The sequence below is a fragment of the Platichthys flesus genome, chromosome 15, assembly GCF_949316205.1.
Source record: "Platichthys flesus chromosome 15, fPlaFle2.1, whole genome shotgun sequence".
Taxonomy (NCBI): domain Eukaryota; kingdom Metazoa; phylum Chordata; class Actinopteri; order Pleuronectiformes; family Pleuronectidae; genus Platichthys; species Platichthys flesus.
Window position 1 is genome coordinate 13,110,387 of NC_084959.1, and position 56,989 is coordinate 13,167,375.

The 56,989-nt window shown below is 41.3% G+C and overlaps 3 protein-coding genes across 5 annotated transcripts; 2 read left to right on the forward strand and 1 right to left on the reverse strand.

Moving 5' to 3' along the window:
* The first annotated feature begins 639 nt into the window (after positions 1-639).
* On the forward strand, positions 640-32,939 carry klhl13 (kelch-like family member 13). 3 transcript variants are annotated; one of them, XM_062406577.1, is made up of 8 exons: positions 640-720; positions 2,249-2,309; positions 18,136-18,277; positions 19,960-20,092; positions 21,064-21,260; positions 22,965-23,760; positions 26,658-26,771; positions 31,842-32,939. In XM_062406577.1, the coding sequence occupies exons 2-8, from the start codon at positions 2,257-2,259 to the stop codon at positions 32,327-32,329; spliced, it is 1,923 nt and encodes a 640-aa protein (XP_062262561.1). In that variant the 5' UTR covers positions 640-720; positions 2,249-2,256; the 3' UTR covers positions 32,330-32,939. The 3 variants fall into 3 exon arrangements, with proteins under 3 accessions (XP_062262561.1, XP_062262559.1, XP_062262560.1); XM_062406575.1 differs by lacking the exons at positions 640-720; positions 2,249-2,309 and adding exons at positions 5,286-5,591; positions 13,789-13,860; XM_062406576.1 differs by lacking the exons at positions 640-720; positions 2,249-2,309 and adding an exon at positions 5,287-5,591.
* Positions 32,940-42,437: 9,498 nt separating this feature from the next.
* LOC133969164 (leucine-rich repeat neuronal protein 4) lies at positions 42,438-45,546 on the reverse strand. The gene is made up of 2 exons (XM_062405452.1): positions 45,381-45,546; positions 42,438-44,590 (listed from the first exon to the last, which is right to left on the reverse strand). The coding sequence occupies exon 2, from the start codon at positions 44,583-44,585 to the stop codon at positions 43,848-43,850; it is 738 nt and encodes a 245-aa protein (XP_062261436.1). The 5' UTR covers positions 44,586-44,590; positions 45,381-45,546; the 3' UTR covers positions 42,438-43,847.
* Positions 45,547-49,701: 4,155 nt separating this feature from the next.
* si:ch1073-224n8.1 (zinc finger protein 70) lies at positions 49,702-53,722 on the forward strand. The gene is made up of 2 exons (XM_062406739.1): positions 49,702-50,815; positions 50,997-53,722. Exons 1-2 carry the CDS (start codon positions 50,110-50,112, stop codon positions 51,932-51,934), a joined length of 1,644 nt encoding a protein of 547 aa, XP_062262723.1. The 5' UTR covers positions 49,702-50,109; the 3' UTR covers positions 51,935-53,722.
* The last annotated feature ends 3,267 nt before the right edge of the window (positions 53,723-56,989 follow it).

The window sequence follows — 56,989 nt, forward strand, 5'->3', positions numbered from 1 at the left end:
AGAAGACAAATGAAAAAGGAGTTTATGTTTATTTCATTCCTAGGAGCTGAAGAAAGGATTCCTGAAAAGAAAGAAATTTTTATAGATGTATTAATTTTATTCATTACGTCCCTTGTTCGCTGATGACAACAACTAGAGTGGCATTCACACTTCATTAAAGGCAAACAGTCCCCTTAAATTCAATCAAGCTGCATGACGTTTCACACACTCAGAGATATGTTATCCTCAGATACCATCCATAATGCAATCGACTGTAAAAGGAATGAGTTCTCCCTGGGCCCAAACCCCAAACTTCCACCTGGTTTCAATACAATTGGTTAAGTATTGTTTGCTTTAATCCTCCATACAAACAGTAATGAAAACACAAGCTCCTAAGTAGAGTTCCATGAAATTTCCAACTTAGACTTGATATAAATAGTAAACTTCTATAAATCACAATGAGTTGGTGCCACAGCAGTGCAGATGATCGTTCCAGGCTACACGCGCTCCAAAGAAACAGGACTCTCCTTTAGAGCCTCTTTATTTAGTAACGGAAGTTTTGAGCCAATGGGAAAAGATTGCCATACTCTTCCACCAATGAGAAGTTCGGATGCTCCGGCTCCCCCAGTAAGCGACAACCGCATTGGACATCACCAGGAAGGAGGCTCCCGTCGTGTAAGTGGATTTTCAGGGATCGGAAAGAAAACAAGGACGCTGGTTAACGTTGTCTCGGTGTCGAAGGTATGGAATCTGCTTTTTAAAAGTTTACTGAGTGTATTTAAGATTAATACACTGGTTACAATACCGCACATAGCGTGTTAAGCTCACCAAACAGCAGGTTGACAGTTAGTCACTGTCATTTTCTGAGGGTGGCAAAGCGACCAACCAGACTAACTAATAACTAACCCAACTTACTCATGTTAAGACCCCGCTGGTTAACACTCTTGTTGGTTGATATATCACAGCTATACCACAGTGGTACAAACAACAACCAACTCGGTAAGCTTACAGTCGACTGTCCTGATCTAATGTTATATCCAGCTAGCTAATGCCAATGTTAAAAGGGTTAGCTTAGCTAGTTAGCATTAGCCTGTTCCCAGTGGAGATGTAAGGACAGTGTTGAGGCAACATGGCCAGAAAACAAGCGGTGCCCCCGGCTGACAGCGTTGCCTCTTGTGACAGTACATCTGTGTCGTCCCCCGGCTAACAAGCACTAGCATTACATGACGGTAGCCCAAAGGCTTTGCTAGCAAAGTCAGCTTCCTCGCTGAGGACTTAGTTTTCTCCCAACATGTCGCAGATAGCTCTTTAAATGACAAACCCTTGAGACTTATTGAGAATGCGTGGGAGCATGCAGCACTTAGCACATTGAAGCTGTGAGCTCCATCAGTTCTGTGTGACTTGTGTCATGTATCAAGAGTAGCTACAGCGAACCCAGCTGCGACCTCGAAGGAAAGTTTACCTGTTTTACCATTCTTTCAAATAAAACAACACTCGAGATCAATGTGAGCACCGGTTGTTTTGAACTTCTTTTAGCAGAATTACAGGAAGATTGTTCAGTTAGGTGACACACACTGAAGATATTTTTAGCTTCCATTAGCCCAGTTCTGTGTAAAGCAACAAGTTATAGAAATATGATGCAACTGTCATATCTCGGCAGGAGTTTAGGGGTCAAGAAGTACCCACCCACCTTTATCAATATACCAATATGCGTTCAAAATGAGCAAACGAATATCTTCGTATTATCCCACTGTCATTACTAACGTAGCTACATGCAACACATAACATTTAATACTAAAGTGTTAAAACTTAGTTTTTTCTTACATGACAGCTTGTGTTGCTGCTCATTGATACCTCCAGTTTTAGAAAATAGATGTAGATATCTTTGTAAAATGTTAAAACTTTGTGGAACTGGACTGTTACCTGTGATCTGAACTACAATAATGATTTTGTTGCACATGAACGCTGTGATTACATAGCATCATATTTACTAACTTTACTATCAGCATATTGACAATCGTTGGCAGTGAAATGTTTCTAATACAGTGTGGTGAACTTCAAACGAGCCAAAACAAATGGGTGAGGTCTGTTAAAAGTGCAGTTGTGAGTCTAACTTACAAATACTGAAAAATGACTTTACAACATCTAACAGCAATATTTTAGTTTTTCTTGGCTGAAGAAAACTGAATGTTTTTCCTTTGCTGAATGTTTATTTTATGGATGACAGACATGTCGCAATTGTTAAAAGTGCCATCTTTCTGTTTTTGAGGTGAGGGTATGGAGCACCCTTTACACAGAGGGGAGACGATGCCCATCGGACCGCACGAACGGTAAAGAGCAATATCTCATATTACATAATTTACTTAGCCCTTGTGAAAATTTTGATTGATTCACCTTAACTAAATATGTTTCAATTAATGGCTCACAAAGCTTTCCAAAAATGCACAAAAATGTAATTATGGGAGAATAATTTGTTTTCATTGCTGTCAACATCCTTAATGGCCACCAGGCAAAATTACTTATTTTTAAAATAAGTTCCTGGAACACAGGATTGTTGGTTTACCATTCTCAAACATTGTATATTGCAGCAGTTATCTGTCTTGGTATCAGTCTTGGCTAAACTATGTGTTCCACTTGGATTGTAAGGGTGTTAATCGGATAATCCTTAATTAGATTGTGAGAAAGATAAGCAGGACTGTGGCAATGAAAGAACAAGACTGAGAACCATTGCCAATCACTTGAAAGACACTGTAGTGCTTCTGCCACATGAATTTACCTGTGACAGTCTTCCACACCTGGATGGCCTGTTCAATATTTGCCAGTCCTTATTCTGTCACTCAGACAGGGATTGTTACACTGTATACAAAGGCTGAAATAGGGAGTTTATAATTAACTGGTCGCGGTGTGTGTTCGTGACTATATTTACCCAGTGTGCTGCTTATTATTTCCATTATGAAGGAAAACTATTATTGATGAGGCAACACCCTTTTCCTTTTTTCTTGACTTGGCTATGGAGTTATATTAGTATGACTGTGAACTGTTTGTTTGATTATACAATATAAAGTGTACTTAATGTTAAATGGCCTGACGGACAGGGATTGGAGGAGGAGAGACAAATAAAGTGGGTCTATTTGCGTTTGTATGCTAGATGTTACCAGGGTTTATGAATATTATATCACTATACTATCAGTTAATAGGGCGCAGAGTGGCTTATTGGTTTGGGACATCAGCTATTGCTGTAATATGGAATCCCTTTTTTTTTTTGTTGAGTGAAATCAAAGTGGGCATTAACAATCAGCCTTCAGTACATCAAATCTAATTCAAAATGAATGGCTTATCAAGAGATATCATGTACATTGTGTTTGAACTGAGATCTGTTTGCACAGCACATCTCTGTGAATAGAAGATGCCAGGAAGCTCATCATTGTCCGGCCCTAGTGGTTTACTGTACCTTCTCTCTGACAGCTTCTAAATCACTATACCTACCCCTGTCTTATCTTATTTACTGATAATTAGGCAAGATATGCAGGTTGACAAGTTATGTGGCCACCTAGTCTATAATGTTACATTCTTCTGTCAAAGTGTCTGATGAATTAATTTGATCAACCTTTATAAGGCTAATACAGCTTTCAGGATTAAGCTCTGACCTTGGATAAACCCTTGGTATCCACAAATATTTTCTGACCTAGTTCATGCGCTCAAGTTTCAGCGCCTTTTTGACGAGGCAGTCTGCAATGAATGAATGCATGCACATTGTTTTTTCATAATGACAACCATCTCAAACTCTTTTTTGAGGCAGATACTGATGTAAATATTTAGGAGGTTAAAAATCAGGTAACCTAAACAATTCATTTAGATGCATTTTTGTTCATCAGTTTCAGGCGTCAACAGTGCAGATTCTCAAAAAATCCCATAAAATGTCTTGATTAATCAGTCCCCCAGGTAAAAGACTACCATAATGGCTTCTTTTGACTATTCAAGAGTGGCCTACCACTAAGCGACTGGAAGGCATTAAGCAGCTGCGGGAAGTGTTAGACACAGAAGATGTGAGTAGTCTAATGCCATGCTCTAATATTTATCAAGCACCGGAAAGTTATGAAAGACTTGGCCTGAGCATGCTGCTGTTGTTGATAGCCCAAGTCAGCAGTCTTTGCTGTGTCAAGCTTTTACTCAGCAAATGATACTGAGGTGGGAAGACCACAATCCTACAAGAAAATACATATTCAAAAAATTGAATTAATAGCATCAGTGTGATCAGGCAGCTGTGACAGCAAAAGTGGATGTGGCATTTCGATTTCCAAGAAAAGAAGAAGGAGCCCTCTACCCTTCCGTTGCATTAGAATGTGTTGAGTTTTGAATTATTTGATTGGGGTTGCAGACAAGAGTTTGGTGCTGATATTAAGGAATGTTTATTGAAGCATATATATACATACATATATATAAACTGCTGGTGCACTAGCATGCAGTTGCAGTTTACAATCAGCTGAATACTCCTCATTTCATTCTCCCCCTCAATACGTGGAGGAGAACCTACTGTGGCCTACAGGTAACATAAAAATGCTAAATCGCTCTCTTGTGCCAGTGTTTGGTTTTGTTAATTTTAGGCTACTGCAGAAACATGGCACGGGACTATGGCGAAATTCATTGAGAGGGAACCTGCTTTTAATATAGATGTAAAGGGCTCAACTTTACAAACCTCACAAATATTTCTGGTTATAGTTTCAGTAATAAAGGCATATATTAAGGGAAGGAGTTTGAGAGCATTTATCCAGAATTTTACATTACAGTCAAACCTTGCAGTCTTAAAACTTAGTCTTCAATTATGACAAGACATATTGTTTTAAACATTTCCTTTCTACATCCACTAAAATGTCATTAGGACTATTTATATAATTGTTTATTTCTAACTTATTGTTTTAAGAAAAATTACTGAAAAACTTGATATAGAGATTAAACCTCTCAAATTTATCTGATAGAATTAATTTGAACATTGTTACTGATTCAATTAAAATGGACAAAACCATGTTGCGCAAATAAATGTTTTGAGTTGTATAAATTTCATAGGAGGTTTTGTATTATTTTTGCTACTACTTAATCAACCCCTTGACATAGTAATCCCAGAGCTGTAATCACAACTCTTTTAACAAGGTGGCACTGTTGCTTAGCTACTGCACTATTCACAAAAGCTGTAAGGGTGATGGGAAGGCAGGACTACCTCCCCCTCCTACCACAAGACAACTGTGTATGCAGCAGGGCAAGCAGACGCGGTGGATGCAATCTATTGGCTTCTCAACGCTGCCGCTAAAGTCACAACCCTGACTGTAACCCGCACTGCCTCTACCAGTTTATTTCTATAGCTGCCGCCACCGCTGCTGCCGCTGCTGCCGCTGCTGCTAATCTCCCCCCCCCTTAAATGGTGTGGGCAGAGTGGGATGGAAGACTGCATTGGAAACCTTTTCATGGAAATGGTCTTTGCTGTTGGTATTGCTTTAGCACCATTCTGGTGACAACAACATGCCGTTGAAATGGAAAAGCGGTTCTCCTGTCAGCTGGAAATTCCCAGTGCCAGTTCTTAAGACATCCAGGTCCTCACCCCTTTCACCTGCATACATGTGAGTACGGTCTAAATAGCATTTATATTAATTTCACCATTGTGGTAGTGTATTTGGAGATAGATTTGGTTGCTTTTCAGTTTTGGATATGTGCTTATTTTTGTAACATCATTTTTGATGCAGCCTAAATTAGGAAGAATGCATTTGAGCCATGTACTGTGTCAAGAGATTGTCTTGTCCAGCATGCATTTTACATTTTACTGGCTGAATGCTGTGCTCCTGGGCTGAAGGACTAATTTTGTCGCTAGTCTGGACACGGCAACCGCCACATCCCGACTCTTGCCCTCTCCCTATGGCTATGTTTATTTGGGAACAGGGACTCAGCAGCTTGGGAGGAGCCTGCCTTTGTCAGGATGTCTGGCGTGCCCTGGTTTAGAAGCTATTGTCATCTGCTACTGTTCAGGAGGGGGGGAGGGTAGAATACAAGTGCTTCACACAGCCTATCGCCATCCTCTCTCTTCACCCCTTCTCCTGTGCGCTGCTGAAAAGGACAAGTGCCTTGTTTGACTTTTGATCAGTAAAACGACTGTCGCCCAAAACAGTGAGACAAATAAAACTACAGTTTTCAAGACAAGCTAAGCTAGCTGATTACCTAAAGGTAGTTTCATAGGCAAGTGGGGCTCACCAGAATGAATGGATTTTTACAAAATTGGATTTATGCAGTCCAGTACATTTATCTTTCAGCTTAAGAGCTTAATATTGTTAGTTTTAACGAAATGTTTATTTTGAACATTACTGTACCACAGCAAGAGGAATGTGCTCTTACCTCTTTTTTTGCATGTTTATTTAAATGTCCTCAGTGAAACAAGTGATATCTGCTAGATGGCTGATTGTAAATGTGCAAATACAAATGTCTGTACATTTAAATAGGCTCACCTTCAACAATGAAACCCAACAGAAATCTTGACTTAGGGATATCACTTTATAGACTCTTTACGGAACGACACAATGCTTTATTATTGACAGTATTGACATGGTAATTATGAGCTTAATCTTTATTTAACCAGGGTAGTTTAACTGGAATACCTTGGCTCATACATGGTCAATGCTCAGTCCTCACACAATATTAGGTGTTGGTCACTGAGCAGCTCTGCTGGAGCAGCTGTGGGTTAAGGTGCTTGCTCAAGGGCACCTTTGTGGATTTTGCAATATAGGGGAACACACCCTTCCCCTGCTTTGCCTTTCATCTTTTTCCCCCCGTTTTTTCTTACATTCTGTATGTGTTTTTCTCACTTAGTGAAATATCATGTAGATTTCGATAGCATCACAGCAGTTGTTTTATGCTGCTCATTGAATTTTTATATAAAACCAGTCATGTGCTGTACATTTATGTTAAGCACATTATATTATATTAAATCACAGGTTATTTAATCTCCTTTTTCACTTGTATAATTTTGATATATATTGGCAGTTTATTTCAAACAGTATAGAATAAATCCTACATCCTGACTTAACTGCAGTACATTACAAGTGAGTGCTGGCGTCTCCTCCTCCTGATACAGCATTAACAAAGACCCTGACAAAGAGTCTGTATAAATTGTGCATGTACAGCATTAACTTAATTTTCAGCACTTGACATTGCACAAAAGCAAGAAGAGGGTTTTCACACCAGCACGTCTTCATGTCTTTTGACCATGGCGAATCCCTCCATGAAAGCGTAAGGATGAGAGTGCATCACGTGCATATGAGTGGCCGTGGGCGACACTTGCCTGTTTTCATAGCAGATAGGGCACACACACAAACTGTCAAGTCAAGCATATCCAAGCCACGAAGCTCCACCTTACTCTGCCCAGTGTTTCTCGGCCCCACCAGACCACCGTCTATTTTAAAACATGTATGTTGTAAGCTGTGTTTTTAGGCACGCTGATATTGGGCCCCCAATTATAGGTTACTCTGTGGTCAGGGAGAAGCCTCTCTTTATAGGCCCTTTGAGTGGTGCCTCTGTCGTTTTTTTTTTATATCTTACATACATCATGTATAAAGAATTAAGATCTGTTTGCACAATGTACTTTGCTGTTGTGAAACCACCCTGATCTATATATAGACTGGCCTGTGGTGCAGATTTCATGCTAGCGAGGATTGGTAAAGGTTCCCTCCCAGTATGGCCCCATGGAATAATCTTCAGCTCAGCAAGAAGTCATTGAGTTTATCTGTCATTTCACAAAAAGTCCTTGAAATAAATGTCATCCCTCATCTGACACTGCTTCAGTACCAAGCACTTAATATGTGCGACTGCTGTCTTTAGTAATCACCTCTTGAAGGCATCATGGTGAGCCAGCAGCCTTAACTGTTGCAATGCCTGTTTGATGCCAGTCTGGGACCTTTAGCACATGTCATACCTCTTTTCTCTCTCCCTTTGTGCCTTGCTGCTTTTCATCAACAATCTCAGTGAAGCAAAATGCTACAAAATCTGCCTTTCAAACACAATAACATCTTTTCACCTTAATATTTTCTTTAAAAACATTGACATGATTTATCTGCTCCTTTCTCTTGGTTATAATGATTTAGATTATTACATTCGGTTGACCATACTCAATTTCATACAGATTCCATACATAAGGTTTGAAAGTCTTTTGAACTGTCATTTTCCAAATGTGGAAGTCTCATGTGGCTGTTTAATCCTTCTGCTGCTGCTGAATCCTCAGTGCTACTGCTGTGAGACAGTTTTTACAATCTCTGAGCTAAATGGCCCATTAGTTTACATAGATTTCTTTAAAACCCACTTCATTAACATCCTAAAATAAATTGTTCGATCAATTAAACAATGCATCACTTCTCAAATAAGAACATAGTTGATTTTATAGCTGACAGAACACTGAATAAGAGCCAATCAGCTCCCACTGACAAAAATACATTTGAATGGTTAAAACTGAATTAAACTGTGGAATTACACCCAATGGCCTCACCAGATATGTTGTTGTGTTTTATGTGCTGATTGGATTATATGATAGCAGGCATGTTAAAACTACACTGATGGTCTTAGCCATCACACTGAATGATATCAATGGACGGCAAAAATGCTGGTGTGCTGATATCAGTTAAAAGATAGTTCAACTGAAACAGCCTGCTCTGAAATAAAGAAATTAAAAGAGGTAAATTATTTCATATGCCCTGTTAATGCCTGGCTAGACAGTCACCGATCACAGTGATGTGAAACAACATCATTGTCATAAACATTTTAGATGAGCTTGCTTAATTGTTTGCTTGAAAGCCAAAACAGAATATTGAATGCCCCCTTCCTGAGAGCATCATCTGCCACTGTTTTTAAATGAGGCCAGTATTGTGTCATGGATTGTTTTTTCATATTCATAGTGACCAGTGTTACACACAACCCACACATCAGTCTTGGGTAAACCTAAGACACATGCCCTGCTTCTGGGAAGTTTATCAGATTTAAAGCAATATGGTGGAGCTTTTAATTTACCTGCCCTTTTGAAATGGACATTAAGTTCTTGCTGACTTGGAGCCATTTTGCAGAAAGAGCAGTAGTCACCCAGGGATCATTTATTTTTACTGAAAGGCCGGAGGGGAGACACAGCCAGTCTGGCTGGCGGAGCATCAAGTGAGTTCAGTCAGGTGAAAAAGTCATGTCAGTGCTCATTATACACACACGCAGACACACCAGTTCATGGACACACATTTGCCTACTGAAAGCTGAGCTGTGATTGGTTGAGTTTCAGCGCCTACTTGATCAGTCAGTGGAGCACTTGTTATGTCTGATAAAAAAAATGAATCACAAAATACTAATGCATCCTCAAACTCCCTCAATAGATAGATCATACGATTCATTGAGTGCCTGTTGAGATTTAAACTGTAACTTGAAATGTAACTAAAAGTAAACTTCTTAATCCTGAACTTTCAGCAGCTCAGGCCTTAGCTACATTTCTCTTTATCAGGTCCATCTTTCACACTTGTTGCAATGGCTTTTCATTTGGATGCAAATTGTTTCTCCTCGTATTTCCACTGGATTGGATTTCTCAGCTGCTCACATAATTGAAGGTGCACCACACACAGTCAAAAATATTTCGAAATTTCAATATTTCTGACATTTTTTTATCTGTATAAAACTAAAGGACCATTTAGATCGTCTCACATTAGGCCTACATCCCCACTAATGCATTGCAGTTATAGAGCTTTTTACTTTAGCTACACTTACACCTGCCATTCACATTACTCTAGAGTGTGTGAGCACCTAAAGCAGAGTCATTTCAGCCTTGACTACCAGTGGTGAATGCAATATGGATAACAACAAACTGCCGTCAGTAACAGCGCCACCTCGTAGATGGTCAAAGATCTTACTTTGCCGATGCTGTTCCTCGTTCATAGTATTTTCTGCAACTAAATGCAGAGTGGATAATCTCCTTACTTTTTACGCTGACATACACGCTCCCAGTCTACATGAACGCTCATGTGATTTCTGATTTGGAGCTAAAACGCTTGTTCCACAACCGCATTGTGAACGTTTGCTAAACTCTCTTGAATACAAAGCTATGCCTCTCTCCTCATTTGAGTCCCAGCAGTAATATGATGACACTTCTCATCACCGCTTTACATATCTCTTGTGAATCTGGATACAGACCTTGGGTAATCTTACTTGGCTAGTCAAAATATGTGGACGGATTGTCCTCTCTGGTTGAAACTGTTGTTTTGAGACTTAATTGTAGGTGCTTATAAATTCCCCAGCCTTTTTTAATATAAAAGCTGTGACCTCAAAGTGCTCTCTGATTATAGAGTGTAATTACAGACTCATTATATCGTACAGACGGGTGAGATTATTAGCCATTAGTGGAACAATTATCTGGAGATCATGACCAGCTTGTCCTGGACAGAGTGACCTGCAAATACTCAACGTACCGGAAATATCAGGTGACTTACTGCTATATAGTGTCCTTGCCAGTTCTTATTTACTTCCGTCCACGCAGACACACAGAACATCATGTGAACCTTACACAGAGAGGCCCCTGCTGAAACGGGATTTGAGTCTGGAACCCCCTCGCTGCGAGGCACTCAAAAGTGTCAGGAGATACAACATAATCACATGATCATAAAAGCATCATGCAAGTCACACATCTGGCAGCATATACTTTGTTGACACCCCTCGGCGGTTGCAATAACATTTTGTGTACTTTATATCTCATATATATTCCCAATTTTAATCTTTCTAATTCTTCAATTATAGAACCTGCTCCTAGTAGCTGATTTTTCAGTTTACAGTTTCCACAGCATTCTTTCAAAACTCAGAAGTCTTTATGTGATCAAACTTTTGAAAGATTTACAATTGAGTTGCATCTACCTATTCAGTTGTGGTAGATAGCATTAATTAGGGAAGTGCTTCATTTTTGTAATATTCTGATGATCTGATCGCTTGCTTTTTCTACTGGAACTCTTATGAATGGAAGAAAAAGGAAAAGGATTATATTCTCCACTGAATACATGGCTTATTTTTTTATTTTCTGGCATCAAGAATGTCTATATTTATTCTGATCATGAACATATTCACTTATACATTTTGTAGTCTAGCTACCAGACGCATTGTCACATTATAGATGTGGCAAAGTTTGTTTGATGGAATGGAGCTGGTATGAGAGAAGAATTTTTAAGAGTGCATAACTACCTCCTTTTCTTTGTGCTGCATTGCCTCTTGCTAAGTGTGGATGGGAAACAGGGAAACAAGAGCTGCATCCAAGTATCTGAAATATTGAGGGAAACTTCTCATTTCCCTATCAGCTCTTGATTATTCAGTAGAGTTGATGCCCTGTTATGAACGTGTCATTGCTGCCAGCAAGGTGGAGAAGCCTGGAAAACTGAGCAGCAGCTGAATTGAGGCATTTTATAAGGATAAAATACTCATACAGCTAGTCAACAACTAAGAAGAATATCTTTTGAAATGACAAATACAGAAATTCAAGGATGTTCTCTATATTACTTTAGCTTCAGTTCACTAATGCTAGTGCTACAACAAAGTTGCTGCTGCATCATTGTTGCTTATGTCATTTTTTGATTCTGTGGTCTTCAGTCGTCTAGTATGAACTAATCTGAAATGTCTTTTTTTATTCATGGCATAAAATTGCGCTGTATTGCTAGAACATTGTGTTCCATTGCCGTACATTAGGGGTTTCTATTTTCTGCATCGTTCTTGAGCGTTATTGCATCATTAGATGTTGCTTTTCCCGAGAAGCAGAAGATATTCAACATTTAACATTATGCTTTATTACATTGCTCAGTGATTAAAGGCTGAATTGTATTCCCATGTCAACCGTTCGTTTATCTATTATTTGCAATATGTGAAAAAAAACACGAAATATTTTTCATCTTCTTAAACTCCTGTGTTTGAGGACTGATAATGCTCACAGGGGTTTTTAGCCAGTGGGCATCCAATAAAGATGCTTTCTCAAATTATCAATTCACGCATTATTTCCACTAGTGTTTTACGCGGCTGCCCTACTCATTGGTTTTATCTGCAGGTGTAGGTGGTGGTGTGAAGTCTTCAACAGCAAAGAGTGACATAGATTCTTGTTTTCTTACCAGAAATAGGTAAACGTGCAGAATCAGATTGAACTCTGACATCCATTCAGGTAGTCTTATAAGTTGATTCCTCATTGGAGGTGTTTGTCATTGTTCTGCTTGATAGAGAAAATAGGGATTTACTCTCTGACTTTGCTCACAGAGGTTTTCAGAGAGCTGCCCTTGTTTAGTTTCCGTGCACCTTATCACCTTTCTTTTTTTTTATATAAGTGGTTTGGATTCAGCCACTGAAATGTATGTCTAGAGAACACCAGCCAGAGTCTTATAATCCCCTATGGTTTTGTCCATGTGGCAGAGGTATCCTATCATCCTATCATTAAATAAATAAAATGTTGCTGCTGCTCTTTTCTTGCTGCTCCATCACATCCACTGCTTCCTCATTGTCTCTTTTATTTGCTCTCAGGCTCTTCCTTAGTTCCTGTTGAAACAGAATGTCACGTTAGGTCACTGTAACCATAAGCAACTTGAAAAATGGAGTGAAACTTTTTAATGGCTGTGTAATGCAGTCTATATACACATTGTGTTTGGGATGATAGCGCCTCCTTTCCCCCCATGAAGTGGGGATCTGGAAATGAATCCATAAAGAATTTGGCTGATATAGAACTTATCATTCAGTGCATCTTCAAGTCCAACACAGCTTTAAACTGACCCCATGCGAACACTAACCCGAGATAAACCACACCACACTGCTGCAAATTCATTCGTGGCAATACTTATCTTGTCAGAAAAGATGAGGCATGCGTTGTTTTGGTAGACCTGGAAAAAAGTGTCAACCTATCCTTTAACATGACTGTAAAAGTATTTTCCAGTAATTTCCACCACATAAGCTCTGAGTTATTTTGCTCCATAAAAAATTACGTTGCCCTTTCAGCTGTTCTGAACCTGAAATGGACGAAATTAAGGAAGTTTCAATCAGTGTATGGCTAAACATGACAAGACAGCAAAGCTATACTCATTAATCTTTTAGGACCCTTCCACTGTCATCCCTGGGAAAATGCCAAGTTGACTTTAGCTTGATGAACTGTCACTGGTGGAAGGACGTGTAAGACTTCTACTGACATAAAGCACTGGATGGATTGTTAATTTCATTACTTCCTTAGTTACTTTTCACTCCTTGTTTACTTTCAGTTCCTTATTTCCCCTCGCCTTTAGCTCTGTCTATGATTTATCACTTGTCATCAATGATGTGTATTGACAAAAACATTCTTTCAGTTTTTGTGATTTTAATCATTTTAATTTCCTCGTTTTTTAACATCCAGTTATCGGCTAGTGTATATTTTATAAAAAAATTGAATATAGTTTTATATTAGGTACAACACTTATTATGTTAGAGATTTGTGGACATCGTTCTGCAACAGACAGCTTTAATTACAATGGAAATTGTAAAAAAACGTTTTTTGGGAAGATAATATTTCTTATTTTTATTTATCTATTTTTTATTAAATCAAAAGGAATAAGCACCTACCTAGAGTTAACCCATAATGGGCATCAGTAGTAGGCATTTGACAGGCGAATAGTTTGTGAATTCTTCTGTGATGTCTTATTACTGCTATAAATCTTTATTTACAATTAACATCAAACAACAACAAACTTGTTGTCTCTGTTGTGTAATGACAACCAACTTTTATGTGGGATGTTGTAGCTGTTGTCTTCTTTGTTTTCGTTCCGGCAGCCACCAACACTCCTTTGTGGTTTGGACAACTCACTCTCTCCTTGCTGCCTGTCCGACTTACCACCTGACGGGGTAAATGTACCAGTACATTTCCTGTGCTGTGTGTCAGTGTGATTGTGACCACTGTTCCAAGCCCTGCCAGTTTCTCAGTGTTCAGTGGTGGTGATGTCCTCAAACTCCTTCTAGCTGTGGTCAATGATTGTCTCCTCGTAAAATGTACCGTGTTACTGATCCCATCCACTTGTCCTCATTTTGAAATTTGTACTGTATCGTCGTAATTACTCGTCAAGCATGTGTGGGATAGATCAGAGTTATACATTGTTTACCTTTCCTCCTGTGGTAGCAGAAATCTCACTGTTTTTGTCTTTGTTGATGTATCCTCATTGGTTGTCATACCTGTTCCTTAGTCCTTGCAAGGCATGTCAAAGGAATATCAATTAGTTTCAACCTGACCTTCTCTTAATGTTTATGCATCGTATGCCCCAAACGCCTTTGGTCTAATCTTCCTGCAAAAATGACTACAGTCGATTGCTCAGTCTGCTGAAGTCTTCTTTAAGTGTTATGGAGGGGGACCGGGAGCAAATTGCAGAACTTTTCCCAAGTTTCCTTTGTTCCGAGTTTAACTGTCCTCATAAAGCTAGCTAAAGTTTCCTTTAGCGTATCTCAAACTCAACTTTTGGGGATCATCTTTGCACATTTGGAAATTCTTCCAAATGCATATCTTTTATCTGCATCGCCCCTCTTCCCCTAATGTATATTGTGGTAAGCAAACAACTTTTTTGTGTATTGCCGCCTTTGAAATAAGCGTTGATCTGGTGTTTTCCAAAAATGCCCATATGCCCTTACTGGGGGGCTCTAGTGTGTCTCTGTCCTAGTGTCAGTACTGGTAACGTGACTGCACAGTTTGAAAAGTAAGTCTACTGCTAAGATTAAATGTCCTCATCTGAGAATAACTTGTCATAATTAATGTGATGCATGACAAATACAATAATAGACAAATATGTCATATACTAATTCGGTTGAAGCTTTGAAGAATTTGGCCTAGTATCCAGCATCATGTTCTATTTTTGTTTTTAATTTTTTCAGACTCCCAGCATCTCATCAGGTCGGCTCCTGTGTAAATGTTGCTTTAAACATTATCATTATGAGCATGAGAGTTTCATTATAATGTGCACATTGTCAACTATTCAATTTTTTCTTCATATACAAAGCAGAGTACAACAAAGGTTTCTGCTACTCTTTCATGTCAAGTTTTACTCTACGAGGTTATGGGGGTTGTATTTGACATGTGTTATAAAAGTCTCCAGATTATGTGTCCCTTTTTTAATGGTGGTTTTGTTCATCTGGCTAAATCATCATCATCAGAGTTGAGCCTTTTGGAACCAACAACATATAAATCCTTTGTACCTTTTAAGATGACCCAGATCATTGATTTAGTCACCAGTGTAACCTTATTCAGATTCTTTATGGCTGCATTTCTGCTTAGATGTGTCCCGATGTAATGGCTCCAAAGTAACATTAAACCTCCTTATCAGATGTGTCATGGTGTGCTACCTATAAAATAATAAAATGACTTAGGACAGGAGTTGTTATGTAACCGATCAGGTTTAGGGAAGCTCTGGACTCTGGGCCATGCTCATAAGGTATGCAAGGCTGAGACATCTGATCAAGCCCCTGACACAATTCATAAATACCAAAGAAAATTCTCATCAAAGCAATTACTTTCTCCTGTGATAACAGAAAAAAACAAACTGAAGTAGTCGACCAACATGTTCTTCAGGGTGGTGCCTTCTGGCTGGATGCCTGTCGGGTTGCATTCAGAGTGATTGAAACACAAACACAGTTACTGTGATCCTTGACAAGCCTCATGGTTACTGTCAATAAGCAATCAGAAGATGTGGACTGTCGGATAATCAGCAATTTTTTTTTGTTGCAGTAAAAAGGAAGCTAGTGTGTCTAGTTTGTGGGATGCGGTCGCAGGGATGAAAATTTACCGTGACTAGCGAGCTAATGGCTAATAGGCTGAAACCTCATTCAAAAGGAGAACTTACTAAAGAGCTGTGTTGCTGCTGCAGATCTGCTGGAACCAGACAAAGTAATACTGTTACTGAGTGCCAGATTGTCTCCAAGAGCAGTCACAGAGGAAGTTACTGATTCAGCACGAAATCTTTTGAAAAAAAAAAACACTGAAGGACACTACAAGACATTTTAGAGTTTCTCAGCTAGTTCCAGCCATCGTATTAAAGAGGGTGATACGTTCAATAATTTAGTACGGCTCACAAAGGATGTTTTAAAATTGAAATGACTCTTGACAGGAAAAAGGTTCCACATCCCTGGTTTAAATCATCGTACCCGATCCTGCTTATAATAGACCTGCACTGGAAGGTTAAATGGTTTGGAAAATGTTTTATTTCACAGATATTTTTATTCCTCACCAGTACTGAGGACATTTGAGGTTTTATTGGTGATATGTATGTCATTTTTATCCTGCCCCTAAAAATAATATATATTTTATATATTTGTTCTGTTTTTGTGTCACTGTCATCAGGAGAGTGAATTTATTTAATTTGAAATGAAATAAGTTTTGTGTTATAATGAACAAGTGCATTTGGTTTATTGAAAAATGTTGAATAATATCCCCTCAGAGTCTATATAAAAATATTAAAACCACAAAAATATAGTATATCCTAACAAGGACCTTAAATTGCTTCATTAATATATAAATATTCCACCTAAAAACTATAAGTCTTCTACATCTGAAGATGACTGCCTGGGCCGTTTGAAGACTGAGCGGTGCTGAGCCAGACAATTTTGTAAATATTTTTTTTATCAAAACCAGGCCAATCTTCATCAGAAAACAAACCTTTGCAATCCAACAGGCTACAGTCGTTGAATATTAGAGAAGAGATATATAGGGGAAATCAGTTGTACTATTTTCAGCACATATTTCAGTCAGAATATAATCCATATAAATCTTCATTGGTCGTTATGCATCCTTGGGCTTTGCAGCACTTCTGTCCATGAATCTTTACAAGTCTTGGCTTTTGGTGGAACACAACCTTCACCACTCTTAAGCTCTGCGTGTCTCACCTCCAAAACTCCAGCTTTCCTAGAGCTGCTCTAACAGCTGGGTTGTATTGAGATCTTTTATTTGATAAATTACTCTGTTATCACTAAGGCCAACTGTTTTTCTTTCTATCCAGGCAGCCGTCTCACTTTTGAAAACAAGTACACAGGGGCTTGAAATCAAAGTCATAGCAGCTCAGTCTAAGTTGGTTATTAAAGAGCCTTTGGAGATGGTTTTGCACTTTGGTAGCAGATAACAAATGCTTGGCCGGGTTTTTTGTTCTACAGACTGGTGATAGTTTTTGGTCCCCAAATGAGCCTCATACTCAAACTGTTGGCATTCTGGTCAGCACACCATGTACCCATATTCCTTTTTAGGTGCCAAGCCGCACTTCTTTCATCTTTCCACATCCATTCTCTGTGAGACAGATCACAAGTTAGAGTCCTAGTTATAGCAGTTTTTATTCTTATACACATTTCTATGTAGAAAATCATAAAATAAAAATGATATAATAAGAACTGGACTCTACAGATCGTGAGAATCACAGAAAGTTCCACAGATCAGATTGTTTACTTGTTATTAGGCTGGTAAAGCAGTGAGCCACTGAAAAAGTACTAGTTATCACTACTTAGTTGTAGGCTACAGGTATCTTAAGTTATATAATGGCCTATTGCTAAAGGTCAATGAAAGTGTTCCACAGATATTGAGCTGACATGTCCTTTTTTGTAATATGTCTGGTGTAATTGGTAATGTGAAGTGGGAAAAATTCCCCTAACATGGCATATATTTTTTAGACTATCCAAAGCAGTGAATTAGCTTGAATGTGTGATATGATTATTAATAATATTCTGGAAACCGCTTATAAGATTGATTGTGTTTCAGTGGTAAGGGCTGTAGATTGTATCAAAACACACACACACACATGCATTTGGCTAGGCCATTGGGAGCAATTTAAGGTTTACAGTAGCACACAAGATCAAATACGGAAGCAGCCAATCATATTTTAGGCCACTGACGAGTTGGGATATATTCTCAAAGGCACTTCCTTGTGCACATCCACAAAGCTATTTTCCCAATTGGCCCGGATTTGCAGACCTGCAACTTTCAAGTGACCATTTTTTTTTACAATTAGGCTACATATACCAAATATGTCCTTAAGTAGTGTCACTTTGGAAAACTTCTCTGTCCTACTTTCCCTAAGCCAAAATTAGATGGAAATGTTTGTTTTTTTTTAAAACCTTTTTTGAAATAAAACTCTGCTTTCCTGTTTTTCCTAATAGATCCCTCGTGGAGGACGACGACGCTCACATGAAAGTTGCTCTGGGCTATGGTGATATGGGCGTCCCTGCTCACCTTCAGGCATCAAAGACTGGAAACACGCGGTTCTTCACAAGTAACACACACAGCTCAGTTGTTCTTCAGGTGAGAATACAGACAGTCAGTGACAGTGACTTTTTAAGAAGTGAATGTAAGTTAAAGCAGTCATGCACTAATGATAATACAGGATAATGTTTCCATGTGCTTCTTTAGAGTTAAGATAAGTAAAGAAAGCTGCAAAAGTCTGTCAGACTTTGCTGATTGCAAAGCTGGCTAGACCTGGCTGATTTCTTTGCATCAATGTATGAAACAAATGTAAGCTGTATCCAAGTTAATCTAGTCCAACCATGAGATTTAACAACAGAAAAACTCTGAATTTTATTTATTTGCAATTCAAAACGTCACAACCTCTTCATAGCATGAATTACTGCGTACAATTTAAAAGCTCAGATAAAATTGAAGTAACCAAAACCAATTTGGTTTTTGTTTCTGTCTAATTTGAGTGAGGCCAAAATGAATATTTTGATGTACTGTTTATCCAAAAAAGAATAAAAGCTTTAATAAGCTGTAATAACTTTTTGAGGTTGCATGCTTTGTTGTATGTACTTTAAGAAGTCCCTTAACACTTGAAGATCATAGCACCATATTGACATAAGAACACTTAAACCACCCTCCTGCTATGGTTTAGTCACACTTTATATCTCAACTTGTAATAATAGCTGCGCTCTGAAAACAAGAACAAAATCAAGAAAATAGCTCCCATATAGCAGGGAACTGAATAATCTTATCAAAATGATACCACTATGGAGAAGCAGGCTGCTTCAGCATTTCACCTCTTTGCATATAGTTACGGCCACTCTGAAGTTATTGCGGGGTGCTTGCATTGCGCTGTTTGTTGCTGCGACAGCAGTGTTTGCCCTTCATCACCAGCTTTCATTAGAAATGATTGGCTGTTTGCTGCCTTTGCTGCTCGTTAATCTTTGGGTGATGGAGCACAGTAACGGAATAATAATGATTGTTTATAGTTTTTCATCCTATATTTTTTCTTCAGATGTGGTTGACGGAGAAAACAACATTGGGGGAAATTAAGTGCATGTGTGAGGAATGTGGTGCGAGGTTGACAATAAGTCTGTATGTGTATTATCCTCAAAGTGAGCCCAGTTGGGAACACAGCAGGAGAGTATTTAGAGGATTCACCACCAGTCGGTGTGTCGATGATGTTTTAAGTTCATGACCGATGCAAAGCTTCTGCCAAAAAATGTTTATCTCAGGATGAAAAAGAGTATTCGTACACATTGAAGAGACTGATGAAGATGTCAATTCGGAAAGACAACAAGATTCCATAGCTTTGAGTGATGAGGACAGATGCTAGTGTGTCAATGTACTGTAAACAAAAACGTGTCATCTCCATAGGGGAATTTAATCGTAACGTCCTGTCTCTTGTGTGCTTAACCACCCCCTCACCTGAATGCTCTGGAGATTATTCAGTTGCTGTGAATGCATTTGACCTGAGAATCTCCTGCTGCGTTATCTATGTGTGAGAGGAAAATTTGGGCCAAAGCCCGGACCCCATTGTCCGGACATTTTTGGGAGTTCTTGTCTAAAAATGGCTGTGGAAGCGTCACATGCTGGGATCTCAAATCTGACTCGCCGTGGAGAAACAACATTGTTGGAAATAACATTTTTGCACCAAATGTAGTGGTTAAAATGGACATGGCTTACTTCAGTGGAATAAAATCATTGCACATTTCAGTAATGCTCATCTCTCTTTTCTCCGCCTCTGTTAGGGATTTGACCAGCTGAGGATAGAGGGTTTGCTATGCGATGTCACGCTGGTGGCTGGCGATGGCGATGAAGCTTTCCCTGTACACCGCGCCATGATGGCCTCCTCCTCCGACTATTTCAAAGCCATGTTCACAGGTGAGTCCACAAAGCCTCATACTGACCGGAAAAGTGGGTTAGCTATTTTACGGTTAATACTGATATACTATTTTCATCCTGAATGTGGTTTGTGTTATCTGACAGATCCATTTAATTTCCTCGTTTCCTCTTTCCGCTGCACTGTATTCTTTAGTAAACATGTTATGTGGGCTATTGACCAGAATCATCTCCTTGACACACTGTGTGCAGAGGAAGGAGGACCTTGAGTACTTCTAAATACATACAGTGGTATGAGGATATTATCAGGAATAATGGAAATTTAATTTGCCTAATTTTTAAAAGGCACTCGGAAATGTTTATTAAACTATTATACTGTACCATATGTTATTTTATTAGTTTAGACCCAATTCAAACTGGTAACTGTTAGTAAAAGTAACCTTTCTGCCTTGATTGGACCATATATTAATCTGTAGCCACTTAAATCGAGGTAACTTTTTTGTCTGGAGCTTTGATTTACCACTCTCCTCATTTGCATTACAAGGTACATGTATAATGAGCAATGAGGGTGAGTTAAGCTTTTCGAACAGCTGACGGGGCTACTTTGGATCTCATTTTATGGCATTTGACATTTAATATATATGATGAATGTTCTGCCATAAGAACAGAAGAGGATCTTGTTAAAGTAGGAGGAAGAGGAAACTGTACTGGCAGTGAGGGATTTCTTGTGTGAGCAAAGATGCTGAGCAAAGGTTTCTTAGACCTTAAGTCCTTTCTGAACACGTCTTTAGACACGGGAAATATCTCACTGACATTAATGCATAATGGCATATTCATAAAGTTTGCAAGAATGACATTTTTCACTATAAGTTAAATTTGTTAATTCATGTGAGGTGTATCCTTTAAAATATGTGTGTCACGGCTGTGTTATGTGGACTGTCAGTCAAATAAGATTGAGTTGCACAGCATCTAAGCATCCACTTGTATGTATCCCCTCCTCTCTCCTGATGCAGGTGGAATGAAAGAACAAGATTTAATGTGCATCAAGCTTCATGGAGTCAACCGAATAGGCCTGAAAAAGATCATCGACTTTATCTACACAGCCAAGTTGTCACTCAACATGGAGAACCTGCAAGACACACTCGAGGCAGCCAGTTTCTTACAAATCCTTCCTGTGCTGGACTTCTGCAAGGTCTTTCTTATATCTGGGGTAAGGAAGCAGAAGCACATCCACAGCTGCTCATTTATCCTCTAGTCTCCACCAGTTGTAAATTAGCTGTGTTTCTCGGTTGTAACTCACAACTTACAACATGTTGGTGTTTATTCCTCATTAAACCACCTTAAATTCTGTTGGTTACCTAAACATAATTCATGTTGACCCCTGTCACATTGCACATTATATGTAACCCTTCCAATCTTTAGGGGACGACTGCTGTCTCTCCTGACACTGATGGTCATAATGCTGCGACGGTCTCTGTTATGATATTGTTCAGGTCCAGATGATGACCTTGGTTGCCACGTTAACTGCCAATGTCAGCAAGCTGGCTTTCTTATCTGAGCCTATTTATTCGTCTTCAGAAGGGAATGTTAAAGTTTTAAACCGACAGACAGACAGACATTGAACTATGGTTTACGATAAGCGACCCACGATTGAACCATAGAAATAATAAAATTCCTTCAGATGAGTAGTCATGTGAGAGGGTGTGGTAGAGTAAGAAGGGGCGTGTACATTCTAAAAGGTAACACTTATGTCAGGTCAGTCGTTCTGAAGTCTAGTCACAATGAGCCACAGGGTCAGGGTTTGGAAAGACACTTAAATACGAAAAAAACAGATTCTGGCTTTATTATTTTTCTTCACAAATGTATATATTTATAGGTTTTAGATTTTTGAGTGAACAACTCCAATGCAAGAATAACTAATTAGTGTGGATGCAAGTAAGAGCTTTGATGACGATTTTTACTGTTTAATTTGTATACCTCCGCACAGGCAACAGCCAATGGCCGGAGGCAATATGTTTTTGTGTTGTCCATCCGTGCGTCCTATTCCTGCAAATGCGATATCTTGGAATTTATTTATTCATGATAGGGACAGAGCATGTCAATGAAAATCAGCTTAAAAACACTACATGTAAACAAACCAGATTCCAACAAGAATGCTAATTTACATCTGTAGTCTCTAGGAAGGTAACAAACAAAGAAAGATGCATCACAAGTAACAAGATACTGAAACAAATATATAAACTTCAGTAATTCTTCAAATGTGGTACAATCATTCACTTAGACTCTATCGGGAATTTCATTACATCTGGTACAATTCACTCAGACTGATTTAACTGATAAGATTTCGGTGGTCAAAGGTCATGGTGGCCTAAAAAAACACTGTTTTTGACATCTTGAATGTGATGTCTAAAGAGTCTCAAGAATTCTTCAACTTTTGATCATTTGTCACTTGCACTAACATTTTCAGATAAAGTGGTTACATTTCAGCCTTCAAAGGTCACTGGGACTTTATATGAATTTGTTAAAAAAGAGTATGTCGAAATATGTATATGGAAACTGCACTGGGTGGCGGAGGCATACAACCGCATTGCAGTAATTGTAGTTATTAAGTAGTTCCTAGAGCCAAATTGATGTTTTAAAATTATTCACTTCTCCTGCCAACAATGATATAGAACACACATCAAATCATCTTCCACAAATCCACTCTTACCTGTAGAGAAGGTGTTAATTTGTCTCTGATTGTAGAAACTACCAAAGCTTAATCACTATTCACTGTGTTGTAATTAGGAATCATTTTGTCTAAGGAGATGAGTTTCTGGATACAAGATTGGAAGATCCAGTGACTCGTATCTTTAAATTACTTCTCAATGTCCGTTAGCAGCTTTCTGAGACTCTGATTTCTTCTTCCTCTCAGGTTTCTCTAGACAACTGTGTTGAAGTGGGCCGCATTGCCAACGCATACAACCTCACAGAGGTGGACAAATACGTCAATAACTTCATCTTGAAGAACTTCCCCTCACTGCTGGGCACAGGAGAGTTTGTGAAGCTGCCGTTTGAGCGACTAGCTTTTGTACTGTCCAGTAACAGCTTGAAACACTGCACTGAATTGGACCTGTTTAAGGCTGCCTGCCGCTGGCTACGCTATGAAGACAGTCGTATGGACTTTGCCTCAAAGCTTATGAAGAACATCCGCTTTCCCCTAATGAACCCACAGGAGCTCATCAATCACGTGCAGACAGTGGACTTTATGCGCACGGACAACACCTGTGTCAACCTTCTCCTGGAAGCTAGCAACTACCAAATGATGCCCTACATGCAGCCAGTTATGCAGTCAGAACGGACAGCCATCCGCTCGGACAGTGCCCACCTGGTTACCCTGGGTGGTGTTCTGCGCCAGCAGCTAGTTGTGAGTAAAGAGCTGCGTCTGTTTGATGAGAAGGCTCATGAGTGGAAGGCACTGGCACCCATGGACGCTCCCCGCTACCAACATGGCATTGCTGTCATTGGCAACTTTCTCTACGTGGTGGGGGGCCAAAGCAACTACGACACCAAAGGCAAAACAGCAGTGGACACCGTGTTCCGGTACGACCCCCGCTACAACAAGTGGATGCAGGTGGCTTGCCTTAATGAGAAACGTACCTTCTTCCACCTCAGTGCACTCAAGGGACACCTCTATGCTGTCGGTGGAAGGAATGCCGCCGGGGAGCTTGGTGAGTTTATTTACCTGCTTGTTTGTTTTATCTGTACTTTTAAGTAACAACTAAAACCTCAATTAATATTTAATGAGATTACACACTTAAACTATCAAGGGAAGAAATGAGGGAAGTGTACAGTTTAATAAGGCTGCAAGCATACTAACGTTGGTTGTCAAGTGTTGTGTCTACAATTCATTTCCTTTTTCCACATATGACATTTATAATCTGTTATTGAATTGTACAGATGCAAATTTGCAAATAGGCAAACTGAAGGAAAATATCCACTTTGGTTTAAATACTCAACTTACTATAGTAAACAGTTCAATTAATCAAGATATTTATATCTGTTCCGGTTAGCTTGGCCGTTGAATGTTTGTGAGTAACCAATGTGGAATCTCTGTACCCCGTAACTGTGGGACCACAGAGAGGTGCCACCCAATACTTAAATTCAGATCTGTGACTGCAGTGGACAGAGCGAGGCCACTGTGTGAGCAGTCGACTCTTCTGGGTTATAATTAGACCCAAAAGCACAGCCTCAGTTCGCTGCCTCGCTACACAACTGACTTTTATTGCTTCACGTTCCACCGCTCCTTCACTGCATGTGCTTCTACTGAATTATCCTTCATGTATTTCTGGATGTGCCTCTCCCCTGCTTATTATTTGTTTTGAGGGTCAAACGGGTGCGGCTTTTTTGTTACAGCTACAATAATGTGATTATACATAAAAAGAAAAACAAATTATTTACAGGGGAAGGTTGCAATCCCAACAGGTATACTGTGCAGTTTTTTACATAGACAGCTTTTGTGCAGATTCTAAATCCTAAAATGACAAAAATATAAGTGTCTCATTTTAAGATTTCTTGGAGATACAATGCTTTAGTAATGTTTGTGTTAATACAGGTTTGACTATTATTCTTTTTTTTAAGCCTGTTGACTTTGTATACGTCTTTTTAATAAGCAATTTAAACAATTATGTACTCCAGTCATATGAATTAGACAAACAGTGTTGTCTGTGTTTACATGGTAATTTGATAATTATTCAAGATTTTTTATTAAATTTAATTTGCTTGCAGAGCAACATCATATATAATGCACTCGTTTAGTGGTTGTTTAGGTTAACCCAAGCAAAATGTGTAGGTTAGCTTGTTTGTGGCTTCAAACAAAAACTCAGTGTTTTTCTTCCCCTTGTGTTATCGGCACCAATCTGATCATTCACAGCATCATTCGATCTTGTTTCACCTCCCATGCTGGTGTAACTGGTTCTGTTTTTTAGAACCAGTTACACTGATCTACACTGATGCAATATTGCCACAGAGCGACCACTGACAGATATCATCAGCTCCCAGCTTGTGTGCCATTAGTTTATGGTGCACAGCCTGCAGAAAGAGAAACTCCAGCTAAATAGGAACGTGACCTTTTCTGCTGATCATAGGAAAATCTGATTAAATCCAACTGAGTGAAAAAGAGGTTCAGTTCAAATCGGTGTACCTGTAAATCAAATATCTTTGAACATTGGTATCTGGACGTCTCTTGAAGCAGCAACAGTCAGAGTGTGTTTGTCAGTCTATCACTTATGATTTATTTATTGAGGTTTTTTTAATCATCATACATTCCTTTTCCAGTCCAACCCCGCTCTGAGTTCATTCAGTTAAACTTTGTGTTAAAGTTTGTTGTGTTTTAGATCGGCTAAATACAGTCGTTGTTTTCTGATATGTCTGCACAGCTTCCTCTGACCGGCTGCAAAATATTGTGCCTCACTTAGATTGCCTTTGATCATAGCTGTTGAGCAAGCAGAAGGAGGTGTTCACTCATTTTCTCCACTGAGACGTTACTCAGCTCGCCCAGAGATGGCTCACACTTCGTAGTGGTCCTGAGCTCACTGCTGTTTATAGAACCAGTATATTGATTTAAATCAAAGCCTTTAATAAAAGCATACGTTTGCTGTCTGAGTTTTTTCTTTGAGGTTTAGCCATCCCTGCTTGTGAGATGCAGCCAAAAGCCTGCTGTCTCTTTTATCCTGGCATACGCTAATGTGTCTTCCCTCCCTCTGCAGGGAAGATAATGAGAAGATAACTTATCTGTTAGCCACAATACTTTGATCAAATTTACACTTGTGCTCTTTATGTTTGACGATTGCATTTGAGGCAAAGGCAGAAAAGTAATAAAAGACCACACTGACTCCAGCTGGTTGTCCAAGCTACTCTGCTCCCAGTCAAAACCTGTTTCTAACTAGAATGACATTCGGTAGAATGTGTACCACTGCTATGGCTGATCAGCCATCCCATAAAAATACACATTTTCATTCACAATATCCAGATTATTCACAGTAGCAGTACAAAAGAAAATAGAAAATGTGGAAGGACACCCTTCTCTTATTACATTCCTTTCTCCTGCAATCTTTAAGAAAGCATCCTTAATTGAATCTGCTCCAGAAGTTAATGGGTCCCCCCCACACAAACACACCCTACTAAGTTTCAATAATATCAGCTCAATAGTTTTTGCTGAATCCAGCTCAGACAGACATGAAAACATTGCTCCCTGGCAGAGATAATTCGCAAGTGACTACACATGTCGACGGACCCTGGCTGCTTGCTGAGGGGCCACTAGGACACTATTCACTCACAGACAAGCATCTCTTATGAATCCCAGTGTCCTTATTCCTGGTTCTCACAGATATAATGAAACCAGCCTAAGGGACATCACGATAAAGGATCTTACAGTCTCCCTATTTCCGGAGCAGTCGGTGCAATCAGTGCTGCTGGGGTTGTTGGGATGTGTACTCTGTATTTTAAATCCGCATTTTAGCTCTCACGCTGAGACCCTCCAAGGCCTCATTTGCTGCTGTTTGTCCTCCTTAGTTGTGTCTTGACCTACTTTCTACTAATACGTTCTTCTTTTTTCTTTCTCCTCAAGCTACTGTGGAGTGCTACAACCCAAGGACAAATGAATGGACATACGTTGCCAAAATGAATGAGCCACATTATGGCCATGCTGGGACAGTGTATGGTGGATATATGTATATTTCAGGTAAGTTGCTTCAGGGAGCTTATGTAAGGTTAATGTACTCAACCCAAATAAAGAGGGATGTGAAATGCTGTGGGAACGTGTAGTTAAAAAATCAGTTTACTGTCTTTGAGTCATAATTGGAATTAATTTCAGTTTTTCGCAGTTTACAATTAGATTATTTTTCTTTTCCGCACTGAAGTATTTCATGGCAATAAACAGCTGATTACATCTTATTTCATCAAGGCCATAAATTCTACTCTGTGGTTACATCATCTGAAACCTTTCCCCTGAGCACCACTTCATGTATCATGCATTGCCATATGTCATAGACAGAGGGCTGTACGTGTGCGTTTGTTCATGTTCAATGGAAATGTTCAAACAGAATTTTTGTACATGATTCAGCATATGATTGATACATTAAAGGGATAGTTCACAAACATTTTAAATTCACTGCTCATCTACTCACCACTATGCCCTTGGACTGGTGGGTGAGGTGTTTGAGTCCACAAAACCCGCTGTAATAGACCTTTGTAGATCTTTGTACAAGACCAACTTGAAAGTGATAACTGAAAAAAACCTGGATACCAGGTCTCTGCCTGTAGTTTGGGAGATGTCATGGTGAGAAACCCACATTTTGATGATGATAGGTATTTGTCTTTCACACTTACAGAGTATTGATCAAACAATTCTTCACTCACTTGATTCATCCATGATGAGTGCTCAGGTGAAGATAAATGTGTGTTTGTGTCAGTGCTCGGGGAAGAGCGTGGAGACTGAGATTTTCAGCAGCCAATACTTACTCTTTTAGGTGTCATAGGATTGAAAACAAATCCAGCATTATGGAGATGAGCCCTAGTTTCTCGCTGTGACTAATCCAGAGTGATGCTACAAAGGAAGGGGAGGAGGTGAGGTGGTGGTGGAGGAGAAATTGGGGAGGGATGGAGCAAAGTAGAGGACTGAAACCTGTGTAGGAGGTGTAACACAGAAGAGCCTGTGTTAATCCCTACTGGCCGTGTGTACTGCCTTCATTCTGCAACACATAAACATGTAAAAGGGGATCACAGGATTTTTTTATCATATATATGTTCTAGTATGAAGGAGATTGGCTGGAAAACAATCTGAAAATAAGAGGTTAGTAATCTCTCAATGTACAATGCACAGATTCTGGAGTATCACCAGTGAAAAGCACCGGTTCAACATAAGATCTTGTGAAAATCTATGAATAGTGAGACCAGTAAAAACTGCCATGTCCGAATTTCAACCGATACACATGAGCATCCATGGAATGAATATTTAAATAAGTGTAATATTGGCAGTGAGAATAGACTGGTTTCTTTAGCCTCAGCAAATTAATACACATTAATATCTCTGCACGAGCCAGAAACTGTACTTACATTTACGCCTGGGAGGCTTTGGCAAAAAAAAACATATATAATATAACACTGAAAAGCTCTTTAGCAGTAGTATTAAGCTTGTTTACATTGAAAGGTGCTGACCAGCATACACACTGTTATTAGATACACTCCCTGCTTTGTGATTGCTGTGCACAGCACCAGTCAATTTAATTACTTAATCCACAGATTCCATTACTCATGCAAACCTCTATCAGTATTATGTGGCTCTATACACGGCAAGTAGCATCCCCTATTAGCTCCAGTTATGTCATGTAAATGATTCTGCTAGTGGTCCTTAATAATTATTTTTCCTTTATTGGTCTCTGCTATCAAAGATTAGTAATTCTATTTAAAAAAAAAAACTGTATTAAATCACAAGGTCGGCACTTCGACCCCCGTTCCTGTCTGTCCCCGCTCCGCACCCAACCCCAAATTGCCCCTGACGGCAGTGTCTATCTCATAGGAAAAAAAATGCTTCCCATAAAATGTGTCTATCAACGTGTTTGTGTGTGTGTGTCAAGACTAGAAATGTAAATACAGGCTGCAGACCATAGTGTTGGAGGATGCATTGTGTCTGTACGTAAAAAGCCAATAGTGAGTGTATTCTCTTTAATTTGATTTGATGTCATCTATTGCTGGCTTGATGGAAACGCCAGAAACTCCTACCTACCTTCTTATATAATTAGATAATTGTTTATATAAACAAAACTTTAACAAAATTTAATTAGTTGGTATTTCATTTGTCAACCCCAAGAACTGGGGCATAATTGGGAACACACAATGCTCATGATTTGGCAAGTGTAACATTACCATGGAGTGAAGATGAAAGCCACATTTTCACTTATTGAAAATAAATAAACTGAAGTGATGAATAACGTAGCTAATCCGATGGTAGCCAGCTGTTTTTTCCAATCTTTCAGCCTCAGCCTGTACTCTGCAGACCATTGGGATTTATGGCTCACCCTTTTGATATTGTAATGGGTCTTCTTTTGTTGGTTTCATGTTTCAATGAGGCAGGTATTAGCCAGCCAGCTGTCACAAGGGCAAAATAGGTGTCATGCTCTGCACCCGCATCGGCTACAACTTTGTGAAGGTTATAACCCAAGAAAAGGAACGTGCACGGCTCATATGGAAATTGTAAAGTGCTCTGACTTGTTAAGGTCCAAAAAAGATCTATATGAATTTAGTGTATATAGTATTAACTGTTCTGAATAGTATAAGTGCTTTCAGTGCAGACGGTACATGTAAAAGAGCTTTAGCCATTAGAGAAATGTTGTTGGACCAGCACCTACAGTGTCGCCACAGTCTCACAGTTTAGCTGTGCTACACTGTCTGAAGGTATCCCGTCAGCCGGATGAACCTGACAAATGCACTATGCCCATGGACCATCACAGCTCAAGTGGCATGGCAGAGTTCAGACATGAGTGGCGAGCCTTTGCAGAGCCACACCGCCTCTGGTCCGGGGCCTGATCTCACAGATTAAGATCGTTATGAAGAAGAGCTTGAGGTCTACGTTATTTACTGAGTCATCTTCAGCGAGGACACTATATGCATTGAATAATCTAAATCTTTTAGTTCTTCAGTAATTTGTTGTGACGTTTTGATGTATTTGCAAGAAAGCTGTTCATGACGGCTTCATTACTGTGGGTTTAAATCAGAGCAGACAAGGATGGTGATGTGTAATGTATGGGTGCATTATCCCCTCTGGATCATTATTGAAATGTTGCACGTATTGACACACTGTAATTGCAGCTCTTGCAAATAATGTGGGGACTGTGTCTGAAATCACACCCTGGTTGTTCTGTAGAGCAATGCAGTATGTTCCTCTTCTGCAGTTTTATTCCTGGCTCAATTCTCAGTGTGAAATTTATTCTACAAAGTAAAAAATATACTCAAGGAAATGAATAAATTAGCGTGCATCGCATGTACACTACCTTCTGCCAGCATTTCCCACAATTCAAGTTGTTTAGTTTTATAGATGTGTAAATTACTGTTGTGGAACTCAATGTCCCGTCAGCAATGGCCCGATATCACAATGACTCATGCGTCATTGTCACTGTAGAGTTAATGAATGTCTATTATATATTGAGCAGTGAATCAGCGATTAAGGAAGTGACTTAAAATACAGATGAAATGTAACTGTAATGTTACCGCAGTGACTGATAACCACACATAAATGTCAAAAAGCTGCAGAATAAATTTGCCAGCATGAGTTCAGGAGTGGAGAAACACTGGTCACTTAATATAAGTTAACTGAATGGGGACAATAATGAAAAGCACTGGGTTTTAATGTGAAGGGAAAAGAGAATCCAATAAAATAGGTTTTATCGTCTGCTCACTGCATGCTAATGTTGGTTCATATGTTTTCCGTGACATCCTGATTCGATCCATAACATGTTTTGTGCCGAGTTAATCCTTAAGCGGTCTGATCGTACAAGCGTTTGTTCAGAGATGAGTACGGTTCACTAGAAGTTTATACTAGGATTTAAGTTCTGGATGCCTTTAATCATAATGAGCTGTATGGGGTGGACTCAATGATAAACTATTAGCATATACAATATAATAAAAACTAGAGCCTGCCTGATGTGGGCTTTTGGGGGCCAATACCAATTACAGTTATCCTAAGATCTCAATTATGAGAAAACACTAATACTTTGTGCCGTCTATGGAAGGGAAAAAGCTTTTAGGCTCAATTTGGCTAAACCTTTTCTACTCTTAAAGCCTCACTTATGGTACCTGAGTAGACAATGGGACACCAGGATGCTGATCAGACATCATCATATCAGGGAATGGACAAAGCCCCTGAACTGCATCATAATAACTGCACAGTCTCTTGAGAGGAATTAGAAGGTCCCCCTCTATGTCAGCTCCAGCGCTGTTCTCTTGTCAGGATTTCAATAGCGGGCTACTTGGATGAAGAGAATGGATAGTTAGGCTATCTTTGGATTTGATCAGTTAACGAAGCGCAGCATCACAGATCTGAGTCATGGCTGCTGTATAGACCGCTGAGGCCGCAACAATAAACCAAGCACACGATCACTGGGCAGCGGCAAAGGAGAGATTCTGCCTCTATTCGGCATGCTCTGCAAATCCTCACCTCATTTGGTCCTAGTCACTCTGGCAGGGGGAGGGGGGGCGGGGGGATGCTTGGCGGCTTGGCGCCTTGGCTGCTACCCAAATGCATGCTGGGATTGTGTTCCTCTTTATTTTAAGCCTTCCCTGTAGACATGTCCTGTTTTTATCTTTCCCCCACTTTCCCTCAGTTTTTCATGTCGCGGCATCCACAGACTGTTGTTGTGCGTATTTGAATCAAAGCTTTGTAATGAGCGCTCATCATCAGCGTTTGTTCGCGGTACAGAAAAGAGGCTGAACGAACATCGGCGATACTCTGGCTCGGAAGATTACACTCAACCCTGTTAAGTCCTGGTTGAGTTTGAGTTTAGGTTAAATGAATGAAGATTACGTAAAGGTGAAATAAAACAATTTACAGCCTTAATTCTGATTCTTTTGAGGCCACTGTGAACATTCTTAGTAATAAGGCTGATCCTCTTCATTGCCCAAATATATACAAATATATTATTTCATTGGCGAGTTTTTCAACAATAGGCCTGCTTGACAAGTCTAGAAAGCTGTTTCCCTCCCAAAAGATCAGCGGAAGCTAATTTGCACTCTTTCTTTCTTCTTTTTTTCTCTGCAGGCGGAATCACTCATGACACTTTTCAGAAGGAGCTAATGTGTTTCGACCCAGATGCAGATAAATGGACTCAGAAAGCCCCCATGACGACGGTGCGTGGCCTGCACTGCATGTGCACAGTCGGGGACCGTCTCTACGTGATCGGGGGCAATCACTTCCGGGGCACCAGTGACTACGACGACGTGCTCAGCTGTGAATACTACTCCCCCGCCCTCGACTTGTGGACACCTATCGCTGCCATGTTGCGAGGGCAGAGCGACGTTGGCGTTGCCGTATTTGAGAACAAGATCTATGTGGTTGGGGGCTACTCGTGGAACAATCGCTGCATGGTGGAAATAGTACAGAAGTATGACCCCGAGAAAGATGAATGGCACAAAGTGTTTGACTTACCAGAGTCGCTGGGCGGGATCCGAGCCTGCACACTCACAGTTTTTCCCCCTGAGGATCATTCGGGCTCGCCCTCCAGAGAGTCGCCCCTCTCGGCTCCTTGATGAGTAAAGGGAGGGGGGACCCACTTTGCTCACGCACCCCTAACCCCTCGCCCACCCAACCCCCTCAACAAACACACCTTATAGACATTGTTTGCACTTCCTCTTTGGACTACATCTGTACTGCATCCCCAAGTACCTCCCACTCCCCTCCAGCTGTGCAGAAACCCCTCCCGAAGTGGTTAAAACCTACATACCGACGCGATTTGGCAACCTAATTACATGTTAATGGTGCATACCCGGTATGTTTTGGCAGGAAATACCTTGACTTGAAAAGTGACTTTGCAAATCAACTTTTCTACCTGATGTCTACAACGTTTTCTTAGGTCTCGTTTCTGTAGGCGTTCTACCCTGAGATGCTGACTTACCACACTGACTGTCTCTTCTAGTCTATGCCAGGTTAGCTGCAGGTGACCCCAGGGAGCAGAAGCTTAGGGGCCGATGAGCTCCACAACACAAGCTGGTTTTTAACTCAGGGGTTGGCCCAGGCCCCATCGACGTCTCTGACTCTCGCTCTCTCTGTCTCTCTTACAGTTTCAGTTCTTTCCTGCGGTCGCTATGAAGCTGTTAACAAAATGGTGTTTTCTAAATTTAATAAACATGGTTTTGAAAGTAAGAAAATGATGTCGTCATCATTGACTGCAGCAAACGCAAACCTCAAACCCCCCAAACAGTGGATGTTGATGCACAAACCTGGACATTTCAGTGTCTTATATATAAATTAGTTTTTTGTACGATAATGATCAAACTGGCTGGTATGGATTTGATCTGTATTAAGTGGAGGTCATTGGAAACCCCTCATTGTTGATGGTTTCAGTAAAGCCGCCTGACTCTGGTAAAAGGTGCGTGGTCATTAATCAGCTGTGGGAGAGAAGCAGGCTCCCTTTATCTTGGTTTTGTAAACTTCAGTGTACTGAATGAGCTGCAGGGGCGAAGCCGATCAGTCCAGCTGTGTGCCAGCCAGCTTGACTTGCCTGTTATTAGCAGATTATACCATAGACAAATTCCTAATCCAATTTATTGCGCTACAGTCAAGATTACCAGGAATGTTCAGTGCTTTTCAATCAATACATTCAGTTAATAACCGTGGTTAGAGGTTTGTTTCATTTGCTAATGTCGCTCGACCTCTCCCAACTGATTGCCAGTAATGTAAACCTAATGCTGCTGACCAGCGCGAACGAAAAAACTGGCACTTCAGCCGCTGTCGCCGCTCCACCTGGAATCGAGACAGACGGCCGTGGCGCCAACAGGCTGCCCACCTGCTCCGGGACGATTAAAGCCTTAATAGAGCAGCATATGGTGTCCGAGACGTCCGCCTCACGCTGCTCCCAGGAACAAAAGGTTTGTGTAATCATCAGGTGAGTTTGGTCTGGTGATTTAAATCCTCATTATATTCTCATCGTATTCAATTAGTGAGACGCTGCAGTGGTGTCCCTCATCTCAGGTTTTAATGGCTGGTCCCGCGGCAACAAACTTTCTGCTGTGCAGCCACCATGATGTCGGGTTATTTTACACGTAAATTCATGATGTTTTTTAGCCTTTTTAATGTTTCACTTTTAGTTTTTGAACCCCTTCTGTGCTACATTTCCTTTTTGACTGACCAAAAGTTTTTTTAACTATAGCATGGCTTGTGCTTGGTTTTACACTTGAGCTTTGTCACTTTGCTTTTAGCAGCTCGGTTAAAACCTTTTGTTTTGTGGCAGTTCAAAAGTTCCGTTTTTTAGGCTGCATCTTATTGTTGGGCCCTTTTGATGGAGCAGCTTGTATCATTCTCCAACATTTAAAAATAAGCAGTTTGTAATCCTGTGATAGAAAGTTGCTGGCTGAACAGAAGAGAAATAATATAACAGGCTCAGCTGCAGGCAAAGGCGTACAAACCAGAAGACGGGTGAAAGGGGGGAGAATTTAGTGTCTTTCCATAGACATAACTTTGAAAATAAATAACTCACTTCTTACCATCTACCCTCTGTATCACCTGACCAATAATGCTCATTTCCAGCTCTTTTAATTTATTCTTGAACTCCACTACGGTATCTATTTACAGTTCAAAAATGTTGTACTGGCCCTTTAGGGATCCTGCAGTTCACTGACTTTTCTGAAACAGCTGGATTTGGCTTCAAGGCCGCCCCCTACCCTTTAGGCCACTCTGTGGACCCCTGAACACAGCAGTAGCAAACCGAGCAGGTAGCTGTATCCCGCTGAGAGGTGGGGGTGGTTATGTCTAAATATGGAAGTTCAAGGCACTCTGACCTCTGAATGCCCGGAGCGTGAAAAAAACCTGTTGGAAACCAGGCGTTGAGAAAAAGAACAGCCCCGCTCCCTGTTACTCTAACATGCATTTAGCCAATGTTTGGAAACTGACCGTGACTAAAATGACAATCCAATAATGTGATATTACATTTTCCTCTGAAAATAAGAAAAAGCATAAAAGATCCAGTGCACGGCAGAAGAGTTGAAAGAGAAGAGGAAGTGACCTATAGGAGAAAGGACAGCAGAGGCAGCACATGATGTTCCACATCCACTGTCCTATTCCTGCCAGACCGTTTTTTATTCACCACCTTTCTTCATCACCACTGGAGGCTTGTTCACATGATTGGTGAAGCGTGTGGATTAGCGACGTAACTCTTTACACATTAGCACAACACACATTTGTGGCTGTGTGTTCCTCCACATGGCTCCTCCTCTCCTCCTCTCCTCCTCTCCTCCTCTCCTCCTCTCATCCTCTCCTCCTCTCATCCCAGGCGGAAAATGACCCAGATTCTCCGGGCTGCTGGGTGTGTTTGCATACACATCACTCTGTTGACATTGTCAGTCAGAAAGCATCACTCCGAGCGGCGAGGAGAGGGATGGTCTCCAATGCGCCTCTCACCATGATGAAATACAGAGCCACAGATCCCTGCTGTGCTCTGACTGCCTGGATGATGGAGTTAATGGCTATTGATCCCTCTGGAAGGCAGCCAACATATCCTGATGTTACACCTGCTAAACATGTTCATCTTTTGAACTCACAAGCTGCCTTCCGCTATCAGACTCCACAAAGGGTTTAGGTCTCAGATGAAGTTTTAATCTCTTTTCTCTTGCTCATCATGAATATTCAGAAAAGGTCAAGTTCTTACTCCCCTCTCCTGCTCTGTCATCCGTTATGTCTGTATCCAGAATAATCTGTCCCCGATCGTTCTTGTGTGTGTGTGTGTGTGTGTGTGTGTGTGTGTGTGTGTGTGTGTGTGTGTGTGTGTGTGTGTGTGTGTGTGTGTGTGTGTGTGTGTGTGTGTGTGTGTGTGTGTGTGTGTGTGTGTGTGTGTGTGTGTGTGTGTGTGTGTGTGTGTGTGTGTGTGTGTGTGTGTGTGTGTTCAGCTGGAGTGGGAGGGGTAATTGGGATTTGTTTTGTTCAGCATCTGGCCATCAGTCCTAGATTTGAGTTCATGCCCTAGTATTTCATCTAAATGTGCAAACTGCGTAATAGTACCATCACAATGTACCTGATCACCACTGTTAACACTTTATTGGATGTAAAGCTCAAAGATTTGTTATTTATGTGCGCAAAGCTCCGTTTTGTAGTGATGCTGATGGAGAGGGACTGGTGTTTAGGTTTTAGGCTTGTGTTCACTTCCAGTTTTTCCTGGAGTGGAGACTTCATAATGGCATCAGATATTGGTGGTGGATCACGAGCAAGGTGGCAGCTGATGATGGACCCTTATTGGCGGCAGTGGACAATGACTGTGGACTATAGTGGCATCCGATCTCGATGGTGGATCATGATCTTGCTGGCTGCTGACCATAGACTATGATTTCAGTAGGACTGCTTGATATATAGTATTTCTCCTCAGATACTTGACTGACCTTCAGTTATCCTTCAAAATGTTTACCCTCATCAATGCTGCTAGAACCTTTATCCTGATGATGTTTTCCTCTACACTTGACATCTATTGCACTTCTGTCCGTCCTGGGGGAGGGATCCCTCACATGTGGCTCTCTCTGAGGTTTCTACGTATTTTTACCCTGTTAAAATGGTTTTTAGTAGTTTTTCCTTAGTCTTGTTGAGGGTTAAGGACAGAGGATGTCTCACCATGTTAAAGCCCTATGAGACAAGTTGTGATTTGTGAATACGGGCTATACAAATACAATTTGGTTGATTGATGAATGACTGGCAGCCTGTCCAAAGTGTCTGCCCTCCTTCAACCCAATGCATGCTGGGATATGCTCCAGTACCCTCTTGACAATGAGAAGGAAACAGTATAGTGGGCAGAGAATATAAATTGGGATGGGGATTGGGTTGTAGCTTTGGTGTTCACAGGTAGGGCTATGTCGTTTGCACTAAAACTGTCTGATTCTCCTTTGAGGAAACAAACACTATATTGTTTTATAATGTTGCAATTGAAGAGTCGCTTCCTAAAGATCAGATGAGAAGAACAGAGAGGCTGGAACAGTGAAAACACTGTGGGAAAGCTGCTTTACAACGTCCTTTACAAACCAGGTCAAAACATATCTGTGGTCAAACATTTGAACGCATAGCCCCAGCATACAACACAAATCGGATATAAATGGGACATATTATGAAAAGTCCACTTTTGTAGTGCTTCTGCACGTTAATTTGGGTATCTGGCATGTCTACCGACCCCAAAACTTTGGAAAAAAACAACTCCCACGATTTGTTATATTTCCTCTAAGTAAGAAACGTCATGCTTGAGTGACAGTCTGGATGAGGAACTGAATGCTCCGTGTCTTTACTGCTGCTGCATCCATCCTGTATTCTACTGGTTAGTAGTGGGTGAGAGTCACCTACGTTAGCTCCTGAAGCTTCGCTTGATCAACACGAGTGTCATTGAGACGTGTTGATGTTGTTTTGATTTTCTACTTAGACTGGTAAAACTTAGAAACTCCGCAGGGAAGTGAGGAGAGACACTCGCGCACTAGGTGGGCGGGGCTACATTCGCCTGTATAGGTGTTTCTTTTACCTGCACGTCGTCTTGCAGGCGGGTCGCGATAGTATATTGTTTACTTTACAGTGTGTTGTTCAGCTCCGACACACACAGACTCTGTAATTAAGTCATGCATTGTTATTGTGCCTTATAAAGACCAGTTATAAGCTAATGTTCAATAGGTCTATATTGTAAATGTTTATATTTCTTTATGAGTGATACTGTATATTAAGATGTTTGGAGGAAAGACACACCATAATAATTGAATGTATGTTTTATGCAGTTTAAAATGCAGTTACACTCAAAGAAATGCTTGTACTTGAAATTGTGTTTAATTTGAATAAGATGCAGTCTGGATGTGGAACTGAAGCTCTGTGTCATTACTGCTGCTGCATTCATGCTGTATTCTACAGATATACTTTGTTGCTGTGGTATCAATTTTGGGACCCATAACATATATCTCCAACCAATACTTTGACATTCAAAAAATTAATCTAACATTGGGTAAAATGAGGCAAAAATTGAGGTACGAACCTCCTTGGTGTTGTCAGAACATGCTAGCACATTGAGGCTTATGGTTAGTGTGTGTGTGTCCAAGCAACTTCGACGAAGAAAGAAATAATTTTATAATAAGCTTTCGTGTGTGTCTGTGGGGGGGGGGGCGCCAGGAGTGACGCTTGCCTAGAGCGCCAAATGTGCTAGGGCCGGCCCTGCCAATATATTACAGACATTTCATTAAGACCTCAAGGAACCATATCAACTTGTGGTAAAATGGGCATAACATGTCTCCTTTGAAAGGTCCCTCTCAGATGTTATTACTGTGTTTGCATGAAATCAGATACATTCTTGATTTTCAGTTTAGCAGCATTACATTCTTAACCGCTTGTAAATTCAAATAAATTGTAAAAGACAATATAAAAAACTATATAGAATGAGTATTTATTACTACGTCATGACTCCATAGTTCCTTCAGTATTCCAGCAAAGAAAAGAAAGAACATTATTTACATTGTTTACTCTCACGGAAGCATCAGAAATGATCACAAAACAGAACGATATGGCTGCAGTGCATTTTAACAAGCTTTTATTTTCTCACTTATTTATTTATTATTTTTAATTGCACTGTCCTGATTTTTCGATTTGTCATGTGTTTTTTCATGCGAAATGCGATTTCCTTTTTAAATACTTACATACAAATGACCAGAAAAGAATCTTAATTTTATTCTTAATTTTTGTTTGTTGGCAAAAAAGCACCTTTAGAGCTAATTTTGGACTGTCGCAGTTGCCCCCTGAGATGATAAGGCGCTTTGTAATGGCAGATGGCGGACGGCTCACTGACTCCTTGTCGAACACTGTCATGATTTCTTGCACGTGAACTCGTGTGCAGGGTGAAAGAGCAGGTGCCTCGCATGTGCACGTGTGACAAGGCCAAGGCCAGAGGTGATCGATAACTCTCCTCCATTTCAGCTTCCTCAGCTCTGTCGTGGATAACGCCAGGTTACCATGGTTACCTTAGCTTTCCATACAAGGAAACGGTGAACGAGGAAATTCAAGGGAAATTCTCCTCCTCTCCTTCGAGAAACGCTCTCGCTGGTCCAACCTGTGGAGTGGAGAGGAGAGCGCGGCCCTGTGGATAGCAGGGGAATGGACATGGGGGGGGGGGGGGTCAAGAGCCAGTGACTGAGGGGCAAACATTAGCAGCCTCTTCAAGCACAAACATTCACTCTTGTTGTAGAAGTGCTGCTGTGCTGATCACTTGAGCCAACTCATTGGCATCCCCGCCAGAGTAACTCATTTCCATTTCCATTACATTATCCCCGAGTGCACACCAGAAGGTGGCTTTGGTTTCTTCACCACTCTTTGCAATCATGACCTCTAGTGGTCCCTGTGAAAACCAAATGAGAGTGGCGCTGACTCACCCTGAGAGCGTTCTGAGAGACGTCTGGATGAAAGATCTCACTCCTGTCTTTGCATTTGCAATGATGCCAAGAGGAGAAAAATGTGAACTGATGTACACCCCAGCTGGATTCAGCTCTAAACCCTGAGCATCCTTCCTGTAACTCAGACCATTCATCTTTGTATTTACAGAGCTGTGGTTTGAGCCTAGACAGACAGACACTGTGAAAGACATAACAGGAATAAACAGGATGCGATGCCTGCAGGAGGGGAGGAAGGGGGGGGGGGGGGTCACTTAGACCAACACTTTCCTCTGACGAAGGCCACAGCATGGCCCAGTTTCTACTTTTAAAATAAAAATCTCCTCAGCTTTTTTTTTATTTTTTATAGAAAACACCTCAGTCACTCTGCATTTAGTGACCAACACCTTTTCATTTCCCTCTCTTTGCTTTAGAGGATTCAGGGAGACAGGAGGACTAAAGCAGTGCGTGTTCACATTTCTTGCCTGGCTGCAGAGGATGGCTCAGGTCAAATAATGGGCTCTGATGGATGTCTGACCTACTTAGAGCATTTCATGCCCTATAAAAGCTGACCCCAGGGGGCAGAGAAAGCAGCCATTAGTGCCCCTGCTGGTGGGATAGACTATACTAATAATACAAATTGAGATTCATTTTCCCAGAGCCACATGCAAATTAATTTCTCATGAATAATTAATTGCCTGAGAATGAATGATGCTTCTGAGTAGGTTCGAGGATAGTGTTGTGAGATGAACGGAATATTACAACCTACAATCACTTTCATTGCAGTAAAGCCTCTTAATGCCTCGAGCCACAGCATTGAACATTTGCTAAGAAGAAGTAATTTTATCTACACATTAAATAATTACTCCTTATTAGGTGTAATGTCATATACAACACAGACGATACACAGCATCATGTAAACAACAAAAATAATTCAATTTAAAACAAATGCTGCAATAAATGAGGAATACCATTGAGCTTTCCAATCTTTTCAATCCTGTTATGCTGCATACTGTTTATTCGTTATTTCCACTCCCTTTTTTCAATTTTCTATCCTTGAATCTATTCATTTTGATGTATTAAACACCAAGTGGTATAAATATTTCATCCTATAAATCATTGTTATAATATACATTATATTATATGTTTGCTCAGGTGGAATTTTGAGGTCTATGTAATTTACTTAAACATTAAAATTTGCATTCGTTATATTTACAGATGTAATCTTTGCAGATTCATATTTTACAGACCTTATTGTATATCTTTACTTAAACTACTTCTACGTCTGGAAACTGGACAAATGCGAGTGAACCTAGGTTTGCAGACATGAAAGCATGAAACAACGACCTGAAATGTGCTAATATTCATCACAGTTAATGTGTTTCACGACACACAGTCATTTGATTCATTGTTAATGTAAAATATTTGATTTGCAGTTTAGTCTCATGCTACTTTAAAGTGTGCTTCTAATGGGCTCTGAGTTGAAAATGATCCAGATTTGAGGACATCATTATCCGATTATCTGATTGTGTTGGATGTAAACAGCAGAGAGGGCCTGCTCTGCATCATGGTGATCACATGCCATAGATATCTCCTCAGATATCTGCTTGAAGAAAATACAATTCACTTACCCTAAAAATCGAATTCTCTTAAATGTTACATCTGCTCCCGGGACTATTTGACATTTCATATTTAGAGATTGGGTCAACTATCTCTAAATAGGGAGGCGGTGGTCTAGTGAGTGAGGCGGTGGTCTAGTGGCAGACACTTCGACTATGGGCAGAGAAGGTCTTTGGTTCGTCTCTTGTTCGATTCCACGGAGAGACAACAAAAGACGAACCTGGATTGATCTGTCCAAAAATCCAAGAGTCTCCCTACCCTGTCTAGTGCCCCTGAGCAAGGCACCTTACTCCCCCAACATCTGCTCCCCGAGCGCCGTACATGGTCACTCACTGCTCTGTGTGTCCTGCACACAGATGGGTTAAATGCAGAGGTTAAATTTACCTACCATTGCATGAGTGTGTTGTGCATGTCTGTGCATGTGTTTGGTATAAATAAACATATCTTAATCTTAATCTTAAAATCTTAAAAAAACTTCTCAATTTTGTGTATTTAATCATCATTAGCCACAAATGCAACTAGAATGCATGTACCCAATGGTCCCCTTATGAAACCACATTTAAATTCGCTAGATCCGGATTTTTATTGGGATCTGTAACACAAGTTTACAGACTACACAAATACTCACAGTCATTATCATCATTGTTGGTCATGCAGGCAGAATTTTATGGGACATTTTATTGTGAAATCCCGGAGCCATGAATTGAGCTCATTCCCCGTCATCCCTGACCTCTTTACCAGAAAAGCAATGTGAGTCACCAGTTTAGTTAATGATATGATTCAACATGACTCCCCTTGATGGAGAAGAGTCCTGTCAACACACATCCCAGATGCTGACCAACATTTGGCTGCAGCTACAAATTTCTCTTTAATGTGTTTGGTTTCCCAATAAACCTATTTGAAACAAAAATGTGGATTTTTGTTTTTTCACTGGTTCATTCATTAAGATTAAGTTTTTCAATGGCCTTGAAAATTATGCAAATCACTGCACTCCTTTTTGTTTTACTTCCAGGGTGAAAGTTTATGAAAATTTGGTGTTTACAAAGTCGACAAAATGTTCCCCTTAAGTTCACGTAGTTTTTTGATTTGATCTCGATGTGATATGTTTCTCGTTTGTGTATTTTTTTTATGATCAGAAAGCATTTAAACAAGAACTTCAGAACGGACACACCCAGCCGCCTCGCTCTCCTTTTAGATCCATGACCAGTTGGCTCACTGAGAGGTTTTTAAACCTTGTCTAGTTGTTAAGATTATGAAAAACATTCAAAGTTTGTAAAAATAGTTTATTTGAAAAAGCAAATAACATCATTTTGAAATAAAACATGTTAACATCTACTTGTCTTCTAATGAGCACATGTTGTTCTGCTCTGCTCTCATTAGCAGAACAGCACTAGTCTATCACTCTATGGTTTTGGTTAAACATATTCTGCTTTTATGCTTTACAGACATTTCATCTCAGTGTGTTTTGAACAAGCTGCTGCCGTGTCGTAATATTGCGCACATGTAAACCATCTTTAAGGAAGTCCTTCCACTTTGAGAGTGACTGCACTCAGACCGCATGTGTGTCACAGATCTCGAGGCCATTTCAGCAGCGGAGAAAAACAGGCTGTTGTATCTCCAAATTACACATGTTAGATGACTTCCATGCAGCTTGGAGTGGTGTAAGTTGTGCCGTGCAGTTGGAAAAGGAAAAAAGCCAGGGGCGGTGGAACGACTCTGTGGCAGCAAGCGGAGCGAAAAGGAATTAAAACATGGCTTTGAGACATGCAGGCTTGAATTTGAGATAAACAGGGTGGATTTAAATATTGGACTTTCTTCCCCTTCTCATCATGGCCAAAAAGAAAATGCCCGAAGCTTCTCACCCAGTTCTGGAAGTCTGGAAATCTGAGCTGGAATGAGAGGAGGCTCACAAAATCCAGATCCGCTGAAAGCTATTGTATGACAGCTGGGAAAACAGCACTGGAGACCAGTGCTCCTCCAGTGCGCTGACACAACTTCCGACTACAAGACAGATGGAAAAACTCACCCGTCCCCAGAGCTGTAAAAACTCTCAGCCCAGTCACATTTCAGCCCTTTCCACAAACAAGTGTCATTGCTTTAAACTGAACTCAGTTTCTCCAACCTTTACTTTGAATCTAATGGTGATCATGATACAAATAGTCTCTGCTGAAGACTAAGGGCGACAGAGCTTTTAAAAGAAAGGCTGAGTCACTAGCTTCCCTCAAATCAAAGCTCAAAACTTACGTTTCGATAATTTTACCATATTTTATTTATGATATTGGTGCTATATAAATAAAAGATATTATCACATTTATTATGATACAACTCATAGCTCACATTTGGGCCTAAACACATAAAATGAGGAACTCTAACAGGGACTTTCAGAGAAATCTTCAAAACAATATAATATACTGTCTAAGATGCCATGATGTGGCTGGTAACCATCAGCTTTTGGGTTGTGTCTTTCTGTCGGGTTGTTCTTCTGCTCAGAACTCATTTTGATCAGTTGAATTCTGTCATCTGTGAAAAGAGAAGCAGAACATCTCCTATGGATTATGAGTGAGTACATTTTGCTAATTCTTAATGTTTTAAAAAACAAACTGGATCAAATGCACAGACGAAAAGCTGAAAACAAAATATTTTCTACTCTCATAAAAGGCTGATGTTTTGGAAATAAAGCAAGTAAGAGGTGCTCAGAAGTTCCTGATATTTCAGAGCTAGAACAGTGTATTTTTGAAATGCAAAGAAAAAAAACTCATATATATTAAACCTTATCCAACGTTCTTGTTGTTTGTTGTCTGGAATTAAATTTCTGGAAAATATAGATCAGATAAGGAGGCTAATTGTTTTCCCCCTCACCACTAAGAGTGAAGTAAAACATCAGCAGACAGACACATTCATGCTCCATGATGAGACTCCCCTCCTGCTGCGCTTTCAGAAAACCTCTCCGTGCATCAAATCTCAGACGATACAATGGAGTCAAAGTTAATTAACTGCAATATCCCCGAAAAGTCTCTCGGGAAAAAGTCTTATCTCGCCGAGCGCCCGGCTGGGCTCTGTTTTCTGTTCACTGCGTATCAGCAGTGTCACGCATAGAGATGCTGGCCTCCTGTTTCCTTTGCCTCTTGTGCCTCCAGAGCAAGACGGCCAACAAGAGGAGTAGCAGGAAGCCCAGCGCTCCCCCGGTGAGTCCTGCTTTCAGGGCCAGACTGCTGTCTCTGGGGTGGTACATCACACATGAGCCTGGACTGGATCCGCTCTCGTTCTCGGCGACCACACAGACCTCTGCAATGGTTTCTACGAGGCCCAACCCCCCACTCCTTTTTTCCTTCCCAAAGATCTGCCGCTGCTTGCCCCCTACTGTCACCAGATAAGTTGTGACATAGGAATAAGGTGCACACCACTGAATCACCACGTCCGACCCGTTCCAGGACACCGATCTGAGGTTGGGAGCCTCCGGAGCCTGGTTGTGTAAAGTGTGCCCCGGACACGAGCATTTGGTGGATTCTCGCAGCACAGAGCAGGAGACCTGACCCTCGAGACAGGGGTCGTATTTGCATCGTTGAGGAGACACTACATCTGGAGGACCTCCTCCGGGTACAAGGGTGGTGGTCGTGTCCTCAAATTGGTAGTAATCTTCTGTGGAAAGTCGGAGGGCCTCGATGGAAAACCCATGTGGCCTCGGCCGTCCCATGGGATTCGTGCCTGCGACTTGTGATGCCGTTGGCAGGGGAGAGCAACCGCTGATGAAAAACAGGCAGACGATCACCGGGGGAAAAGGACCGACCCTGCTGGCAGCTGACATGCTGTCTGGAGATCATAAAAAAGTAAAAGTCAGTTGTGTTGGAATATCAGGTTTTTTTGCATAGGAATGAAAAGGACAACCCTCTTGGGTTTCCAGCTATGTGTACATTCAGATTTAGTTTCTTGTTGACTCGAATAAAACAACATTTATTCCCAGGTGTTGAGACTTTTAGAGATTATACGACTGCAGAGGGAGCGACTTGTCGACTGATTTGCCCGGCTTCAATACGAGCCAAGTTTCAGCTGAGGAATTACAAAAAATCTCCCTCACTTTGAAGCATAAACTGTTGAAACTAGAGGGAGGCTCTCGAGTAAGATAGATAGATAGATAGATTACTTACTAAGCACATGAGAAAAATATGAACACCTCATTAGCAGAAATGCATTACTCCGCAACAAATTTGTCAATGACACATAGTCTTTCCTCCCCACAGGGCTTCTGGGAATAATCCTCATTTGTGGAGCTTCGTAGGTACTTCACGCTAATTCCACATTCCCTTCTGTCTTGCACAACTGGTCCGAATGCCTCCACACCCAAGATACAGCGCTGCCCGGTCAGCTTGATCAAGTTACAGAAATGTGCGATTTCCACAGCAGATTCCACATGAACGTACCTGACATGTGCTCTGCGGTGAACACGCAGAGGGATAACAATGAAATCCATTCAAAGGGAAGAAACATGTGTGGGTGTTTAAATGCATGAAAAACCGAGCAGGAGGCTCCACTGAACACTCAGCTGTATGGGCCAGCTGAAACTCTAAGTGCCTGTGTCGAGTATGAAAAGTTATGACCTTACCTGTTGCTTGCAAAGTGAAAGTTTGTAATCTCAATTGAAATTTGAAGCAGCTTCTTCTCCTCGTCTTCCGTCCACTTGCTCCTTACTCTTGCTCTCTCCTCCTTTATGTATTTTTTTCCCCAAACAATCACCTCCTTCTTTCTGTCCTCCCACAGTCCCCCCTCTCTGTTATTCCCTCCTGCACCAGCTCCACCTCCCTCCTTCGCTAAATGGTTCAGTAATGTGAGTGACGGTCTGACTGAGTGAGTGAGTGTGCTTGCTATTAGTGGTGTCACTGCTATTAGTAACTTCACCGCCGTCTGATTTGCGGTGAGGTAAACTCCTGAATTCTTGTCGCGTTCCTCCATAGTGTACGTTTTTCAGTCAGAGCATGTCTGACTTGTTGATGAGCCGTACTTCTCCTTTTCGGGCCGAGGGGATTTGAATAAAACAGGGGAGATCTCTGTTCCATGGCATTGATTCACTGGAATTACTCATTCCTGACATAATGGGTGGCTACAGACAGCTTATCCCATCCTCCCAGCCGCCTAACCCCTCACCTAAATACAATTTATGACTTGACTTGAATCATAGCAGCTAAAACTGAAACATCCGGTGCCCCTGCTGGTATGAACCTGACTGGACTTGTTCTGGGGATGATTTGTGATGCATGGAAATAAGAAACTTCATAAACAAATAAAACAAAGCTAATTCAAATAAAAAGTGATACTAGAATGGTACTATACCTCTACTAAGGCCCAACATTTTTTAAACCACATTTAAATTCACTAGATCACAGATTTTATTTGGTTCTTGCCCATATTTCACACATTCTAAAATATCAGCCGCCTTATTATGCAGGATTTTTTCGTGTAGATCCATGAATTATGATCTGAGAAATCAGGGGAAATGTTGAGACATTTCATAATGTAAAAAAAGTGTAAACAGATACATGTTGGATTCACCCTCTGATCTGGATCATGCCCCACACCTCCATGAAATCTCCTGGAAATCAGTGGATTCAGTGGTCCTGCTACAAATACAAACTGAATCCTCTTGTCAGAAGAGGTGGTGATAATTTAATACACCAGCAACATCGCGATAAGTAAACTCCACACAGCACTTCCATGAGAGAAGAACAAAGTGTTCCGTTTGTGGGACAGCTGTGGCTTTAAAATCCAGCCTCACGCTCACATTTCCACCCTGCCTTCAAGCTTAGGCTGCAGACAAATAACCAAAATGAGCTTTCATTGTCCTGAGCCAGAGGAATTCACCAAACTGATGAAGTTACCTCAGTTTGCTCAGTCAAGCGGTTTTAGTAGATGAGTCATATCCCTGGTATTCAGCAGGCAATAAGAAACCAACAGGTATAACATCACACATTTTTTTCCACAAGAAGGAATGTAAATAATCTTAATTTGTTATATCAGTATTACAGTTTTATCATTTGTTTTTCCCCTTTTGTCGCTCTTTCTTCCTCAAATTATTTTATTTTTTTATATCAGTATTATATTTTTATCAGTTGTTTATTTCTTTTTTGTCTCTCTTTCTTCTGTATTGCGTCCGAGGACACACAGGAAGGAGTGTGGGTGTGTAAGTGTGAAGGAGATGCATATATTTGCATCTCCTGCCAGGATATGTGTGGGTACATGTTGTGTAATACAGGTTGTGTTTAATATCTGAATCCAATGCTGAAAAACATGTATTTGTATTTATGCCTTATTTCCCGTTCACGGTAAAAGGAGGTTTCCCAAACACATTTAACACCAGGACCAAAGATGGTGTGACTGGCGACGTGAACCAGTAAGTGGCAGAGATGAAGTCACATACACTTACTAAGAAATGACCTGAAGTCCAGCAGATGGTAACGTTTATATAAGCCCATTATACACTCCCCTTCTTGCCCATGGACTAGTCACTCTTTCCCCTGCCACCACATCTGGCTGACACGGGTCTGGTTTCCCCCATCAAAACAAAACTACATAAGGAATCATTTATTTTTCTATATAAAAATGAAATGAATGCAAATGGATACTACAATGCCCTGTAGTGAAAGATCCATGAATCTGCAGCACAGCATAAGGGTTTTATTTACATCATGTGCAGATAAGCTACCGTCATGGAAACTTGGTGGCTGCTGTCTGAATAATTCATCTATTTATTCACTTGTTTCTCACTGGTTGGTTGATCAAATCATCAGCTGTGATTTTTATCTCCGACCCCTGAATGAGACAAAGGTAGATCAGCATCAACAAGCCAAGGTTTATTTTGTATTTCCTTGGTTCATTTAAAAAAACAAATTCATCGTGAGAACATCCAGCCAACTTGGACACTCAGGAATGAAACAATGCAACAAACATGTGTGGATAACAACGCCTGCAGGCTGTATTCACCCCCCCTTTCTGAATAAACAAACAGAATGAGACACAGAAAATTATTCATTTGAATTAAATCCAGATCCAATTCAAAGTATTTTGCAAATGTTTGACCAATTACAGAATATTCTTTCTGTTTCTTTTCAGTTTAGAGACTAACGCATACCAAAGCAATAAATAATAATAATAGATATCAACATCCTCCTGTTCCGGCATGGTGGCTGAAGACAGCATATGTTTGGTTCTGCTTTGTGGAACAACTAATAGAGAGGAACCAGAGGATCTGAGAGGCCTTCCCGGTTTACAAACTACACTTTTTTCTGATAAGTGGTCCGTGCAAGTCTATGCAGTGCCATTTAGGCTAATAAAACAATTTTGAAAACCGGCAGTTTTCTGTATTTTCATGTTTGTGAGGAGCTATTCACAAAGGGAAGTGTCAAGGCCATGTTTAGGGTTTATTACCTGACTGGAACATTTATTATTAAAGCGGCCTGCAGTGCCTCCTAGAGCCGACACCGGTGGATGGAAAACACAAAGAGCTTGGCAGGACTGTGAGTCCTCAGTTATGTAACTGGGTGTGGGTGATATTATTATGTTGTGCTCATGATGAGCTGAGCCCCTTATGTTAGGTTCCAACAAAACCAACAGGCCCCAGCATTGTGCGTTCAGCACATTGTCTGTCTGAGTGTCCTTCTCCACCTTCAGGGTCTGAACTCAGGACGGGATTATAAGGGTACATTAGGTTCAGAAGCCTATGATGTAATTTTAAACTGAAAAGAGCAAACTTCAGCATTTCTCCTCAAATGGCTGCTGCCTTACAGCGAAGTTCGGTTGACATTTCACCCCGGACCATGACTGACAGGCTGAAAACCGGGATGCATATTCCACTTGCTCGTGGACTACACACTTGGCTCTTAAATAAATAAATCTGTCAGACTTGGATTGAGGAACACTTAAAATGTCACCAAAAAGCAAAGAGACATGCATCAAAAGATCATATGCTCCAAAACATGTCTTTAAAAGAGAAATGATTAATAATTATAAGTATCATTGAAGGAACTATGGAGGACCAAAGTGTCATCTTTTTAACCAATTAATTAAGTCACATATTGACTCAAATATAAAAAAAATGTATGAACACATCATTTTTTGTAACATAAAATAGTGACCAACGTTAGGTATTTATTTTTATATGTAAACAAATTTAGTGAATTTTTTTTGTGAATTGAATCCTTATGATGGTTCCCCATATTGTATTCATATCTATAATCTTAAAAGAAAAAAATCAACAGGAGGAAAAAGTAAGAGGTCAGTCATGTATATCTTGATCTGCTGCATATTTATTTATTTATTCCGCTAATGTATTTATTCATCTGCTGATAAATGTCCTGTACATATATTCTTCATCCACTACAACTGTACATAGTTTATGTCTGTGTTACTGACCTCAATGCATTCTGATCACTTTAATCATTTGGTGTTTATCTACTGGGTACAATAGGTTTTCACAACCGTTATCCTGTTCACCGTCCCTTTACAATCACATACACCACTCTCTTACTTTATAACTATAGTATACTGCACTGTAATGAACTGTCCTTGGACATAATACTGATGTCATCGTCTTTTCTTTCTTGTTTTACCTGCTGTCTTGAGATACTCTGTGTGCCTAAGAATTGCACTTCGGGGACAAATAAAATAGTTTGGAATTCTTATTTTTACTATTAATATTGTTTTGTTGTTATTATTATTATTATTATTGTTATTGTCATTAGTAATAGTTGTAGTAGTAGTAGTATTATATGCAGATAGGCTTCAGGTTATGTCCAGGTAAAGATAATCTACCCCTCAGGCTTGTGATCGCTTCTCTTGAGAGGATGGAACTTCCTTCGAGTCAACACTCAGGGCAGGATTAGCACCAATGGCTCCGTCCATGCGGCTTTGTCGACGTCATCGCTGTGCGACAGGCCCCAGTGTGAGTACAGTACAGTCCTGCGTACTCCAGCTGGAAATGGGTGAGTCTCCCCGAAGCCCCGCGGCCCCGGACTCTGTTAACGTGCGGACTTGAGTGACGCAGTTGAAAACACAACTTGCGCACTCGTGCCGTGCAGCCGCAGTGTCTGCGCCTTGTTTTGAGCGGCTCGCGTTGTTAGCCCTTGCAGCTAGCAGGCTATCGGAGTCAGGCCCAGCGAAGAAGAGTTCACTGCTGTGTTTCCATCAGCGACAGCTCTCACACCGCTGAACCGGCAGATAGAACCCCCCCCACACCCACACACCCACACCGTCAGGCCGCTGTTCTAGAAGCCAGGGCTGGTTTTAGTCGCACTGGATACGTTAGCCTCGCCTGCAGACTCTGGGCTAAGTGCATCAAAGCCATGACTTCCAGGAGGACGGGCTATGCGGGTGGCATGGACCCCTCTCCATCGAACAGCGGCTCCATCCACAGTGGGAACCGCAAGCAAAGCATCATCAACATCCCCGGCAGGACCGACTCCTGTTACGATCGCAAACCCGACAAGGCGGCGTACGGAGCTGCGCAGGGCAACATGACCGTCACGTCGCTCAAGTCCCGCCTGGCCCCGACCATTCAGACCGCCATGTCCGCCGCGGTGGACACCCTGCTGGGCGAGGTGGTGCTGGTCCTCAACGAGACCCAGCAGGAGCTGCTGCACAAGGAGCAGGAGAACGAGAGGCTGAAGGTGCGACTCGAGGTGTCGGAGCGGGAGCTGAAGACGCTGCAGGAGTGTCTGAGCAGCGCCCAGAAGCTCATCGACCAGCTGCAGGTCTCGTACGGGGGCCCTCAGTCCATCGGTCAGTCCGTGTTCGCCCCGTCTCTGTCTTCCATGGCCTCCCTGACCTCGGGTCTGGACCGGGACCACCAGAACCCCCGGAACGTGAACGGAGCCGGCGTGGACCTGGGTCTCGGTGGCTCTGTGGACGAGTCGCTTCACGGGTTCGAGCCCAGGGATGACTACAAAATGTGCCAGCTATCGATCCAACCAGACGGCTCTGTGACCAACCACGCGCTGGACTCCTTCACGTCCAACGCGTCTCACATGTGCTCCGATTCCAGCCGGCCAGGTAAATACACAATGTGTGCTGTTGTGTTGTACTGTGTTTTGTGGACTTCCGTTTGCAAAGAACCCCCCCCAAAAAAAACCGCAGCCTGTAACTTCCTGTAAACGGACACATGATCACTTCAGTGTTTTACTTTAGCAGTACTTCTCCATAACGTTGTCTGTATGTTTCGATTTGTCTCTAGACGAGAGGCAGTCTCAGGGACCCGGCGGACCGACCAGGTTTGAGATCAAAGAGGAGCAGGGACTGGTTCCAGGCTCCGGTCAGCCCGGCAGGAAGGATTCGGACGACGGAGAGCGGTCGTCTCACAACGTCGGTGACCTCAACTACGTTCAGGTGGGGGAGGGAGCTTCTCAGCGTTCATTTACTCACCCCCTGCGGCACCAGAGGCCTGTGCGAGACTGCAGCGTTGCCTTGCAGCAGGGCGGACTCGATGGACACAAAGCCCTGGCCAGGACGCCTGGGAGAGGAGACAGCGTGTCGCCCGGCCGAGCCGATGACTCGGCAGGACCTTCTGCCCCTGACACAGTCGTGGATCCCGCTCTGGATCGGCCTCACCACTGTCTGGAGTGTGGAAAGACGTTCCGCTTGATCTCCAGCCTGAAGAAGCACATCCGCATCCACACGGGAGAGAAGCCTTACCCGTGTGGGGTCTGCGGCCGCCGCTTCCGCGAGTCGGGCGCTCTCAAAACGCACCTGCGCATACACACGGGCGAGAAGCCGTACTCTTGCTCCGAGTGCGGGAACTGCTTCCGCCACTTGGACGGCTTGCGGAAGCACCGGCGCACGCACACCGGAGAGAAGCCCTACGTGTGCGCCATCTGCGGGAAGCGCCTGAGCCGCCTGCAGCATCTCAAGCACCACCAGCTCATCCACACCGGAGAGAGGCCGTGCTGCTGCCCCTTCTGCAACCGCAGCTTCAAGGAGCCCGCGGCGCTGCGCAAACACATCCGCACGCACAGGGAGGAAGGCGGCCACTTGGGAATCGGCGTCGTTGAAGAGACAGACCCGGACGCCATCGATGACATGAACAACCTGCATCCGGCGGCTCCGTCCCCTCAGATGAGGTTCGGAGAGTGGGGAGCAGAGGAGGACGACAGCTCAGTTGCGGACTGTGTGTAGTGGAACAAGGTGTTTTGGCGGTTTGATGTGATGAATGCGATCATCTCTGTTCCATGCGGTTAGAATGCAGACATATTACCCTAGAACTTTGAGTTTTTCTTTACATCTGACATCTTCCTGTTTTCATGTCAGCAGCATGTGTTTCTTTTTTTCTTCGGACATTCATCAGGCAGCAGCAGCAGCAGCAGATGTAGCAGCGTACTGGTTTCAATTAGAGAAGTGGACTGGATCCGCTTTCTCACTTTAAAAGTATTAGAACACTCGACCTTTAAACAGAGTCCCTGCTGGTGCTGTTTAAGATCGTCCCCGGATGTTAGCCAGGATAAACTGTTTTTAGTCGTGACTTTTTTAAGCGTTAGGTTGTGCTGAGCTGCTTTAATCCAGTAGACAGGAATAGATGCATAGTGCGGGTCCATGCTTCATGTGCAGGACAGGCCTTGCACATTGTATTGCTGGCCTTGTATTTACAGTGTTATGGTTTAATTCAGTGATGTGATGATTGTGTGGGTCCCTTCTACTGGTGCTTTACGAAACAGGATCCACAACAGAAGGTGACCAACAACATCATGGGTTGATCATTCCAGATCATTTCCAGTTTACTCAGCCAGATCCTTTAAGACCAAGAAAAGCAGACATCCTAACTATGGCAATATTAATAAAAATGCCACATGGTAACTTGCTCCTATCGTGATAAATGGACAATATACTATTGTCTCCCAGCTCTACCTCACTATCTATTCTCCACAATGATAAAAATAACACAAAACACTCAATTCCCGGCTGATGGAAGTGGTTAGATTTGACTACATTTATAGCTCTTCCTCTTCAGCCCTGCTCGGCTCCGTCTCCTCCCTGCGGAGCCATCGTCAGTTACACAATCCTATCGCTGAACTGATCTGTGTCAAGTATAGCTCGAGTTTTAAGACGCCGTGTCATTCAAAGCATTATATCTATTATTTTTCTTTAACCAAACGCGCAGGGTTATTTTAAAGAGCGAGCCGACAACATCATTCACACTGTTCAAACATGGACCATTTCTTAGCATTCCTTCTTTTTACAAAGTCAAGCTGCTACTCTGTCTAGAAATTCCTCTCCCCTGTATTTATAATTATTGTTACCAGCCAGTTACTTGCGGTCACTAGCTGACAGACTCTGGTGCTTGCATGTGCATATTTGTTTCTCCGCTGGTGACGATGCCTCCTGGGTGTTGATGTAAATAAGAATATAGTTTTAGGCATTTTATCCAGTTTGATAAGGGGGTGGACGTTTGTTTCTTTTCGTGTACCGTGCTTTTAAACCATCATTATGCTAACATGATGTAAATATATCTTTTTTAAATATCTTACTGTTGTTGTCCCCGATGTTCTGATCCAACGCAACAAAGGCATCAGGTTTAACAGCAGACGAATCCTCCCAGCCCTCTGAGCTGTTCTCTAGGTCTCTTGTGTCATTTGCCATGTATACTACTCTAATGTTCTCCCTGTTCATCTACAAGTGTAAGTCATTCTACAAGGCCCTCGAAATGTAAAAATATAAGTCGATGTATACCCAGGATACGATTGTCAAATTAACATAGTGCCAGTTTCGCATATTTATTGTTATTTAGCGTTTAAAACATGGGGGCTTTGCATCTAGGTTTAAATTAAAAGGGCATTCTTCCCTAACAGATCATTAAATGTGAAAAATGAATTACTTTTTTAAGCCGCTGTGTTCAAATCATACTCCTGCAATTCACATCCATCCTGTTACCAACTGTATATGTGACTATATTAAAGGGCCTTGTTTGTATCTCGTCTCTCTGTTGCCTTTTACCGGACCACATGCGCTGTCAACCTCAGAGATTAAGTTAAAAGTAAAACCACAGTCAATTCATCCGACATTGTGACGCTTCGCTCCGAGACAAAGCCGCGGGTTAATCTGAACTTTAGATCCTCCCCGTCTGTTTAGACCAGCGTTATTACTTAACTCTCAGTCGGTGCATTTCATTGTATCGTGGGAGGAAAACCACGTTAACCCTGGAGGAGAGTTTCCACGGCATCTGAAAAGGTGCCAAACAGAGTGCGTGCACGTGCCGCGGAGGCGCCCAGAGACAGATCCCAAATAACACCTTACGCCTTCCTCAATGCTGAGTAATGGCATCTGTTTGCATATACATAAACTGCTGATTTGAGGCAGCCTTTAGTGTGATTACTGAAGGTTACCGGGCTGAAAAACACGTGAGCGTACGGTGGCCTTCCATCCATGACACAATCCTCCATACAGGGTTTTTTTAAATGTGTTTTTGAATACAAGTCCATAGTTCTGTGCTGGATAAATGACGTTTCTTATTATTATATATCTCTATAGAGCAGAAGAAAAGTATCTGTTCTTCTTGATTAAACTTGTTCATCATCTTGCGGCGACTCCTGCGTGTCACCACCCCCCCCCCCATTTGTCTGTTGGTTGGTGTTCGTAAGCAAGATTACACAAAACAACCTGACGGATTTCCATGAAAGTCAGAGGAAGGATGTGGTATAGGTCAGGGTAGAACCAGTTACACTTGTGGTGCATATCTGGATCAGGGGGCAGATACAGGATTTTTGCTTTTTTTTTTTTTTTTGGCTTTCTTTAACATGGTGAGATGTTTTTCAGAGTTTTCAGAGTTTTCCCAGGAAATAATTCATGGATATTGAGGAAATAAATCGGGCACATTTTGGGAACTAATATTTATAAGTGTGTGTTATTTGATGCAGCTTGTTTGAATTTAAGGGAACTTTTATGCCATAGCAGAGATAGATGCTCTATGTTTTTGTTGCTGTAGAAATAGAACATCTTACCATAATGTGATTGACCACAGTTTCTCTATCATACACCGGGACGCAGTGGATGATCGGCCCCGACTTTGTGGACCTAAATATAACAGGCCCACAAACAAGAGACTTGACTCCCTGCACTGAAGCTGAGCTGAGGTAACCGGAGACTCGCGTGGAGACACACCAACTTGTTTCGACAATCCACACCACAAAAGCAAGTTAGGACATCAAGTTGAAACAAGTGATGTGGAGGGCATTGGAACACATTTCCCCCCGAACACCAGAAGCGGAAGTTCACCGAATGCAGAGCCCATGACTCATGAAAACAAAAAGAATGCACGATAAGTATTTCTTCATCTGAGCTTTATACTTTTAAACTACAGAATCTACAGATGGTTATTATTCAAACAATTATTGACTTGGTTTTCAATAAGCAGTGTATATAGTGGGTTATGCAATGCAGTCTTTACATGTGCCAGTCAATCCTCAGTGTCTCGGCTTCAGATGGTGCAGTATGCTGCCACTTGTATTTGAACCTACACCAAGCGCATCTCTCCTTTTATAACCTCCCTTCGGCTGCCAGTTAAATTTAGGATTGATTTTAAGATTCTTTTTATAACTTTTAAAGCTCAGCACAGTCTGGGCCCCATTTATATTACAGAGCCACTAACTCTGCATGCTCCGACCTGTAACCTAAGATCTTCCAATCAAGGGGTTCCTTCCTTAAACCTGGTACCTAAGGGTGACCAGGCCCAAGGCTCTGGGATTCGTGCTTGAGGAGTTTGGACTTTTCTGCTCTTTATCTATATTTAAAACACACTAATTAGTTATTGTTATTATTTTGATTATTATGAGTACTAGTAGTGGTGGTAGTACTAGTAGTAGTTGTTCCATATAACATCATCTGCATGGACATTACTTTTATTTGTACTTCTGACAAATAGATTTTTTTTACTTTTATCATATAATATTTTGAATGCCAGTGTTTTTACACTATAGAGTTTTACTGATTCTTTTACTTTAAAGGCTCCAAATATCTCTACTCAGAATTCCCTTTTCTCTGGTCACAGCTGTATTTATCTTTATAGGTCATTCATTAGACATGTTTATTTTTGTTTGGCGTCGTTGTCTGCCCCGACGTCTGATGCTACGGTCTCAGTTTCAGACGGGAAGTAATTATGTTGTATTAAAAATACTCAGGGATGTTTTATGAGTGACCTGCGATGTATTTGCATTGTGTGTGTGTGTCTTGGCGCAGTGATGGCGCGCAGCACCAGAGGCCGAGAGAAATGTGAGAGCGGCCTGTGAACTCTCCGTCGGCCCATGCAGTTATTTCCTCAGCGACTGAAAGTAAACACTCTCAGGTTTTTGAGAGGAAGTGACTCAACTCTCTTTGTCTCTTTCTCACTTTCACCCCCCTCGCCCCTTTATGACCCCAAACACAGGCAGGCTCACGAGATCCCGACACTGGTGAAACTTTGTGTATTTTATTATCATTCACTTGTTCCCAGAGAGTCTGAGGTCAGTGTGCGACAGGAATGAAAATGGGGGTTTTGCGGCAGAGGCCTTCTTCTCTCTGGACGAGCGGAGCTGCAGTTTCCTTTCGGACTGGACAGAAGCAGGGCTTGATGGTTATTCGGTTACATGTGTAAAGGTACAAGACTGTATCTTGTTGCAGTTTTGGGAAAAAGCACAACAGCCAAAACTGCTGGCACAAGTACAGTGGTCCTCAAAAGAGCACATACCTCCGCCAAGGCCCAACAGTCCCTGTTAATTCAATCAAGCTGCAACAAATTACACACACTCATACACACATTTCTGTCTTTATGTGATTGTTTAGTTACTTATTATCTTTTACCATATTTTTTTTAATCTTATCTTTATCAATTTATCTTGTGATTATGACTTATCTGCAAAATAAGTATACAAAACATACAGAAAGTTCATGATGCAATGCTTGAGTTTAAACCAACCATGATGGTGTTTTGTGAGGGTGGATGTTGGTAAATATGTGTTATGGAGATAGATGGATGGATAGATAGATAGATAGATGGATGGATGGATAGATAGATAGATAGATAGATAGATGGATGGATGGATAGATAGATAGATAGATAGATAGATGGTTGGATGGATGGACCAAAAACTATAGATAGATGGAAGGACAAATCCAAAATACACAACACAGTTTTTATCCCTGAGAAAATGAAATAAGACCCAGTGTAATAAATATGGGGAAAAAAACAAGCAGTATTGTGATGGT

Excerpts from the sequence above, each read along its gene's own strand:
- klhl13 (XM_062406575.1), top strand. The coding sequence starts at position 5,494 with ATGCCGTTGAAATGGAAAAGCGGTTCTCCTGTCAGCTGGAAATTCCCA. Across the intron at positions 5,592-13,788 it reads CCCCTTTCACCTGCATACAT|CCACCAACACTCCTTTGTGG; the intron begins GTGAGTACGGTC and ends TCGTTCCGGCAG. Across the intron at positions 13,861-18,135 it reads CCGACTTACCACCTGACGGG|ATCCCTCGTGGAGGACGACG; the intron begins GTAAATGTACCA and ends TTTTCCTAATAG.
- LOC133969164 (XM_062405452.1), bottom strand. The coding sequence starts at position 44,585 with ATGTCAGCTGCCAGCAGGGTCGGTCCTTTTCCCCCGGTGATCGTCTGC.
- si:ch1073-224n8.1 (XM_062406739.1), top strand. The coding sequence starts at position 50,110 with ATGACTTCCAGGAGGACGGGCTATGCGGGTGGCATGGACCCCTCTCCA. Across the intron at positions 50,816-50,996 it reads CTCCGATTCCAGCCGGCCAG|ACGAGAGGCAGTCTCAGGGA; the intron begins GTAAATACACAA and ends ATTTGTCTCTAG.